The sequence below is a fragment of the Sceloporus occidentalis genome, unplaced genomic scaffold (genome assembly GCF_023333645.1).
Source record: "Sceloporus occidentalis isolate IW3139 unplaced genomic scaffold, rSceOcc1.0.p SCAF_130, whole genome shotgun sequence".
NCBI classification, from domain to species: Eukaryota; Metazoa; Chordata; class Lepidosauria; order Squamata; family Phrynosomatidae; genus Sceloporus; species Sceloporus occidentalis.
This window is the reverse complement of record NW_028317110.1, coordinates 1,596,642-1,668,730: the sequence shown is the minus strand read 5'-3', so window position 1 is coordinate 1,668,730 and position 72,089 is coordinate 1,596,642. Positions and strand designations below refer to the sequence as shown.

The 72,089-nt window shown below is 43.2% G+C and overlaps 3 protein-coding genes across 4 annotated transcripts; 1 reads left to right on the top strand and 2 right to left on the bottom strand.

The window, feature by feature from the left end:
• Positions 1-189: 189 nt before the first annotated feature.
• LOC149281569 (monocarboxylate transporter 6-like) lies at positions 190-3,320 on the bottom strand. The gene is made up of 4 exons (XM_089499144.1): positions 3,119-3,320; positions 2,575-2,718; positions 474-1,289; positions 190-392 (listed from the first exon to the last, which is right to left on the bottom strand). Exons 1-4 carry the CDS (start codon positions 3,318-3,320, stop codon positions 190-192), a joined length of 1,365 nt encoding a protein of 454 aa, XP_089355270.1.
• A 21,281-nt stretch (positions 3,321-24,601) lies between these two features.
• Positions 24,602-29,785, bottom strand: LOC149281568 (BTB/POZ domain-containing protein KCTD2-like). The gene is made up of 6 exons (XM_089499143.1): positions 29,504-29,785; positions 27,907-28,015; positions 26,403-26,494; positions 25,735-25,830; positions 24,918-25,043; positions 24,602-24,631 (listed from the first exon to the last, which is right to left on the bottom strand). Exons 1-6 carry the CDS (start codon positions 29,783-29,785, stop codon positions 24,602-24,604), a joined length of 735 nt encoding a protein of 244 aa, XP_089355269.1.
• A 1,980-nt stretch (positions 29,786-31,765) lies between these two features.
• On the top strand, positions 31,766-37,582 carry LOC149281567 (ATP synthase peripheral stalk subunit d, mitochondrial-like). Of its 2 annotated transcripts, XM_089499125.1 has the most exons (5): positions 31,766-31,887; positions 32,250-32,346; positions 33,759-33,830; positions 35,854-35,916; positions 37,451-37,582. In XM_089499125.1, exons 1-5 carry the CDS (start codon positions 31,766-31,768, stop codon positions 37,580-37,582), a joined length of 486 nt encoding a protein of 161 aa, XP_089355251.1. The 2 variants fall into 2 exon arrangements, with proteins under 2 accessions (XP_089355251.1, XP_089355252.1); XM_089499126.1 differs by lacking the exon at positions 33,759-33,830.
• Positions 37,583-72,089: the final 34,507 nt, after the last annotated feature.

Genomic DNA, 72,089 nt, shown 5'->3' with positions numbered 1-72,089 from the left:
CCATTGGGACAACAGTTATCTGCAGAGTCCTAAATACACTCTGAGATACCTAGTGAGGCCTCTTGTCTGAGCTTTGTGAAGGCAGAAAGTTGAAATAGTGTTCCTGCTCCAAATCCTAAAGCAGAAATATTGACTTAATTTTGTCTCTGTGAAGACTGTGCTAGATTTTTCTTCTCACAGAGTCTCATCCTATAGCATCTCTTGTCTTGCTGGAGAGTATTTGGTATCATTCCTGCTTATGGCATCTGCTTTGTTTTGTTCATTTTTCTCGGCTGCATCCTTCCTGTTTACTGCAAAGGTGGCGAAACCCATGAAAAGGCCAGACGACGTCACTGCAATGCAACTGGCATAGAAAACCAAGCCATACTGCCCAGTAATATCCACCAGTAATCCTGAAAATGATTAAATTACAGGGCATGTAAAACACATCTAAAAGTTTCATAGGATTAAAAATAAGAGGATTTGTCACAAACCTGCTAAAGGTGGTCCCAAGAGAATGGTGATACTCTCCAGAATGGTGAAAAGTCCAAATGCTCCAGGGAACCTCTTCATTCCAACTGTGTCCATCAGCACTTGAAATACTAATGCACCAATGACACTCATTGAGACACTGTATAGGGTGCAGTAAATCACCAGAGCTGGAAATGATGGAGAGGCTGCACAAACTAGATTGCTGAGTCCATTCAAAGTCACAGCCCCACTAAATAAGTACATAAGCCTTCCAGAGAACATTTTCTGTTGAGATACCAACCCAGCTACAGGGCGCACAAATATATTGATGAATCCAATGAGTGACAGCAGCAACGCAGCTGTTGATTCAGAGACCCCACTGCTTGTTGCATATGGTACCAAGTAAAAGAGTGGCAAGACAAAACCTAGAACCAGCCATGTAACACCTATTGTGAAAATTTGGTAGCGACGATGATGAAGAAGGAGGTCAATAGCCAGGTACCTCCGCAAACCTTTACCATGTTCCAACTCCTCACCTGTACAGGGCTTACTAGTGGGCAAGTCAGTGACATGGGAATCCTTCTTAGGTGTAGGAGTTGGGGATCTCACTGGCCTCATGATAGCACCACAAACACAGCAATTAAGCAGTATTCCACCAAAGATAAGAAAGGAACCTCTCCAACCCATTGCTTCCAGGAGATACTGGGAAATGAGTGGCCACAATGCCATTCCAACCGAAGCTCCGGTTGCAGCCAGAGCATTGGCCAATGTCCGCCGTCTGATGAAGTAATATCCTAGCACTGTGACAGCTGCCTGGAAGCAGAAACAGAGACCCAAACCTAATGGAAAGTGAAAAAATCACAGCGAGTATTAATGTTTTTTTTGTGTGAAATGTATGTCTCTAATTCAGATATTTGAATTTGGTATTACATGGCTATACATATTTAATAATTAACATAGCACATTTATAGGACCTTCACTTTCTAACTCTTGGGATTGTGTTACCTCTTGATAGTTTGCCAAATATTTATAAAGAAAGGAATAATGATAATAGATATAGCCAAGGGAATTAGCCAATATTTTAGCCAAGGGAAAATCAAAGCCATAGTCAAACAGTATACCTTTTATGGGCCAACACAGAAAAACCGATGTTGTTATTCATCCGCTGCGTTGTCTCCTGCATGCTCCATGCGGCCAGCCCCACCAACCCGACAATGAGGGAGGCCTCCAGTATCATGTGTCATCTAGCGACTCCCTCCAGCTATTGCATCACTCCTATTTGAAATTGGTTCCCAATTCAAAATCTGGTGCCTTTTCTCCCTCTAGCACTATACAAATTACACCTTCTCCCTGATGGTCTTACCTTACCTGTGTTCCTATACAAATATTCTGAACCTTGGCTCCCGGACCATGGCTTGTTATCATTCTACTCTGAACTCCTGCTTCCTGACCTTGGCTTTTTGTACAGTTTTCCTGTAAGCCAACTACCTGTTAAAGACTTCTTTGGTTCTACCTGTGTTTACCCTTGGAGTTAGTCCCTAGTCTTGGAGGATCATCTAAAAGTCCCATGGCCACTCTGATTTGAGGCAAACGGGCTCTCTCCAATAGGGACACACAGTTTTACCTTGGACCAGCTTCTAATCTACTACAAACTAACATGAACTAGAAAGGCAAACTAATCTGTCTCCCAGTTTTAAATACACATAACGTTAATAGAATAATAGGGGTTAAAGTAATAACCATGGGAAAATGAAAACAGATTAAGGGTGTAAATAGGCTTTAATTACAAAACTCATAGTTCTCAACTTCCATGTTTTATTGTCAAGTGTGTTAATGCAGTTGCCCAAATAATTTATATGAATACAATTTTATTTTACCTTACAGCAACAAATTGAGGCTTAAAAGATCATGATTTAAAAATAAGTTTCTTGACAAGGCTCCCATGTATTTAGAACCATTATATTCCACAATGCTGCACAGCAGGCAAACAGGACATAACAAGTGAATTGCAAATTTGGATTTACAGAAACAACGGTTGAGGGGGCTGTTGGTGAAACAAGCTAACAATCTGGAAGGCTTATAATCAATATAAGTATATAAGAAAAGCCTGCATTGGATACCTACCTCCAATAAGTCCAGCACTTAAATAGAGATGGACAATTGTTTGGGAGAAAGAACTGGTAACCATTCCCATGCTGCACAAGACACCTCCAACCATTACAGTAACTCTGCAGCCAAACCTTTCAACCATTATACTGCACAGCGGCCCTGTTGATGGAGAAATGAGGCGTGGGAAACAATGTACATATAGATTTGTCCGTGTCCTTTCAGAAAGTGTCACTTCATCATATGTTCATGAGTCATGCATTTAAAGTGTAATAGAAGCCTAAAATTGTCTTTTAAACATGAAAAGGAGGCTTACTTTATTTTCTTAAATGTTCTATTTATATTCAATTGTTCTGCAGCAATTTCACCTGGGCATGGTTTTCAAATGCAATTCTTTTGGACATAAGCAATTATCTCCATAACTGACATTCCAACTATTTGTAAAATGCATTTGACTACAAGTTCAGTTTGTAAGTTTGCTCAAATTCTAGAATACTTTGAGTGAATAGTGCTTCTTTTTAGTAAAAACTTTTTTTAATTATGGTAAATAATGCATACACACCTCCTGCATGAAGAACAGCCATAATAATTGATGGGAACCAGGAAGTCTCTGTGTTGGAAGCCTGAAAAGAGTTCTGAAGCTCTGTGTAATACACTCCGATACAGGAAGGGAATCCTAGCGTCATTCCATGTATGAACATAACCGCAACGAGCACCACCCATGACCATGGTCCATCGGTGGTTTCCATTTTACCGAAAGCCATGTTACCTACGATATAATATAATTTGGTAGTCTTCTCTTATTTATCATTTGCTTGTTTATGTACATATAAGGGTCCATTCTCTCAAGCATATACTTCTGATACTGTTACAGTCACACCGCTTTTAAATTCATATAATGACCAGTTATAACTTCTAGAACATTATTTTTACACAGATGCAGGGAACACATGGAAAACATGTTCACAACACAAAATTTGGGATACCATTACCATTGTCCACTTTTGTTGAAGCTCATATACTTAAAAATGCAGATGCGTGAACAAAGCCAACTGGAATGAGCACTGACATTTCAGGCTTCATTTAATGACCCATCTAAAAAGGGTTTCATTTTAGAAAATTTTACTGCCTGTACCAGAAATTGTTTTGTCCCATGAAATAGTTAACTAATAGTGTTTTGATACTTTTCTGGAAGAAATCCCAGAATTGTATCACTTCTCAATTAAAATAGCCACATCAACTGTTGTTACAAATGTATCAGTGTCTTGGTAGACATCCATATTTTTTTCTCCTCTGGAGTAGGTTTTAAAATTAAAATTGATACATTTAACCCCTTAAGGACAAACTTTTTGCTATTTCAAAACCAGTTTTTCCAAATCTGGTAATTCTGCCCCATGTGGTAGTTGGGACATCTTTGAAGGTGGGCAATGCAAACGTGCCCCATCAAGCAACATATTATTGAAAACTAGATGCCCCAAGGTATTTCAAATGTTGTTATTTTAACCCTTTCAATGCACTAATTCTACCACCACCCTTTGTCAAAGAGTTTGTTAATCACTTCCTGAGCTTAAATCAGGCAGTGCAGTAACACTGTTTAAGCGAAGGCATTACAGGAACACCGTTCTAAGCTTGTTTAATGCCATGATGTGACAGGTATTTCATTGGTCGTTTACTGACCATTGGTCGTTTTTGCATGACATGCCTGGCACGTCACTGGTCGTTAAGGGGTTAATGATGCATATATTATGTCATTGAGAAGGTTACCTTGTTCAAGTTGTACTAACCATAAACTTCTGTGCTCATGAGCTAAATCTGTTTAAACAAATCTCAAGATTTCCAGATGAAGTGTTTTGTTGTAGATAATTTATGAGTAAAATGTATCCATAAATTGGGCTGACATTCTTCGCAACCCAATGAATTGCTTGGGTTATATTGTTTCCCGTTGCTCTCTGTGTAGCTTGTTATAGCGATCAGTGTCTATATTCCCGGACCACTAATTTTTTACCATGTTCTTTTAGCCACCATTAAAGCAAATTAAAAATAGATAGATGACACAGTGAACTGCACACGTTACATTACTAAAGTGCAACACTACCCAGAGGTAATCTTAGAAGTACTTATTGTTAAATCTTCAGTATGAAGATCAGTGTTTTTTGCACAACCAAGAACAAAAATTGCAATGAAGGCTGACAAAACGGTGTAGTCAGGGAGCCATGGTTGACTCCTAACATACTTTGTACTTCCATTAAAAAAAACATTGGTCCAAATATTCCACATGTTTTGAGCATTATGCATTTTGTGGTTGAAATGACCTGACGATTGCAGAAAGATATAGCAGGCTAGGTTAAATTATCTAATTATGCTAAAGAAACAAAATATAGGTAAAGAACCCTGCACATTTCTACAAGTTTGCTAATCTCTATGCTCCTCTTGTGCACACAATTGAGAGAAACCTAAAAACATAGAACTTGACGGTAGATAAGGATCATTTGGTACATCCAGTCTGCCCATTTTTCCCAGGTCCTGCAGCTGGGGGGGGTTTCCAAATTCGTGGGGGGGGGAGCAAAGGGGAGGCAAGAGATAATCTAGGGGGGGCAATTGCCCCCCTTGCCCCCCTGTAGCAATGCCTATGCTTCCATTGTCCCTGACAAAACAGTGCCGCAATGCTAAAGTCGGCCTTGGGATTTTTAAGTCCCAAGTGCATTATTTTACATTTATTAATGCTAAACTGCAGCTGCCACACTCTTGACCATTAAAGCATGTGGTCCAGCAAATCTCGCAATAGATAAGCTGGTAGCATGCTGTCTTTTATTCCCCTCCCACAATGTGATGGAATGTAAGCAAGCTGCTAAGGTATATGTTAGTTTCCCTTTAATTGTACATTTGAGGTTTTCCTGTTTACAGCTAAATATTCTGGCCAGTTTTCCCCCCCCACAATCACTTTTAATGAATTTGGGGAGGGGAACCAACAGTGATGCATTTTAACAATTACTAAAAAAAACTTTTTGGTAGTGAAGTGGGGCTGCCCATCCGCTGCTTAGTTGGCAGTCATATTTACCCCAATGACTAAATTTATTGTGTTTAAGGGTACATGTGAGACTTAATTTACTAGGTGGGATGGAGGCTGCTAAAAAATATTTTGCTTTAGTAACTTTTACTGTTTGACTTAACTCATGAAGCCCATGCATGTCACAGTTCATATCATATTACAGAGTAAGTACACAGATACATATAAAACAAAACATTGGGAACATTCTAATTGTCCTACATCCAAAAAGTTCTCACATCCATACCAACATCATTGAACTATCACTTTTATAAATACATAAATTAGTCGGTACTGACAGTATCTCACATAATTTCACATTAAATACATTACACATGAAAAGTGACACAAAGTTACATAGTACATAGGGTTGAAAAAAGACCTAAATTCATCAAGTGCAACCCTTCTACCTAACCTTCCTATTATTGATCCAAAAAAAAAGGCAAAAACCCCTAAAGTACATATACTGTACATGATATACTATTTCAGCCATTAGAGTAGGGAAAAGCCACTGTTCAAAGGATGTAGTGTGATGGATCATGCAAATCCACCGATCTCCTGAACAATACCCAAACTGTAGCTTTTCCACGGAATCTATCAATTAGCAGTTTATGAAGTCTAATGGGAAATATTCCTGTATTTGTATTAATAATAAACTGGTTTCTCTCCACAGGGAGAGGGGAGCGGACTGGCAAAGTTTTGTAAATTGTCAGAAAGCATTCAGATATATAACGTTGGGGATTATGAACGGTTAAGGACAACCGCAACTACTCAGAGTGCTTGAAAAACATACACACAATAATAGTGACCGTATATTACGCCTGGTACACTCACCCTCGCGGGGACTCTCTTGTCCCTCTCTTTGCTGAGCGCTTTATTACTTGTTTAAACTCTGCTCTCCTTGCATCTCCTGGGCACCTGTACTGGCCAGATTAGGTTGGCAGTTCCCTGTGTCTACCTGCGTGTACATTGTAAAAAGCGGTCTCCTCCCTCCACGGGACACGCCTGTGTTTCCTTCCCTTTAACCTGAATAAAGGGATTTATTATCTGGTAACAGTGACACAGCACTCATGCCCACGGATAAAGGAAGAGGGCATCAGCTGCGGATGGAGGTTGAAAAAAATGACCTTTCAGTTTTCAATTTTTAACACTATGGCACTTGAATAATATTGGAATAATATTGTATCTAAACATATATTATTTATAGGTTGTGCAGTCTTTGTAAGAGATACGTTCTCCAATGCTGACACATACTGAGTATTAGACAACCAAAAGTAGTTGGTGGGGAAGGAATACCCTCGGGAACGAAAAAAAACCACGAAAGACATTTGTGTGTGAGAGAGAGAGGTAAGTTAAAAGAAAGCGGGAGAGTCTCCCAGAAAGAGGTGACGTCTCGCTAGTAGAGTCGCTCTCCACACACAGGGACCGGCAGGTGTGGCGCAGTGCGGCTTTGGCAGGAAAGTAACTCCTGGGACATTTGTCTTCTAGCAGTGAACTTCTGTAAGGGTAACAGCCACTACTGATGTATCTGCAAGTGGTGCTACCATGTAGGTAGATAAAGCAGCACCTGTTGTTCTATGCTGCCCCATCAGATGATGCTGGTGTAAAACACCCGTGTTAAATATTATCTCATAAGGCCACAAAAATAGGAAGACGCCTCTATCTGTGTATCTACTTTATAAGGCCTGTAAAATACTAGTAAATACTGTCACAAAACAGCATCCAAACAAGAGGCTATAAGCAATGTATAATTGAATTACTTGTGTTAAGGGGACATACAACTTTATGTGAACAATGAATCACAATTAGAATTAATATAAACTTACTTGATTCCAACGATCCTTATCGTTTTTAAAGTTAGATATTACAAATCCTAGGCTGCTATCAGGTTTCCGTTCTGTTTATGTAGTTAAGGTGCTGGCTGGAACCTAAGATTACATATGTTCATCTGTTCTGTGGTGTTGTTCTATTTTTTATGATTGGAAGATATAAGCATATCATGTTTTACAGTTGTACATCTCACCACGATGTGTATACAAAAAGAGAAAATGTGTTCATATATTAAATTATGTAAAGAAAGCAACACTTCAAGAGACATCCACTGACATTTAACCAAGTGATGTACAGAATTTTCAATGTACTGTATCCTTGATGCACATTCTAAACCCTGATATATAATAATAATTAATATTATGCACTCTCATATACAGTATACCCTGATACACATTCTTTCTGATGCATTTTATTCATCCTCACATTCTCCACTCTGATATATACCCCCTGATACACATTCTACACTGTGAAATACTGATATCCCCTCTTAAACACATACTACACCATGACATATACCCTCGATGCACATACTGTCCCTTGACATATTACCTGTGAAACAATAACATATGAACACCACCTGTTTTTTTAACCAGTCTCCCTCAATTTATGCTCAGCACGGGGAGGCATACCCCACATATATATTTGTCATGTTCCAGAAGGCCATATCCATGCTTTACATATTACCCCATATTACATATTTTTAATACTATTGGCTAAATGGGGTTTTTAGTAGTGACTTTTAAAATATATATTTTTTAAAATAGTGGAAAGGCTTGTGTGTTTGTAAGCTGGTGTGTATACATGTATATGTGTGTGTAAATGCAATGTATGTCTATACATGTGTGTGTAAAGGACAGGCCTGTGTAAGGGCAGTGTATATGTGAGTGTGTATGGACAGGTGTGTGTAAGGGCAGTGTATATGTGTATGGACAGGCTTGTGTAAGGGTAGTGTATGTGTGTTCATGGACAGGTGTTTGTGAGGGCAGTGTATGTATGTATGTGTTTATGGGCAGGTGTTTGTAAAGGCAGTCGTTTGTAAGGGCACTGTATTTATATATGTGTTTATGGGTGTGTGTGTGTGTAAGGGCAGTGTATGTGTGTCTTTATGGACAGGTGTGTGTAAAGGCAGTGTGTGTGTGGGCAGACATGAGTAAGGGCATTGTATGTGTATATGTGTATGTATGGGCAGTCGTGTCTAAAGGCAGTGAATGTATATATGTGTGTTTATGGACAAGCGTGTGTAAGGGCAGTGTCAAGAGGAAACCCTTTGAAAGTTTGTCTTTTAAGGATTATGTTAATCTAATAAAAAAGGTATCATTGCATACTGCAATATTCTGGTATTTTGGCATTATATATATATATATATATATATATATATATATATACATTTTTTTTTCAATTTTTTTTTCCAGTGGCATGATTTAGTGGTGGAACTTATTAGTGCCCCCGTCCCCCAGTTTTGACTGTGTTATCTTATGTGCCCCGCTATATATTGTTCCTAGAGTCGCCATTGCTTAGATGTCCTAATGGGCTTCTTCCCACAGGCTTTAAGGATGTACAGGTACAACCTAATGGGACTGGAGGGGTTAATCTGCATTTTTCCAAAACAAATACATAAAAAATAAAACGCTTACCTGACAAAGAAGAGGCAGCAGCTGCCCTCCTCCTTTTATTCTATGCAAAACTTTAAAGGGATCATGCAGCTATCATATGCATTAAAATCCCCTGTCCGGAGAATTAGTCAAGCTAGCATTGGAGCTGCCTGACAGTAAGTACATCACAAGACAGAAGATGTATCCGGCCGAACATGTCTCCTGCACAGAAATTAGAGGGCACTGTATTTGCTGGAGTACACCATGTAAATTCAAAGCAACTTCTCACTTATCATATACGTAAAAGTGCACCTTATGGATGGAATGTCTCTTTAAGTGCTGTTAGCCACTGTAACCCCTGCTTAACTGACAGCACACAACTGATCTATCACAAATCCAACCCACACTTCCACTCGCTTCTCCATCAGTGTTTACAGTACATATTCACATCTACATACTGATTTTTTATACTTTCTAACCTTAATCCTGTTACTTTCTCTTTTTCCTAACTGTTATTCTGATGGGCATATCTGATAGCTATTTGCATTAATCTTAAAATATTTGCACACTATGTACTGATTTATTACAGACTAATTGTTTTTCATTGCGAGTATAATTTACAGGAAGCAGACATTTAAAAATAATGAATTATAGAAGTATGCATCAACAGGAGGATTCTGTGGAAAACTGGAAATTAATTTACAGTAGAAACAACATTTATATAGAGTATAATATGAGTAGTTACACTTAACTCAATAAAAGCTGCTTAATATAGTCATATGAAATAATAAAGTAACCCATAGCTGTTCATGCTTTCTTTCTTCCTGCATTAGTCATTTTGTTTCTTAAGTGCCGCCCACTCCCAGTACTTCCTATTTTTGCTAACCTTAGCATGCCTTTAATCACCCTCTCCTTATCCGTTCTCTCACTTTTTCTTACTTCATAGTCTCACTCTTTCTTGTGAGCCTCAGCTAGCCTTGCTTTTGCCTCTGTCACGTGTGGCATTAGATGGGTTCATCTTGCAGATCCCAGAGACAGAGACAAAAACAGCTCAGAGAGCATGGTGGAAAAGGAGTGGAATCACGGGAAAAATAACATTTATAGGAAGTAAGAGGCAAGCCAGATTGTATGGGAATAAAGAACTGGGAGGGAGAAGTGAGCAAGATAGGGGTCAAAGAAGGGGCATGGAAGAAACAAACATCAAATGTACGTTCCAGCCACCATATATATTTTAATGCATTTAATAGCTGAGTGTTACCTCATATTTTCTTGCATGTAAAAGCTAGATGCATTCATCAAAATCTCCTCTATGCGTTTGCTATCTTTTCTGGCCACCAACTATTTGTCCTGTTTCATGGGCAAATCCAGTGGGGGATCACCCGAGAAAAACGCCATGTTGGTAGTATCAAGACAGCTCACACTTTGCTCAAGCTGCACTGAACCCAGACTGAGGTGTCATAAGGTAAGTGAGTTGGTATATGGGTATGTTAGTGGGTGTCTGGGTATTTTGGAACCCCTGCTTCAGCTGTAGGACCAATTGGCACATTGCCATCTAAAAAGCATTCTAGGGGCCCCATGGTGAATTACATTGCTGGAAGCCTGTAAAACAGTAGCGTATCTATAAGGGAGGAGGCGAGCGGTGAGGCAGCTGGAAGATTTTGATCTCCCCAACCAGCCCTGATCATTGGGCGCCCCTGTGGGCAGTATGCACCCAGGCACCATAAGCGCTGGTCTGGGTAGGATGCGCCGGATGAGCAGGGCTGATTGGGGAGAAGCACGAGGTCACACATCTATCACTTCAGACCTCCTGGCATTCTGCATTAATCGCTGGCACAAAGTGATTAGGGAGCACTAAAGCAGAGGTCTGAAATGACAGACCTCATGCTCCCACGACAGGGTGCAAGATGGAAGATAAGAAAGGTAAGATATGGGGAGAAAGGGGTGTAAGGGCAGTGTATATGTATGTATAGGCAGATGTGTGTAAGAGCGGTGTAGGTATTTGTGTGTTTGTGTGTTTGTAAGCTGGTGTGTGTATGTATATATGGGTGTGTGAGAGCAGTGTATGTGTAATCGTGTGTGTATAGACAGGCCTGTGTAAGGGCAGTGTGTGTGTATATGTGTGCTTATGGGCAGGTGTGTGTGTAAAGGGCAGTGTATGGGCAGGCGTGTGTAAGGGCAGTGTATGTGTATATGTGTGTTTATGGACAGGTGTATGTAATGCCAGTGTATTATGTATATGTGTGCTTATGGACAGGTGTTTGTAAATGCAGTGTGTATGGACAGGTGTTTGTAAAGGAAGTGGGTATGTGCAGTCGTGTGTAAGGGCAGTGTATGTGTATATGTGTGTTTATGGACAGCTGTGTATAAGGGCAGTGCATGCATATATGCGTGGTAATGGGTAGGTGTGTGTGTGAAGGCAGCATGTATGGGCAGCTGTGTGTGAATGCAGCATGTATGGGCAGTTATGTGTAAGGGCAGTGTATGTCTATATGTATGTTTTTGGGCAGGTATGTGTAAATACAATAAACTCTGTAAAAAATAGCTGGGGGGGGCACAATTTTCCATTTTTGCCTGAGGCCCAAAAGGAGCTAGCTACAGCTTTTCTCACAACAACCTGTCGCCATGTCTGTGCACTTAATTGCTTTTAAGACTTTTCCTCTATTTTTCAAGTCTGAAGTAATACCTGAGGAAGAGAGGAAAACTTTTGAAAGCTTGTCTTTGAAGTATTATGTTAATCCAATAAAAATGTATTATTGTATACGGCAATACTCTGGTATTTGGGCTTCTTATTTATAAATATATATTTAGTTTTTGTAGTCCCCCCCACTTTTTACTGTGGCATCTTATGTCCCCCCCCCCTATATATTCTTCCTAGAGTCCCATTGTTGCGTACCCATTCCTGGGAACTCTCCAGGGCTTGGCTTTTGCTTTGTAGTAGGGCTGCACAGCCTACTGGCAGCTATTGCCTCCATGTTCCTCACGGCCTTTCTCTTATTTGGCACCTCGGGAGGATCCTTTATTTGGCACCCCTGACCGCCCCACACATTAAAATGTAAAAGCATTCACAATCTTAATCACTTTCACTCACTCTCTATCTCACCCATTATACTTGGAACATCGACCATGGAGGGTAACGGCTGTAGGCGCTGCCTTAGGTCAGGTCTAGGGCGGGGGCCACACAGGTAAATACATCACTGCTTGGAAAACTACCAACATGCATGAAGTGTCTTCAAATTAATGTTTTTTAAGAACCGGGCTGTTTTTTATTCTACGTACCCTTTGTGACCGTGGATGTTTTAACATTTTTGTGTTGCTCGTGTTTCTCGCTTAGTGTACCACACAAATTAGATTTAGATACCATTATTTTGACCCCACAGCCCCGCCACAGAGGAGAGGAAGACCCCCCTCCACTGCACGGCCACCTCAGCAGCAGCCGCTATGGAGGAGAGGGAGACCCCCTCTACCGCACGGCCACCTCAGAAGCAGCCCCCACGGAGGAGAGGGAGACCCCCCTCTACCACAGCCCCCACGGAGGAGAGGGAGACCCTTCTCCACCGCACGTCCTCTGCCACAGACTTCCGTAGAGCCGCGCAGGAGAGGGAAACCAACAACTGCGTGGCAATCTGCTTCGGCGCCCAAACTGCAGGACTTTATGAAGGGAGATTACACCACACTCAAGATGGGCGCGATTCCTGACATAGGAAGCGAGATCATGATGTTTTTGGCGGGACATTCACACTTACTTTGCAGTTCCCTATATAAACCCTTCAGACCGAAGATACCTTGCCTTCTGATGGTCATCTATGCCTTGTGCTAGTTCCACAGACTGCGTTTATACATTGCTGATCTTCGTGTTTGACCTCGGCTTGTTCTTGACTACGTTATCTTCAGGCATCCTGACCTCGGCGTGTTTACTGTTATCCTGTCCTCCGGAATCCTGACCTCGGCTTGTTTGAACTTTCTGTTTCCTTTGTAATATCCATTGTAACGTGACACATATCATCTAATTTACTTTAAAAAAAATAATAACTTTTTATGACTTTTATTTGAAAAATCTTCTACAAAAGCTATGTAAAAACTGCAAAATAGATTCTTATATTTTTACTGAGTTTAGAAATGTGCAATGTGTATTTTTTTTTCAAGTTATAGGTAATAGGTACGAGTAGTGTATTGCTATTTCAAATCCATTTTTAAAAAATCTGAAAATCCTGCACCCAAGTCCAATTTAAAACATCTTTAATGCCGCAAAATTCAAATTATTTATATTTTTGAAAACCAGACAGCAATTCTACCATCAGCCTTTCTCAAAGCTTGTAGTATTAATTATTTGTGGTTTTTTCATACACCGTATACTTCAGGTATGAATTTACAACTCTTCGTATATGTCACTTCCAAAGAACACTCCAATATGCGTTCAGCAACACCTCCCGAGTACAGTGATACCACCCATGCATAGATTTTTTTTGGGTTGTTCGAGGGACTAAAATGCCATATTTGGGAGGTGTGCATTTTTCAACGTGGAATTTTGACATCTGGTCATCCTTGTCACATGCCCTATTTGGGAATTCTATCACCAGCCTTTGTCAAAATTTGTGATAGTAAATTTCATTTCCTGCCTGTTTTGGTTCTGATGAAGTTTAGAGGGCTTTTTCCATTTGTTCATCGTCTGCATCTTCCTATGTCTTCTTTTTCAATTGCCCCCAGGCCGCCCTGAATCTGGGCCAGCGGGCTGGCAGACGAACATTCAAATCAGCCGCAAAGTTCAAAACTAAGCTGCTTCGAGCGGGACTGGCCGCATGCCTCCAAAAACGATGCGCGCGGCAACTGCGGCTGTGCGTCAGGACTTGATGTTAAATCCCGGGACACAACACTGAAGCCATGCCCACCGTCTTCCGTGCTCTCTGCACTGGAAGGACAGGACACAGAAGAAGAAGAACGAAGAGGAGGAGGAAAAGTGACAGTGACAGAGAAAAGGTAGGAAAATAGCGGATTAGTAAATGTGTGAGAGTGATGGGTGTTATGCTGAATGTTTGTGAATGAGGGTTTCAGATAGCATGGATGTGTAAGTGTGGGGGGATAGCATGGCATAAGGAGGCTGTAATCACATTCTTATCATGCCCAGATTCCAGCATGTAATGGCTGCCTAGGCATGATAGGAGTGTGATTGCTGTTAGTAATTTTTTTGTCCAACTTTGGTGTGTTACCAACACTTTTACTAAAAGTAAATTACACACCAAAATTGAACAGAAAAATGCAATAACACTATTAATATATATATATAAATATATATATGATTGCAAACAGCAATCACACTCCTATCATGCTAAGTCAGCCAGCACATGCTAGAACCTAATATATATATATATTAATATTGTTATTACATTTTTTTTGTCTAATTTTGGTGTGTTACTTTTGATAAAGTATTTTAAAGGTTTTTTTTGTTTTCTTTTTCGGTTTTGGCCAAGTGAATGCTGAATTTTCCGTTTCGGTCCAGAATTTTCATTTCGGTCCATCCCTACTATATACTAAGCCAGTCACTGACGTGGTAGGCCTACACCACATCAATGTTTGGCTTAGTATATACACAAAAAGAAAGGTTGGAATGCAGCACTCAGCAGTAAAATGGTGCACAAGCCAGGGTACCACCAAGTCCCTCAATAAATCCAAAATAAAGAAGCAAAGGCTCAGCACTCAAATGATAAGGTGAGTTTATTTCACACAGGCAACGTTTCGACGCACAGGTCTTTCTCAAGGCAATGCCTCAGCTCTTCCTCCCACGTCTTAAAAGGGGTGGGATGAAGAGCTGAGGCACGGCCATTGGGCGGCGTGGTGCCTGCCCGTTTCAATTTAATGAGGCACCGGTGGAGTGACTGCCGCACGACGGCTGTTTTCAATGTCGCTCGCAGCCGCTTTGGTGGAGCAATGGGCCACTTGACTAGACTTGCCCCCCAGGCCTTAGGCTGTCAGCCCTCTCCTGCTGACTGAGGTGCCTTACCCAGGAGAAATAAAAGAGACAGAAAAAGAATAGGATAGATAAGGAGAAAGAAGAGAGAAAGGAAAAGAAAAGAGGTACTGAGAAAGGAGAGACTGTTTCACAGAGAAACAGAATCATTTCTGCACCACCCTTTCTCTGTGAATCTCTCTGCACTATTCTGGCCTTATGGAGTACACCCACTAAAGGGCGGAAGTACCTAGATAATAGAGCTAATAATGGGGAGAAGCTGACAAAAAACAGAAGAACATGAAGATGCAAGAGGAGAAGTGGAGCAGAGGAAAAGGACACAGACACAGAAGTGGTTGGAACTACCGGGGTCGCGACTGCGACCGGGCCCTGGAGTTCTGCCCGTCAGGGGGGCCCAAGGGGTGCCGAGCGGTTGCTGAAAACGACCGCTCGGCAACTCTTGGGCCCCCCTGACTGACAGAAATCCAGGATGCCTCCGCTCCCCGCCGCTGCTGATTCTCGCACCGGGGCCCTGAGGTTTGTTGTTACGCCCCTGATTGTAGGGACACATTAAGAGAGCGCATGAGAGAAAGTGAATGAGAGTGTAAGAGAGCATGAGTGAGTGAAAGTGTGAGTGTGAGAGAGCGTGAGGGTCACAAGCCCCTAGGCTTAGTCTGCTCTGCTGAGACCAGAGGTTATAAGGCAAGGTCATTTTTCAGATTATTTTTTTCTGAACTAAACAATTCTTATACAGTATATCAAATACAGTATATCAGTGCTCCCTTGCGGCAAGTATAATAAAAAAAAAAAAAGGCAGTTGGCATTTCAGTTGGGGGGCACATGGGGATATTATGTAGGAGGCCATGGCCCCCTCTGCCCCACTCTAGCAATGCCACTGTCTGAAGACATGTTTAACTCTAGGGGCACTATTTTTTATTTTTATTGTTTTAAATAAATAAAAAATGAGTGTCCTTCGCCAAGTCCAGAAATTGTGAAAATGTCCAACATGTCTTCACCGACAAGTTAAAAAAGACTGTGTGTGGAGGTGTGAGTGTACAGGGTTCAAATGTGTTTGTTTCAGTATACAGGGTTAGAATAAGCGGTGACAATGTACAAGTTAAATTGTGTACAATTTGTGTCAGCGTATTGTGTTTGTGTGTAAGGGTAGTGTCAATGCATGGTCCTACAATGAGTGTACAATACTAGATTGTGTGGGGTGTTAGAATGAGCATTTTTGTGTGTAGGGGAGTTGGCGTACAGTAATTATCTGTGTATGTGTGAGTCAGTGTACAGTGTTAAACCGTGTTGGTTTAAGTGAGTGAGTATATATGGGGTGTCAGTATTAGGCCTGTGCACAGCAAGCAACATTTCTTCAGTGGCCTTTTGTTATTTGAAACTGCATTCAGGGGGCGTTCCCAAAGGAGTCCCTAACACCTTCTGGACCGCCTTTCATTATAGAAGAGGAGCAGCAGAAGTAGTAGAGCAATGGGCCTGGGCCTGGGCATGCAGACACTGGCAGATGATAGGAGCATACACCCCGTAGAGCAGGATTGAATTTCCACAATATAATTTTTTATTTGAAAAAAAAGCTACCCCATAGTAAGGACGGTCAAAGAAGTGCAGCAGCAGCAGTAGTGGGGCACTGGGCCTGGGCAGACAGTGGCAGATGATAGGACCATGCAGTCCTGCGCAGCAAGACTGAATTTCCACCACAATATTATAGAATTTTTTAAAAAAAACAAGGGTTCCCCTGGGTAAGGACAGTCAAAAAGGTGCAGCAGTAGAGCACTGGAAATTGGCAGGCAAACACTGATGGATGATAGGCACATGCAGTCCCATGGAGCAGGACTGAATTTAAAAAAATACAAAAAAATTATCACTCAAAAGAAAGGAAGGAGACAGAGCAGCAGCACTAGACCTCACTCACCAGTTTGAATATTGAGTGCTTGGTAGCCTAATTTAGAAAGGCTTCTACTCAAACAGGTGCGGTGGGAGCTGTGTTCTCTGGCAGTTGAATATGTTGCTTGTCGCAGAGAAAACCCTCTCACTTTGAACACTGGTGAGCCACTAAGGAGAGGCCTGGCCAGGCAGCTTTTTGGACCCAATAACATAGAGGGTCAGTACCAGGAGATAGTGGCAATCCCTCAAGATAGGCTTTCTTCATTTCAGAGGCGCTACTCTGACTTTGGGGAGCTTAGGTGGTACTAGTACCCACCAAAAATATCAAGGGCTGCTGCCCAAATGGGTGATGCTCAGGGGGGTCTAGAGTAGGTGCTCAGTATGGGTGCAAGGCACTGAGAATGGGACATGCTGCTGGCACTACTGCCACTGCTGCTAAGAATTTCCATTTCCAACTCCTGCATCTCACCGCTTAGCATGCCCCTTTTGTAATAATAATTAATAAAGACCAACTTGCCCTTGACCCTTGAGTCACAAAGGGGAGCAGCATGCGCTCTGGGGTGTCCATGGTGGCTTGCATGCAATCTTTCAGTTTACTCATCTTAGCCTACTAATCAGCTTTGCAACCTCCACTTATAATCTTTCACCTGGAAAGACCTCAATTTGTTCCAGCAAGTCATGCATGTGCTGTTCGAGGTAGGTAAGTAATGGGATGACCTTGCTACAGTCCTGCTGAAGGTGGTGCAACAATAGTGGAGGTAGGTAGTGGCCTCTAGCAGTTGCCTGAAGGGCTCCCCCTCAAGCATGGAGAAGGAAGCACTTTCACACAAAGCTAGATTTAGTCACACCAGATGTCACAGAAAGTCCGCATCATGCAAGATAAAATGAGTGGGAAAATCTTCATGAACATGTATGTATGTGTGTCAACCAGGGCCGGCCTTAGGGGTGTGCGACCTGTGCAGCTGCACAGGGCGCCATGGCAACAGGGGCGCCTGCCGGTGACTTAAATTAAAACATCGGGGTTTTTTTGTTTGTTTGTTTGTTTTTTTACTTTATTTAACATCCTCCATGTTAAATAAAGTTTTTTTTAACTTTATTTACCATGGATGATGGTACAAAAAACCCCCAGTGTTTTAATTTAAGTCCCGGGCAGGGCCGCTCGGCGCCCCTCACTCTCCATGACTCTGTCTCGGTGCTGGGGTTTCATGCTGAGCAACGGAATTATTCTGGCGCTCAGCTGTGAAGCGCGCACCGCGGCAGAGCGGGAAGACGGACGCCTCCCGCTCCCACCGCAGGACTCCGGCAACAAGGTAAGTAAGGATAGGGAGGGGGGGTAGATAGTGAGAAGGGGCGGGGGGGCAGTGAAAAGGGGCAGGGGGGTAGATAGTGAGAAGGGGCAGGGGTGGGCGAGTGAGAAGGGGCAGGGGGGTAGATAGTGAGAAGGGGCAAAGGGGGGAAGGCAGTGAGAAGGGGCAGAGGGGGGGAAGGCAGTGAGAAGGGGCAGAGGGGGGAGATTTTTTTCCTTTTTGTGGGGGATGGAAGGCGCCAGAGGAGTAGTCCGCACAGGGCGCCAGAACACTTAAGGCCAGCTCTGGTGTGAACGTCATGTGAATCAGCTACGACCAAGGTTAGAGAGGAGAGAACAGTTTGATGAGGATCGTCAAATACTAAAACAATCAGATAACAACTTTCATATTTGAGGTGGGGTTTGGCATGATCCAACAGACCCAAATATACCAACCGGTTAGCAGGCAGCATAATAAAAAGCATCAGTTTCATATTGGAATGGTCATTGCATTATTATGTCATTAAGGACATAACAGGTACAGCAAATGAGAAATTACAGCTAAACACGAGTACAAAAAAAAAATTAGCCATTGTCATGAGGGGGTTACGTCGAAAAGATTTTGAGGAATCATAGGCATCTATTTGAGGGTGGTACAGGCCTTCCCATAGTTCTTCATTTCTCAATTTTATTTTCATATCATAGGGTCCAAACCTTTAGGCCAAATTGGTCAGAGCTGATGTTTGATATTTTTATAAACCCCTGTCTGGGATGCCAAAACTGCAGGAGTGTCATTAAGGTATAGAGCCTTGCACGAGTACTTGTACTAGTGATAAGTTTAAGATTACAACACCTGTAATTCTTTGTTATTTGCATCATAAATGTTTATGTGTTTTTCTCTATGTGGGTGAAACTATTAGACAAACCAAGATTAGGATAGAGGAACAAGAGCAAATATAATGCATAGTTTGTGAACACAGGACATACTGGAAAACAAACTAAATATCAATGTACACTTCATGCTATAAAAAACCTTTATAAATAAATATTAAATAAAACTGACAGGGACAGGGGCTTAAAAATACTATTGGCTAGACACCTTAAAATAGTTCCTTGTATAGTATTTGTTCTCTGGCATGATTTCATAGCATGTCACCAGTATCATTGAGTTTCTTTCTACTGTGAATGTTATACTTTACGTATGAGTTATACTTTTACATTTTCTATGGTCACAGTATGGGCAGAAATGACATAAATTGCTATTAAGTCCTTCATTTTGCTTAGATCATCAGGCCTACAGATGATATCTGTGTGCACACACAGATATACTTTCAAAATCACATAGAAACTGATCTTTTAATTATTTTAATTTGTATATAGAATAGATGTAAACCCTCGAGACAATCTAGCTTTATAAACTACTTTTAATGTCCCCATGGGAGGGAAGAACTATGTTTAATTGTTATTAATGTCCTCCATACTTGTGCTTTGGCAGGTGTTGTAGGTCAGGAGAAACTGTCAAACATCTTGAGAGATTTCTGGTCATAAAAAAGTCTACATGAGCCATCCCTAGGTCTGTGTCACATTGTCACGGCCAGGTAGTAGGATTCCAAAGGGAATATCGAGTATCTCCCTGGGAGATTCAGAGGAATCTTACTTATTCCTATCTCTTCTCCTGCAGACACCTTATAAAGTATTTTTTCTTCTTAATATCTGGCTGGAAGTGGAGGCAAAGTCAGGGTTCTCAGCTTGGGTGAGATACCCAGCTGGGCTGCCATCCTCAAGGACCTCCTCTCAGTTTAAGATGACATAGTTTGTCATTGGGAGTAGGAATCATAGCAGCTTGGCTTGCCTGTTCACTACAGAGTCTGGGAACAGGCAACTGTCATGCAGTCTGCAGTGGTAGACTTTGGGATGAAGATGTTCCAAGTGGACAATATCATTACTAGGTGAGGGCTGGCACCTTCTGGGCTGAGAAGCAGGAGAAGCTGAATGGCCCTTCCAGCAACTAGCATACATAGTAGAACACTCACTGATTAGAGCTGCAAACATGGTTTGAGCAAGCCTGATGAACCGTATAAGCTCAGAGTAAGAGTCCTAGTTTCCTCTGTGTGTATCTCTAACCTTGTTCCAAGCGGGTAGCTTCCAGGCCAGAATGAATACTTAATTGTGGGGCTACATTGTGTTGCAAGCAAATCCTACAGGTATATGTCAATGTCCCCTTGGTTATCATCAAAAGCCTTAAACAAATAAACAAGGTAGGGCCAAAGCACCACAGGAGGAGATGCATCCGACCTCCATAGTAGACTTGTGGTGAGAAATGGTTTGTTGGCTTATTTCTTGTTTAGCCACTGATGGCGCCTAGTGCTGTGTTTGGTTTACCCTGTCCGGTGGTGGACTTGGATCATGAGCTGAGGGTGGGGTGTTCTAGCATAAGAATCTTCCTCATTTGGATGAGTTAAGCATACCTCACTCCCATGACTTCCCATTGGGGAACTGAACGAAGCTTGATAAACAAGAATCATGGTTAAAAAAAAAAAAAAAAAGTGTTAATTTTGTATTAGTACAATGATATATTAAAAATAGAGATTTAATTTTGTGGTCAGTAAATCATTTTTGTGTTGATATTTATGCATGTTTTGGATCATGGTCCTGCTGGAAGATCCAGAGGCAGTCACATGTCCACGATACCATGTCTCCTAACAAAATGTCCAAGTCCTCCGGCAGAAAAATAGCCCTGACCATACCGATCTGTGTGTGCCAAACCTACATCTGGTGTTTGTTGCCAAAAAAGCTCTAGTTTGGTGTCATCTGACCATAGAACCAGATCCTATTTGCAGTTCCAGTAGTGTCTGGCAAACCAAAGATGGTTGAGTTTGGGTTTTTTTGGATAAGAGTAGAGGCTTTTTTCCCCCTTGAAACCCTTCCAAACAACTTGTGGGGGTGTAGGTGATGTCAGATTATAGTTTTAGAGACTTTCTGACCCCAAGACAAAACTAATGCAATTCTCCAGCTGTGGAGATTTTGTGGCCATTTGAACCATCCTCTTCCAGGTTTATTCCTAAAATTTCTAGTTGACTGGAACTTCTAAATTATAATACATCCACAGTGATTGTGGAGGTATATATGGTGGATAACAAGCATAAACAAGCACTATTTTATAAAACGGCTTCGCTAAATAAACCATCTTTCTTTTAAGGGGGATTGTAGGTGATGTTATAGTATGTTTGACTATTACAAATGCAGTTACACTGTTACACAGGGGGTCAGTCTACAAAATAAAAACATTACACAAGCTACTATGTGGTACAGAGATGTAATAAGTTAAGATTGGACTGATGCAATTACTGTTTAAAATCTGTGTTTAGTCTTGAGTAAACACCTAAAAATGCCATTAACCCCTTAAGGACAACGGGAGGTCCCTAAACCCATTGAAAACAATGCATTTTGAGCCCATACACGTACGGGCTGTCATTAAGGGGTTAATAAACCGCATATGAGCATCCTTTACGTTCTGTATACATTTTTCTTCAGTGAACACTCGGTATAAGCCTGAAAGGTAAATATGTGAATGAGATCTTCTGAGATAAATATTGCTTTTTTTTTTTCTACTATAAAACAATTGACCTCAGAGTCAACTTACAATTACATTGCTAAATAGCCGAGGTCTGAAGTATATTCATGGAGATGTTTTTCTGTTTCATTATTTTTATTATGTCATCACATTTAATGAGATTCTAAAGTTACATTTTTAAAATACTTCACAAGCTTAGCTTTTCGTAAATGTTGTGCTATAGATTTAAAACTTATTTTTTTAATGAAAACAGAAAAGTATTGAAATTGAGCTGATTGAAAGTTAGTATTTTACACCTACAGTAATGAGCAAAATGAATCACTTGTCTAACTTTAATATAATAAAAGTTATTTTATGATTCAGTAACAGCTCAAAAAGGATTTCTGATATATTTTCATAAAATATCTGTCTCACAAGCTTGTATACATCTTAATCTCAGAGATAGAAATGGTATAATTTGATACATTTTCTTTCTCAACAGGTAGGAGATAACAATGGGCAGGAATAATCATGCAGATCAGAAAAGATACATTTTAGCATGTTATACACAAATGGGTGGATTTTTTTTTTTTTTATTTTTTTTTTTTAATACATGCATACTGCTTATTTTAATCTGTAAACATTTACATGGGTTTCTTTGTGTATGAAACTGGAAAATATAAAGTTAAGAAATATGACATCTCATCTATGAAAATATGGTGTAAAATAAAAATGAATTATAATGGTTTTAAACATAGTTCACATTGTGTCCAAAATCCTATATGACTATTTAAACATGAATGAGAGAGAAATATGGCTATGATTACAACAATGGGCAGGCCAAACGGGCTTTATGGTTACAATCGGACATTCAAATTTTGTATCCATAAATGCTATTCATGTCTACACGCCCACAGCATAAAACCTAGAAATACAAAATTTGAATGTCCGATTGTAACCATAAAGCCCGTTTGGCCTGCCCATTGTTGCAATCATAGCCATATTTCTCTCTCATTCATGTTTAAATTGCTTATCTACAATCATTCTCAGTAAAGTAAAACTTCCTTTAAATACACCTAAGCCTCTGACCCCCTAGTTTTAAATGTTTCTATCACTTTGCCTTATCCCCTCCTAGCTACACATATTGAGATCATAGCCCCTTTTTTTTTTTTTTTTTTTTTAAATAATAACTATCCTGCAAACCATTCACCATTTTACTAGCCCTCATTTGTAAATACCTTTCTGGAGATGGGATCTCTAGAACTGTTCACAATACAATAGATCTATAAAATGGCATAACCACCTCCCTTTTCTGATACTAATGACTCTAGTTATACAGCTTAGCACTCTTCTTGCAGCTTTTTTCTTCTTCTTTGTTGCATTGTCTACTTACGTATAAACGTTTCCAAGCCCTTCTACCTGTTGTCACAGACAGCAAAGTACTAATAATATAATATTTTGCCTTTGGATTTCTTAAGTGAATTATTTTACAATCATCAACACTGGATTGCAGCTGTCACACTCTGAACCATGCATCTAATGTATGTAATTAAATCATTAACCATTTGGCTTCTTTCACCAAGAATGTCGTAACATGTTGCAGGCCTTCATACAGTAACTTTGAGACCTTTTGTAAAATACCAATGATAAATGCAGCAGCTGGGGTATGTGAGTTGGCACATGAGAAAATACACACCTTGCCACTCCCTGGTGACTAGGTTTATTCAATGAACATGGGATGGCAGAGGAACTGAAGTCTTGTAGTGGTATAACTTGAGAATAACCAGTGAATCAATCATAAGTTACTTCGCTGACCCATGAAACAAAGCAGGGTTTACCACACTGTTAATGTTTGTTGCAGATACATCTTAATGTAGACAGCCACTAGTTAATAAAACTGGTTAATTGCTTCTTTTGATAGAAAGCATCACTTATCTTATACCTTCATGAATTAATTTAATACAGGAGGTCTCTTGCTATAGATAATACACATTGATTTCAAACATATAACAATTCAGTAGAGCAAATGTTGAACAAGCATCTCTTTTGCCGTCATCAATACTAGGTTTTCTACTAAACATCTGCTTAATAGGGATATGTATAAAAACAACTCAGCACATTAACTTTGGCAAAGACAATTCTTGAGAAAAAAAAAGGTACACAACCACAGTATCCAAGACATAAGCCACCAGCACCTCTGTTTCGGTCCTGAAATGTCTATGTCAGATCATGCTGACTAAAAGAGTTAGATAGCTTAAGTTCATACAAAGAACACCCAACAAAACTGGAATTTATAGTATGTAGGTTATGGGATTGCATGCATAGACACCAGAAGGCTGCCTTAGACTCCAATCCAATAATGATTCCACTTCTTCTAATCTTAAGAACACATTGAGCACTGCATTTACAGAACATTAGACTATGGACAAAGGCCCATTCTTGGAGCGAAGAAGTTCAAGCTGTTTGGCAACGGTCATAAAGAAATATAATTCATGGCAAAGATCCAGAGAGATTTCCCATTCAAGTCAGAGAGACTAAACATCTGCCTTCTAGTCGTCCATTTGTAAAAGGAGCACAACATAAGTGACTTGCTCCTTCAATTAGAGGCCACAGAGAAAACACTATAAACAATAAAACACAACAGACCCCACGCAGGTGGGTGTACCCTAAAATACCCCCCAAATTCTATACAATAAAAAGGGCAGGCAGCTTTTGGGAAGGCAACAAGCTGGTATAATTACTTGTCTTAGTCTGGACACACTGTGCACTCCCCTCATATTAAGGCCCGCTGAGAGTAACAGGAATGCATCAGCAATACAGCGCATGAGCTCCACAAGAAAAAAGGATTTTGGTTGCAGCCTCAGAGCTTTCAAAAAAACCTGAATATTCCTACACCTCACATTCGAGAGCCTCGCTCCTGAAGAATCTGAAACAAAAGAAAAACACGTAAAGATTTTTAAGCCAGTAGGTACTCTATACCAACATAAAAAAACAGCTGGTGTATAGGTCATAAGGGATTTTTACCTAACCTACACACTGCTTCAGAATTAAGCTCCCAGAATCATCTCCCGAACAAACACAAGAAAGAAGCATAAGCAAAATGAAAAATTCTGTTCAGAATAGTAGGTACATATCTGTGCTAGTTCCCAAAGTGCCAAGAACAAATTCTAAAGTGTACCCTAAGGCATGTGCAGCAAACATTGGCCTCTCACCTTTGCCTTCTCACTGGGCTCAATAACTAACCCATTTGTAGAGTTGTTGAGCTCCCGAGACACCACACATAAGAACTCTGCCTGGTCTTCATTTCCATAGTTGTACGATGAGCCAATGCTTATGAGCTAAGGAAATACAGGAAATCGATTAGTTCCTCGTAAACTTGAGGTACATTAAAATAATTGTTCAAAAACATAGAGAGGCAAATTACATTAAATATTAAGACACCGTTCATTTTCCATAATGTAAAAGGAATCCACCAATCTCCCCCCCCCCCAAAAAAAACCTGAAAAATAATCTTTTTAAGAACCGGCCAGCAATGTTTGCGTGCTACAGCAGTGAAATCTTGTGCATTGTTGCAAAAAAAAAAAAAAAAAAAAGAAAAATAATAATAAAAACCCAAACCCCCCAAAACACTACTTTTTTATATCACTCCATAGATTATGAATATTAGAGCGGTGTATACATTTAGTTGTGTCCGAAAACGTAATACTTCAGACTTCGAATTCAAATCAACCTTGGCACATTAAGTGGCCATTAAATGATAAAGCTGCTTTTAGGAGGTCCACAATCTGCAGAGCTTAAAGCAGGCTGGTGAATTTCGCTAATCAGGATAGAATCAAGTGGAAACACTTCTTAAAAGTCTGTTTTTTGTTTTTGTTTAGTTTAAACCTTTATATGGAAGAAGATTACAGATCTGCTAATTTTTCTCCACAACATACTAAATATGCACCAATTTCACATCAATGCAACAGCAGCTTCAATGTGCAAAAATGGAAAACACATTACAATATATATATTAGAGTGACTTGTTACCTGCTCAAACTTCCATCCATCAGACATTGTGGACACCATTTGCGTGAGCTCCTCCTCCTGACACTGTAACACTCTATATACATGTTTAACTGGGCCCTGTGGTGAGGAGAGGAAAGGTTACATTTTGGAGACAAATATATATTATATATATATGTATATAAATTATTTCCCCTGTCACCTAGAGAATGCACTCATAGCTTACTTGCAGCTTATCTGTATGTGCCTTGTTTTAGTATATTCTTTAAAAGAATGCTAAGGTAAAGTTTTAGATCATGATGTCCTAGAAAAAAATATAAATTGGTTTGTGAACAAAGCTATGTCTTGTTCACAAATACTCTACACCTATCCTTTTAGTCCAGGATATCACTGCTAATATAGCACTGGTCAGCAGCATCAAAAGTATGTTATGACCAACACAAGCTGACACAATACATTGTCAAAAGCTCGCCTAAATTCACCAGGAAATGGAGATAGGGCCTTAGGTCGAACACAAGTTGAACGGCCGTTTACACTCCATGCAATTGCATAATGAGTGTGAAGTAGAGTGTATAAAGTCATCTGGTTTTACTGTATATAGGTTTTATATTCATTAATTTGTAATGCACTTCAGCAACAGATAGTTTGGATGTACACAGAACAAGTGATACCTTTTTTTTTTTTGGTTTTACCTGTGAGGTCCTATTCTCATTGTCCCGGATACGCTCCTTCACTAAACGCACCAAAGAGGCAATATTATAAAACTCCGCTTCTTCTAGAACTCCTGCATGCAAAGGGGAAATTAAGTACCGTTTATATTGATTTATCTCAGGGTACACTGAACTGAAATAGATCTAATGTTTCCAACAATGCAGGACCCTCTAATTAGCAATACACAGCTATGCCACCTCTGAGGATGTCTAGTAAGAGATCATATGTGTTTCTATTATTTATCTCTACAGTGGTATCAGTGCTTTTGCAAAACAAAATGAAAAACGCAAGGAAGCTTTAACCGCTTCACGACCAGTGACATACCATGTACATCATGCCAACATGGGCTCATAGGTGCAGTGATGTAACTGGTATGTCATGCCTAAAAAAATACCCACATGTAGCGATTGCAGGTTCACGGCTGCTGCTGTCTGCTCGGGTGTCTGGCATCTTAGGGGTTAATAATCATACTCATTTTCCAATAGGGTAGCGATCATGTAGGGTTCTTTGTCGTGAAGGGGTTAAACAAATGATTCAGGTTTCTTTTTACAGATCATATCACACATTATTTACAAACAGGTGTAAGAAATGAAGGGTGACTTTAAAATGTGATATTACATTTAATAAATATATGCTTTTGGAAAGGTTTGGTTGTGTGTAAGTTCATTTGCATAGTAATGCACTACAAAGGCTTTGGAATCAAAGGCTTCAACAGAGATGGCATACTGCATTTTCACATAAATGTGTGTAGTTTCACATAGACTTTCTTTCTCCTCCATAACTGGGTTATACAGGAAATCTCTGGAAAGAGGGGTTAGGTGAACCACTTTCTGGGAGGTACGGGGATTCTGGGATTACTGGTTAGGGCTGCAATTGTCAGTATAAGAAAAGAGAGCGCAGTGTTCTGGGTCCGAACGAAGCAGCGCAAGATAGCGTTCTGGAGAAGCCTGTGAGCTGAGAGAGGTTTCCCAAGAACGTGCTTAAGTATACCTTTTGATTTTATATTATTATTAAATGTTTTGTGTATGTTATGTTTTATAACCTGTAGTGGTGACGTTATTCAATTTCATTATACGTCTTTCTATACGGTTGTATTTGTGTTTTATTCGTTACGCATTCCCTAAAAGAACAACACTGTAAGAGGGACATAATTTCTTACACAGGCACTACTGCTTTCACAGACAACGCAATACACTATTTACAGTTGTACATTTGCCTTTTGATGTGGGCTTCAGGAGACTACATTTGTATTTAAATAAAAGTCTTCGCCTGTCCTATCTGTGAGCATGTAAAATCAACTGGCCAAATCTTGGTTAGTTAGGTCAGATCACTTTAACTCCTTTTACACCTATAATGACTGATATATATTTAAATATTAATATGTTACCATGCTCCCTAAGGTGTCTGACAGTCTGCACACTACCTCCACACGCCATTCTGTGCCCTATTTTGTTAGAGCCACAGAAATGAAATCAAACACATTACCTTCCTCTGCTAGCTCCTTGTCAAGGATTAGCTTTCCATGCCGTAGATAGTTCAGGATGGGACCAAAGTAGGTAGGGTCCCGATCAATGAGATACGCTCCTGTCTCATCCTAAAGACAAAATAAAAATATTGCCACATTTGCAGTGATGAAAATGTACCAAATATAGAAATGTTTATATACAGCAAATAAGCCGGTAAATGGACAATTTATAGCAATAGAGCTCAACTACAGCACTTAAAGAGATGGTTCCCAGCCCCACTACATAATGCATATTAAAGTACTTTGTTAATACTTTAAAGTCCATTCTGCAAAAAAACTGAAAAAAGCCCTTATCTGGGGTAACGTGCCCATGACGTCCCAGGCAAGTAAACTGTTTAATTAATAATTGGGTTCAATTTTACTAGGCACACTGCCCTTTTAATAGAACCTGTTTCACAATGTGACATAGGATAAAAGGTCTCAAAAAGCAGTGCATTATGTGGTACTCTAAAGAAGATCAAGATGAGAAACTGTCATTGACATCAGTTTAGGAAGAGTTACAACGCCAGGGACTCACAGTGAGAGCAGTTATCTACAAATGTAGAAAGCCTGGAGCAGTGGTGAACCTTCCCAGGAGTGGCCAGCCTACCAAGATCCCTTTCAAGAGACTAACTCTTACAAGAGGTCACAAAAGAACCAAGACGAACATGCAAAGAGCTGCAGGTCAGCGCTCACAATTCCACGGGAGGGTTTTCAAGGTGAAAAACACTGCTGACCAAAAAAAAAAAAATCTCGATTATCCCCAGGACTTTTGCTTGAAAGCACTTAAATGTGGAAGAATAAAAAAAAAAAAAATTAAGAAAAAGTGGGCCAAAATTCCTCCACAGTGATGTAAGAGACTCATTGGCACCTATAGCAAAGGTATGATTACAGTTGATGCCTCCAAGGGTGGTACAAGTAGTTATTACGTTTAGGGGGCAATTACTTATTCACACGGGTTATACAGGTTTTGATTACATCTTTACCTTAATGATTGAAAAGATCATTTAAAAGTTGCATTTTGAGTTTACTTTAGTTGCTTTTGTCTTTTATATTAACATTTTTTGGATGATCTGAAACATTTAAATGTGCCAAATAAGTAAAAATAAAAGAAATTAGGAAAGGGGCAAATACTTTTTGACTGCGCTGTAGAAATGACCCCCTACTCTGAAAAATGGTTCCATCAAAACAAAGGAACACATCTCCCGCACAGGAAATAGCTGGGGTCAGGCGGGCAAATGCCTATGGATTCTGCAGAACGCACACGTAGCTTAAATAGCAGTACATCAATTACACATTCTGTGGTACTCCCGATATTGTTCACATGGCTGTGAATAATAATTCTAGGGCCACAGTTCTGGGAATGCGCTACAAACCTCTCCGAAGAACAAATTACTCCCTGAAAACGGTAATATATACTTTAGGTCTTGAAGCTCCGTTTATATGCTGCAGGCGTTTTATTTTTGGATTGATGCTACGTCTGATTTGCTCCCTCCCTATTCTATTCTGATAGTGGACCTGCGCGGGGCTATGGGGCATAATCAGATACAGATTTCTACATGAATAAGTCTATGACACCTTATCCGAGTCCAGGTCGGGATCCTCCTGACACAACCGGTATAAGAACGACTTGGGTTCCCGACATAGAGTCTGTTTCGTGCTCAAGAAATACGTTCCGCCCACATTTAGTCGGACCCATTTTCCCCCTTTGCGGCTGACAAGCTCCTGTGGTGTTGGGCTGCGCGGGGAACGGGAGCCAGCAAAGATGCCAGGACTCGATGGCCCGCTCCGTGTGCTTGGTATATTCAGGCTGCAAGGGGCTCCAACAAAATCAGCGCCTTCCCGTTGCGGCTCTGCCATGTTGGGTCACACCGGACAAAACCAAGCGTACGCTGGAGCCATAACACCAAAACAATCTGCACAAGATTCTTCCGGTGATGGCGTCACTTCCGAGCGCTTTGACAGCTTAGCACTCATGACGCTATACCCGACACCCTTCACTTTCAGACGACTACTAGCGCTTTATTGGCCAATTTATCACATAGTGTTAAACGAATCATTAACTGCCCAATGTGAGGCACGGCGCAAGCCTTCAATGTATGACATCATCGCGTAGCTGCACAAGGTCATGACGCAAGGACGCAGTGCAAGAATGGCATTGGTATGAATCACATGCTAAAAGTTTACCAATCACCGCACGGTTCTTCTTATTTTTTGACATCTGTTGGCTTATTGGTTAGCCTTCTTTTCAAACCTGTGTTTTTATTGGCTTGTTCGAGGAACTGGCTAAAGCTATTGAGTGACGTGCTTTACAGCGGCCATTGCAATCACCCGGCGAGTGTATCTGGAGGTCGGGTCTTCGACAGAAAGGTGAGACTGATTTTTGTAGCGCTTTATTAGTAAGTCCCCAAGTAATAGTGCGCTTTGTGCGTACAATGGCCTTTACATAATGTCGGTGCGAGGGTTTGCTCTTTGAATTACGTTTGTTTCAGAAATTGCATATTTTTTTAATCGGAGGATGTATATTAGACATTGCCTACCACAATGTCAAAGTCTAAGTGAAAAAACACATACAAGATGACTTTTTATTATTATATGTGGTGTTTGACAGCTGAATGAATTAAAATACGTTCGTTGCAAAATCGGCATGTTATAGAACTAATACTAAAACCCGTTTTATATATAAAACTATTCTTAATATTAGTTCTGTCACATGCTGATTTTGCAACGAACGTATTTTAATATCCGAGGCTTTGTATTGATATTCCAGTACAGTTGTAGGCTGCAGCTAATGTCAAAATGGATGTAGGAATTAAACCAAATGTTTTAGTGGAGTGGTAAAAATGCCCATGACTTTTTATTTTCTCAGTGGTGTCCTGACAGCTTAGTAATGGTTGGCGAATAACCCCTTGGTGACCTTGCTGAATATGCCCTTTGCCACTTTGAATGCCCTCTACATGCTGAAAACCAAGGAGACGCTTGACATGCATTTACTAACCCGAGACATTTAAACATTTCAGCTATTTGCCATCGTTGTGCTTTAAGAAAGGGTTGACTTACGTCTTCTATGGCTTGATCTGGGTATTAAAGCTCCTCGAAGGAGGGAAATACATCCAAGATGATGAGCAATGTTTAAATTCAATTTCATACTGAAAATGTTATATATGTACTGCTGGGCATCAAAATAGGAACTGGAGAGCTGTTTCGTCCTTTAATGGGAGGTTGTTATGCCCTCTTTGAGGCTCGGGGTGGTAGAACTATGAGATTTCTGTGGTTAAAAACAAGCAAGTCTTCCGGCTTCTCTGATGGATGTGGATGAGTGTTTAATAATTTGTGCTTTTACTTATTCTTAGTGGAGGGGTTTTCCATCACACCCTCTTCCCCACCATACCTAATTTGATTTGCATGAACCCCAGGGTCCAGCGCCAATCCTTAAAGCCCCTATCACAACCTCCCATTAAGGAAGAAACAGCCGTCCTTCTTTCCTGGGATTTGTTTAAAGGCTGCTAAAGGGATCCATGTATAAAGTGGATATAGAGGCTAATAAGGTGATCATTGTGAACCTTGTTGGCAAATGCCTACCCAGAATCCCACGCTTTGGTAGAAATGCAAGATTTATGTCGGAAAAGCAAGTCTTGTAGCTTGTCCGGTGGATGTAGATGAGTGTTTTAATAATGTTATTTATATATATATATATATATATATATATTAACGTTAATTATGTAACAGTCCAACAGAATCTGCTAACCTTACGGCTCTGTTTACGTAGAACTTTGCTGCGTTTGTTTCTTGTGCTCCTATTTTTTTCAACAAAATGTTATTCTTTTGTAGAGCATAACCATGGCAGGCCGCAGAGCTGCAATCAAGGCTGTAGACTGGATGGCGTTTGCAGAGCGGGTTCCCCCAAATCAAAAAGCGATGTTCAATGCCCTGAAGACCCGCTGTGATACTGTGGCTGCCAAGTAAGAACATAATGTGGCATTAGATATATATTTTTTCATTTCCAAGCCATCTATATATAACACCTCTTGAAGTGCTTTTCCACTCCTCAACGGTGTTGAGGGGCAGATAAATCTCACTGCTTGCATAAAGATTTCTAATTTAATTTGCCAGCTTTAGTTTTAAAGCAGTTATTGCTACAACTAATGTTTATTCTAGTACCACAACTAGACATTCATTTGGTAAAATAACACCGTATGTAATGTTCTCTGTATTTAACATTCTTAATGTTTTTTTATTTAAGAATGTTAGTAATCTCATATGGTATTGTTCTTCAAAAAGTTTGTTGCTGAAATGACATAATTTGTAATTATTGTTTTTCTAGACTGACATCTCTCCCAGAGAAGCCACCAACCATTGACTGGGCGTATTACCGTGCTGCAGTTACCAAGGCAGGCTTGGTAGATGAATTTGAGAAAAAAGTAGGTTTGTGAAACAATCATTTTAACTTGATAAACTACTTTCTTTCTCCACCTACAGCACATAACATAAGAGGTCTGATGCATGATGGGCCATTAAGACCGCTGTACACAGGCTTACACTTGGCCAGTAATTGTTCCTGGACCCTCTATTTTGTTCATAAAATATTTTTTTACTCCCCTTGTTAGATTCAACAACCTACCTTAGAATGGTTATAATGTTAGTACAGAATATTAATTGCCAGGTTAATGGTTTATTTGCCAGTATGGTAGTCGTATGGGGGTTGTAGAAAGTTCAGGATAAGATGCCATGCCTTGAAAAAGTATTCACTCACCCCTAGGCATTTTCCCTATTTTGTTGCATTACAACCTGGAATTAAAATGGATTTGTTGGGGGTTTGTATCATTTGAATTACACATATCTACCACTTTGAAGATGGTCTCTTTGTTGCTTCTATGATCAATGCCCTTCTTGCCTGGTCCGTGTGTTTTGGTGGGTGGCCCTCTATTTGCAGGTTTATTGTGGTGCCATAATCTTTCAATTTCTTTAATAATGGATTAAATGGTGCTCCATGGGATGTTCAAAAGTTTTTTGGTTTTTTTATAACCCAACCCTGTTTGGAAAACTCTTGGTCTTCATAGTGTCTCTTGCTCAGTGGTGTTGCAGACTCCGAGGCCTTTTCAGAACAGGTGTATTTATGCACTGAGATCATGTGACACTTAGATTGCACACAGGTTCACTTTATTTAACGAATTATGTGGCTTCTGAAGGTAATTTGTTGCACCATATCTTATTTAGCGGCTTTATAGCAAAGAGGGTAATGCACTCACCACTTTTCAGTTTTTAATTTTTTAGATTTTTTTTCTTCCTTCTGGAGTAATTCCTTTTTGTTCCTTGTAATGTATCACAATGGTCAAATGGTTAATTACACACAAATACGAGTTTATAAGCGTTTTTCTTTTTTTTCTTTTTTTTCTTTTCTTTTCTTCATCCAGTCGGTCAGAGCTATATGCTCATCCCTGTCCTTGATATCTCTATAATAACCCTCAGTTTGCTTTAAACGATTTAGTTGACTCACAAATTACTCAGTTTTTGCCCCTTACATTTATTATGCGATTTGTGTATCATTTCAATTTTTTTATTAGTTTATCAGTGTATGATGTACAAGTTTGTACTGTAATTAGGTGGGCTTGAAAAAAAAATATTTATCCTTCCTGGTAATGCACAAATAGGAATATATAAACTGCGACTCTGAGGTACTTTCAACCGACTTTGTATTTCTAGTAAAGCCATCATGTTTTTAACTATATATAAATACATGTTTTTACGAATGTTATTAAAAATCCATTTTTTAAAACAATAAAAAATACATTTAAAATATATATATTTTTTTTAATTGTTTTTCTCCTTTCAGTTTAGTGCTATTACAATCCCTGAACCAAAGGATACTCAGTCAGAGAAGATAAATGCCCAGGAGCAGGAAGCTGTGAGTAATTTGAACAATTATCCTGCTTAATTTGTTAAACCTCCTGTATAACCCAGCCGATGACTAACTGGTGTTTATCCGGAACCTGATCTTAATCTGAAAAGATATACTGGCCTGATTTTATGCCCCCCCACACACACACTTTAAGTGCGTGGTTTAGCACAGGGATGGGTAATCTGTACCATCATCTTTCTTCTCTCCCCCCCCCCTTCTCACACTAGCTACCCTCTCCCTACCCCCCTTTGTAGTTCACTTACCCTGCAGTCCTGTGGTGGGAGCGCAAGGCCTCTGTCTCGCTGCTCTGCTGCGATACGCGTGGCTTCACTGCTGAGCGCCGGCATCAAGATAGACGCCTCACGCGCCCACAACTGCAGTCGGGGCAGCATTGAGGCGGATGGCGGCAGGGAGCAGAGGAGACAGAAGGATGCCGAGCGGTTGTTGAAAACGACCGATCGGCACCCCTCTCTCTCCTCCTGTGGCGTTTCTATTGGGGGGGGGATCCTACGGCCCTGGGGGGGGGGATTTCTTCATTATCAGCCCCCCGCATGAGTTACTGGGGGGGATCTGTCCCCCCCGGTTCTTACGCCCATGAGTGGACGTCCTGTGCGATGCAGACAACCCCCGCTGCTTCTATGACGGACCGCTGGCTGCAATCTCTAGACACCAGGGAGTCTGACGATGCTTTGGTAAGTCGGGGGGGGGGTTGGTCTTAGTGGCCTATCTGGGGGAGCAGGGTGGCATGTATAAGGTGCATTATGAATTAAGGGGGACCTTAAAATAGCTTTTGGCTTTCCAAGTTTGTATATAACCGATGCTGACTAACTGCATAATAGATAGCAAAAATGTTAAAATACTTGTATTCCTGTTCTTTAGATAAAATACTGTTTCACCATTCCACTCGAATTTTTTTTCTTTAAAATAGAAAACCTTAAGGGTGCGGCCTATAATCAAGCCAATGCAGTAGATTATATAAGCTCAATTTTATGTTTTTATCTTTCTCTTATTAGCAAGTCACCAGAATCAGGAATCTGCACACACCACAGGAACTCAGGTGCTTAGCTGTGCCAGGAAGGACCAGCTCCCCAGTAAATCAAAATAGAAAAAGGCTCCAGGCACTCAAGGGTTCCACTCAGGCAGGTTTATTGAAGGACAACAACGTTTCGACCTCACGATGAGGTCTTTATCAAGTAGATAAACTTGATAAAGACCTCATCGTGAGGTCGAAACGTTGTTGTCCTTCTCCTTCAATAAACCTGCCTGAGTGGAACCCTTGAGTGCCTGGAGCCTTTTTCTATTTTGATTTATCTTTCTCTTAAACATAAGGCAAATTCTATTGACAAGAAACACCAAAATAAGTCACACTGATAACTATAAAATATTTTAAGATCTGTTTTTAATGCTGATTTAGACTGAGATCCAGTACATTAAGCAACATAAAACTGTGTGTATATTAGGGCTACAACTAACTATTATTTTCATAATCTATTAGTTGGCCGATTATTTTTTCGATTAATCGAATAAAAAAAATGAATGTAAATTATTCATTTATTTAAAATACTTTAATAAACAAATGATGTTAAATACAAACAGCAGAATAAAAAATAACTGATAAAATTTTTTGTCTTTATTTCCCAACCAGCCCCCCCAATTTATGCACATTTGAGCTTGCCACGCCGCCCTCCCCACATATGCCTTATATACCCTATATGCCTTATACCCCCAGATATGTCACGCCGTCCTCCCTAGATTTTATTGATTTTTATCGATTAGTTGTTGCAGCCCTAGTGTGTGTGTGTGTGTATATATATATATGTGTGTGTGTGTTATTGCAGACTAGAGTTTCCACAGGAGAAGCTATATCTCTAGCCATTCTCAAGAATTTTTAATTTGTCTAAATAGCATCAGCTAAAATATGCATTTGCTTATGTTCCATTGGAATTTATATTTCTCAATTGTGTTGTATGTACCTGGGCATAATGGTTTAACCAGTGCCTGTATTCACCTTTTATTCTTGTATTTTTAGGCTAAGAGTGCTGCAACCTACATCCAGGAATCGAAAGCCAGGATTTCTCAGTATGAAAAAGAGGTGAGCATATCATAGAACAGATACATTTGAGTCCTCCTAAAGGAAATATAGTTGGCAATAAGGTGACTGCACAATGGTCTTACATTTTACATATTGGGACATAATCATCTTTTCCTTAGCAGGTCTACAAATTAGGTAAATACAACCCTAGATTAGATGAAAAACACAAAACATAATTTATTCAACCATTATAAAGCCAGAATGGAGAAGCCATGTGTAAAGAACTAAGTACACCCTTACTGCTTCCATAGGAACTAAGATACTAAGTAGCAGACTGGTGCTGCTAATCAAATGCCCTTGATTAATTGATCATCAGTGTGACCACCTCCTATAAAAGCAGAAGTTTTAGCACTTTGCTGGTCTGGAACATTCAGGCGTGTGTTAAGGCAAGTAGGAAAGATATCAGTAATGATCTAAGAGAAGCAATTGTTGCTGCCTGTCCGTTTGGGAAAGCTTATAAGGCCATTTCCAAATTCTACAATGCGAGATATTATTCAAAGTAGAAAACATTCAAGACCATTGCCAATCTTCCCAGGAGTGGGCATCCCAACAAATTAATCCCAAGGTCAGACTGTGCAATGCATCTCTGGCTCTACAGGCCTTAGCACTCCACACATTAAAGTTTAACAGTACAATTAGTAAAAGACTGAATAAGTATGGGTTGTTCTGAAGGGTTGCCAGGAGAAAGCCTCTTCTCTCTAAAAAGAACATGGCAGCACGGCTTAGGTTTGCAAAGTTGCATCTGAGCAAACCACGTGACTGCTGGACTAATGTCCTTTGGACAGATGAGTGGCGATGTTTGGGCATAATGCGCAGTGCCATGTTTAGTGAAAACTACACACAATATATCGGCCTTATAGCAACTGTCAAGCTTTGGTGGAGGGGTGATGATTTGGACTTGTCTTACAGCCACGGGACCTGGGAACCTTGCAGTCATTGAGTTGACCATGAACTCCTCTGTATACCAAAATATTCTAGGCAAAAATGAGGCCATCTGTACAACAGCTAAAAATGTGGTTCTACAAGCAATTGAATTTTTCCATTTTGGCTTTATTTTTGTTGAATAAATCATGACACAGTGTAATTACCCGAGGTTGTATTTACCTAATTTTACCTAAATAACAGATTTATATCCTGATATGTAAAACTATAGAATTCAGAGGATGTACTCCTTTTTCACATGACTGTGTGTATGTATATGGCCCTCTCCTTCTCGTCTATATATGTATTTTATATTATAAATTTGCCAAAAACATCATCTTTTACTAAACTGTAATATGCTGGATGATGTCTGAAGTGAAATAGGGCTGTAGTTCTTAGCGGTGTCTATATGTTTTAATTAAATGCCTCTGCAAAAGTAGTGACCAATGGTGTGTGTTTGTTTTCTCTCTCTCTCTCTCTCTCTCTCTCTCTCTCTCTCTCACTCCCACCCCCACCCCCACCCTCTCACTCTCACCCTCTCTCTCTCACTCCCACCCTCTCTCTCTCACTCTCTCTCATATATATAAAATATATATAATTTGTTTTCTTCCAGTTAGAGAAATTCAGAAACATGATCCCCTTTGACCAGATGACCATTGAAGACTTAAATGCAGCATTCCCAGAAACCAGACTGGACAAGGAAAAGAATGTGTACTGGCCTCACAAACCTATCAGTGAATTGTAAAATCTGAGAACATCATTGTAGAGTCACCAATGTATAGTGGTTCTTTTGTGACTTTGTTATAAGATGTCGTAACTGAATAAAGCCCTGAGATTTATGGTGTATCGGAGATGATCATTACAATATATAAACATGATATAAGTTGATGGACTAACATTCAAGTTAAAATTAACTGCCCCAAAATGAGGTTGTATAGTTAGTCAATTGTCTTTCTCAAATATGGTTTCCCTGATATGCTTAGAAGGCACAGTTATAACAAATCTGGAGAAGTCTTGCAGTAATTACATTTTATTTGCTGATGCATATTGCTGTTTACCAACAATGAGTGTCTGACAGCAATACATATTCTAGATAAACATGCATTAAATAGAAAACAACATAATAATCGTAGCTTTTGTCACTTTGTGATGTGACTTCATGTGTCTGGCATTGCTAATAGCATATAGGGTTATTCCTTTTATTGCAATAACATTATTGATATCCCAAAATGTGAACAGTTGGTACTGTAACTCTACCTAGGAGAAACTGTTAAAGAAAGTGCCTACAGGGTCCATTTTAGGATGACTGTGACGTAAAATATTGTGACCAGTAGGAGGTGAATGTAAAAGAAAAGTTTTTCAAGGCTGTGCAGAAGAACATCTTTCTCTTTCTTCACCTGCTCTGTACTTTTCAGGGTAAAAATCTGATCTCTCGCCAGTTGTGTGTCTTTGTTGATTCTTTGTAGTAGACCGCACACCCCATCTTCTGTTCCTTGATTCTCATACTCTGACTTCACATCAGTTGAGCTGGTTTTGTGCCCTGGCAGAAAAAATAAATATTATTCCTGATGTCATATAAGTGTATGTAATGCACTACAATACCTTTGTTCTTTCTCCTGAATAGTACTACAATTATTTGCACTGGTCTATATATATAATTTAGTGTGTGTACACAAAGTGGTAAACCATAAGCAGACTGGACAGGTAGAAAGCATGGCCTTCTAGGGTAGTGCTCCTCAAGGCACACCTAATAGTCAAGGATTTAGGTATTACTTAGGTGTGCCTAAGGTATTCATTTAAAAAAAAATGTATTCTTTTAAATACCAATTTTTTGATCATATAATCTAACTTCCTATGAAAAATTAAAAAAAAACTTATTTGAAAACTCATTTACTCTCCTACGAAAGCTAATGAAAAAACCTGCAAAATAAATTCTACTATTGGTCCTGAGTTTAGAAATAACCAATGGTTTTTGTTTTATTGGAAGTTATAGGGCAATAAGTACAAAAACCAAGTGCAAGCCCCTTACAAGTTATTTCAAAACCATTTTCTTTCCAGAGCTGGTCATTCTGCCCCATGTACCATTTGGAAGCCGGCCAATGCAATTTACCTCCTCAAACCATATATTTTTAAAAGCTAGACACCCCAAGGTATTTCAGATGCTGGTATTTTAACCCATACCATGCACTAATTCTACTACCCCCATTTTTCACACGTAGTGGTAGTAATTTTTTTTGTTTTTGTTTTTTTATTATAAATTTGAATTCAGGTGTGAATTTACAGCTCCTGCTATTTGTCACTGCCACGCATTATCGCAATATGTGCTCAGCAACATTTCCTGAGTACAGTGATAGCATCAAGGCATGGGTTTGTCGGGTTGTTTTGGAGGTAAAATGGAACTTTAACATATGGTTCTTTCTGCTACCATGTCCTAAGTGGGCCATTTTGTAAGCCGGCTAATTCAATTTACCCCATCAAACCATATAGACACCACAGGTTATTTTAACCTTTTCCATACACAAGATTCTACCACCAGCCTCTGTCACAATTTGAGGTGGTATTTTTTTGTGTTTTTGTTCCCCACATACATTGTACTTCAGGTGTGAATTGACAGTTCCCAGTATATGTCACTGTCAAATAACACCCCAATATGTGTTCAGCAACATCTCTTGTGTACAGTGATACTACTTATGCATGGGTTGGTCTGGTTGGGCCTAAAAGACTGCATTTGGGAAGTGCGTTTATTTTCATTCTGTTTAGTCTGTGCCTATGCCCCATTTGAAACATCTTCGAACCTGGCCACTCCAATTTACCATCAAACCATTCCATTTTTTAAAGTAGAAACCCTTGGGTATTTGAAATGCTAGTATTTGAACTTATTCCATGTCAGGATTATTTGGATGATACTGCGCTAATTTTAGCACTTGCTCATGAAAATAAAACTTTATATATATATATATTTTTTTTTTTTGCATTTTGTTGGAACTTGATGGTACCCTTAATGGCGACATCACTGCATAATTATTTTTAAATGTTACCACATTTATATATATATATATATATATATATAATATTTTACTAATCACATTGTGATTATAAAGTTAGGCTCCATTGACTATTTTATTTAAAGCATCTTGTGAGAGGCAAAATCTATCACCGTGGTGCTTGTGATCGCTCAACAGCTTGTTTAATGCCACGGCGTGCCAGGCATGTAATTGCTCGTTAAGTGACTGCTTTTTCCGTGAGGTGCCTGACTGTTAAGTGTTGAGAAGCACTGCTCTAGGGTACAACATTCATGCCACAGTTGCTAAGAGAGTTGTGCAGGTTTATTTTCAGAACGAAACAAAATTAAAATAAATCTACAAAAACCTTGCTCAGTACTGTGTACTAGCTTTATACAAAGCAGATTTTTCAAATTATCACAAGTTTAACCAGGGCTGGACTGGAAATTAAATAAAGTCCTGAAAATACTTGAATACCTTCCCTATATTTCAAGATACCATTATTTGAAGAACACATAACTCATAAACAAGATAAACGATAATACCACTATGGCCCATGACAACGTGTTATGGTTTGGGGTGAACTGGGAAATCACTGGTCTAGTCTGGATATTATGATGTATGAAATTTTTTTTAAATAAATTACTGAAAACAAAGAAAATAAATAAAATAGAATCATAACTCCTCAGCATCCGTGTATACTGGATAAAGATGACATCAGTGTGAGGCAGATTATACAAGTTAGAATCTTATGTGGTGGAATTGGGAGTACATCAGTACACTAAAAAAACAATCAAGTCTGACACCCAAACACGCACCGTGAAGGACTCTACCACACCGACACCCAAACACACACACACACACACATACACACAACAGAACAGGCTCTGCCACACTGACACCTAGACACACACACCAGGACATTCTCTCCCACAACCACTCCCAAACACACATCAGGACATCGCTGGAGAATTATTTTTTGTTACTCCATTTTTTTCCCTTGTATTTAAATTTTGAAAAGTGCTCCTGTGCTGAGTTTGACCTGACCCAAAATAGCTTCCATTCCCATCCTTGCCCCTGCTTTTAGACATCATCCAAGGTCAGCAAGGGCCATGACAGGAACCAGGGATAAGGTAAATAATAGAAGCAAGAAAGGGACCATTTGTTGTGAGATTTGTTGTGGGCATCGACAAAATGTATAATATAGAGATTAACAGAAATGCTTATAACATTTTTAATAAATATCCTAATACGATGGATCTAGCGATGTATGGCATACACACAGGCTTTGTGTCTCAGATCGGATCATATATTTCAATCGGCGCAGATCTCTCATATGGTCGCGGGCACTCCTAAAATAACGGCCCACCCCAGTTGAGATAGCCTACCAGGCCAGTCCAGCCCTGGGTTTAACAAACCTTTCTCAAGCATTGTTGAGTTGTGTTACACTGCTTTGGCTGTTTTGCTCTCCAGAAATCAATCTACATTCTGCCTCACACTTTCAGCAGCCTGTAATTTACAGGTTCTTAAAGCTGCTAATTGGAAACATTTGAGGGGGTATAGAGTATGAAAGACTCTGGGTGCTAGATACATTCAATCTATATACTTGTATGTTTCATTAAACATTATCTTAAGAGAGGCCCCTTGCAAGATATCAAAGCTTTCCTTAAGCGCCACAAGCCATTTGCTAGCCATCATCTTAAGAGAGGCCCCTTGCAAGTTTTCAAAGGTACGCAACCTCATTTGGACTACTTTGGCAAATGTACAAGCAAGTCTTATTATTTAATATTTGTCTTATTATAAATGTTTTCCTGTGTATGTACCAAACATGTATTTTGGGAACTGAAACAGAGCAAGAAAATAATATATTTGAGTAATAGTACCTTTTTGGAGAAGGTCAAGTTTGTCCAGTGAGTGTTCTTTAGGGTGAATTTTACCGCCGATATATAATATCAACATAAGTTCGAGAATCTCTAATACCATTGAAATAAATGTTCCAGCAAAGAAAATCACTGTATTGGAGACAAGTACAAGAAATTAAACATTAAAAACTCTTATTTTTCTGCTTTAAAGCAATTTAGGTTTTCACAGAATGTTTTAGATAGCTGCATATTTGCCATGGTTATGGCTCTGTTATACATTCCTTATCAGACTACTAATACGTCAGAGGGACACTCTAAAACATGAAAGTTGATGAAGGAAAAACTTCATTAGGTAAAAAGAAATTGCCATAAACATATACATATTTATATAGGCTAAAAAAGACATGTGTCCATCAAGTTCAGCCTTTCTCATATCTGATAATTGCTGTTATCCAAAAGAAGGCAAAAAACCTCAGTATGTGGCTCTTTCCAATTTTGCAACAAACCAGGGGAAAAAATCCTTCTTGACCCCAGAATATCAGTCAGATCTCTCCTTGGATCAATGCATTCAAATACTGCATTTGCTTGATTATAAGACAGGCTCCCAAAATGTATATATATTAATTTTAATGATTAAAAAAAATGCATTTTTTATTTCTATTTCCTTTATTTGCCAACCTGCCCCCCAGTTATGCACATCTGCCCCATGGCTTGCCACTCTGCCCCCACAGAAATGCCTTTTAACCCTTCTATATGCCACTCTGCTCCCCAGCTATGCCTTATACCTGCCTATATTCCGCCCTGCCCTCCCTGATATGCCTTATACCACCTATATAATAAAGTAGAGGGCGGCAGGGTGGAACCCTGACACGGATATGCCTTATACCCCCTAATTACCACTCTGCCCCAACAAATGCCTTATCTCCCTATTTGCCAATCTGCCCCCTGATATGCCTTATACCCCTATATGCCCTATATGACTTACTCATGCATCCCTAGACTTGTTCTCCATGCTCCAGACCCTGGTGTCAAGTGGGGGCAGCCGTCATAGAAGCCCCGGGGGAAGTGTCCTTTAGCAGCAGGGTTGTCTGGGCGCATCGCACATATGTTCCCCAGCTGCAGGAGAGGAGGATCCAGATCCCCTCCAGTGCTGCGGGGGATTCTCTTCTCTGGCAGCCAGTGAACGTCTGTGCCATCTCCACTGTTGCTGGCTGGTGCTTCCGCCAGGGCTTCTACGATGGAGCGCCGGAAGGTCATGTCACGCAGGCGCTCCATCATAGAGGCCCCGGCAGATGTGCAGACAGCACAAAAATTTGCAGTAAAGCTGTAATTGGATCGCTCAGGACAAGGTGCTGCAGCAACTAACGAAAGTTAATGTCAACAAAGCTCCGGGGCCTGACGGTACTTAAGGAGCTGAGTCAGGAAATAAGTGAACCTCTGTTTCTAATCTTCCGGGATTCTTTTCTTTCTGGAATTGTACCAGAGGATTGGAGGAAGGCAGATGTGGTTCCTATATTCAAAAAGGGTTCAAACCCTGTGCCCGGAAATTATAGACCTGTGAGCTTAACTTCTGTTGTTGGGAACATATTTGAAGGCTTATTAAGGGATAATATTCAGGAATTCATTGGGAAGAACAGTATTATTAGTACCGTATATTCCGGCGTATAAGACGACTTTTTAACCCGAGAAAATCTTCTCAAAAGTCGGGGGTCGTCTTATACGCCGGGTACTAAAACTTACCGAGCCGGAGATTCCCCACGAAGCCACGAATCTCTAGGGGAGGGGCGAGCGGAGAAGCCGCCTCCCCTGGGCCAGTCTGTGGTAGATGCAAGATGGTGATCTCCCCAACTAGCCCTGATCAGCGGGCGCCCCCGATGAGCAGGGCTGGTTGGGGAGATCACGACCTCCCTCTAACTAGCCCAACATTAGGGAGCTCGAGGTCTGGCACTTCAGACCTCGGCTTCCGTGCTCTCTAATCACTACGCACCGGCTATTGATGCCGAGCGCCGGGACATGACGTCATCCCCGCGCGCGGTATCAATGGCCGGCGCGTAGTGATTAGGGAGCAGTAAAGCAGAGGTCTGAAATGACAGACCTCACGCTCCCATAACTGGATGGAAAAAAAGAAGATGAGAAAGGTAAGAGATGAGGAGAAAGGGGTGTGAGTGCAGTGTATGTGTATATATGTTGGTGTGAGATGGCCAGTGTATGTGTATGGTCAGGTGTGTGTAAGAGCAGTGTAGGTATTTGTGTGTTTGTAAGCTGGTGTGTGTATATATATATATATATATATATATATATGTGTGTGTGTGTAAAGGTAGGGGTGTGTGGTGAGGGCAGTGTATAAATGTGTATGTATGGACAGGCGTATGTTAGTATGTGTAGATATATATATATGTGTGTGTGTAAGGGCAGTGTGTGTATGTATATGTCTGTATAACAACCAGCCAATCACCGGTAAGGTACATCGCTTGCCGTGATTGGCTGGTTGTTGTATACTGGATAGAGGGGTAGTCTTATACGGCAAGTATAGCCCAAACTCTATATTTTGACTGGAAAAGTTGGGGGCCGTCTTATACTCCCAGTCGTCTTATACCCCCAGTCGTCTTATACGGTGGAATATATGGTACATAAATATCTAAAGAAGGATATCATAGCACTAGAAAGTGTGCAGAGGAGGGCTACAAAATTAATAAAATGAATGGAGCACGTTAGTTATGAAGAAAGGTTAACAAATTTAAATCTTTTAAGTTTAGAAAAACGGTGCCTCAGAGGGGATATGATAGCATTATATAAATACACTGCTCCAAAAATTAAAGGGAACACTAAGATTATACATCCTAGATCTGAATGAATGAACTAATCGTATGACATACTTTCGTCTTTACATAGTTGAATGTGCTGACAACAAAATCACATAAAAATTCTCAATGGAAATCAAATTCATCAACCCATGGAGGTCTGGATATGGAGTCACACTCAAAATCAAAATGGAAAACCTCACTACAGGCTGATCCAACTTTGATGTAATGTCCTTAAAACAAGTCAGAATAAGGCTCAGTAGTGTGTGTGGCCTCCACTGGCCAATATGACCTCCCTACAACGCCTGGGCATGCTCCTGATGAGGTTGTGGATGGTCTCCTGAGGGATGTCCTCCCAGACCTGGACTAAAGCATCCGCCAACTCCTGGACAGTCTGTGGTGCAACGTGGCGTTGGTGGATGGAGCGAGACATGATGTCCCATATGTGCTCAATCGGATTCAGGTCTGGGGAACGGGCGGGCCAGTCCATAGCATCAATGCCTTCCTCTTGCACCAGCATATGGTATCACAAGGGTTCTGAGGATCTCATCTCGGTACCTAATGGCAGTCAGGCCACCTCTGGCAAGCACATGGAGGGCTGTGCGGCCCCCCAAAGAAATGCTACCCCACACCATTACTGACCCACCGCCAAACCGGTCATGCTGGAGGATGTTGCAGGCAGCAGAACATTCTCCATGGCGTCTCCAGACTCTGTCACGTCTGTCACATGTGCTCAGTGTGAACCTGCTTTCAACTGTGAAGAGCATAGTGCGCCAGTGGCAAATATGCCAATCCTGGTGTTCTCTGGCAAATGCCAAACGTCCTGCACGGTGTTGGGCTGTAAGCACAACCCCCACCTGTTGTGAGGCGTGAGCTGCCCGGAACGGAGAAAATATAGGTGAGAACCCGGTATGCAGGTAACAACGTGGAGCACACCACAAAAAACCAGAACGAAAGGAATAGCCGGGGCCTGGTACACGAGGTAGCACGTCAGGAATAGCCGAGGTCTGGTACACGAGATAGCACGTCAGGAATAGCCAGGGTCTGGTACACGGAATAGCACGTCAGGAATAGCCGGGGTCTGGTACACGAGATAGCACGTCAGGAATAGCCGGGGTCTGGTACACGGGATAGCACGTCAGGAAATAGCCGGGGTCTGGTACACGAGAATAGCACTAAGAACACAGGAACACGAGGTATAAGGCACAATAACTGAGCACTGAATGAGTTTCAGTGCTCAGTTTTTAAACTTCCCGCCAGTGATTGCCACGCCCATAGACGTGACGTCACTCGCGCGTGTTCCCTGCCGGCAACGGCGGGGAACACATAAAGTTTTGTGAGGGCGCGCGCGCGCTTAGTAACCACCGTGCGACCGGCTGAGGAGGACGGGACAGCCGCGGCGCGGGACCGTCTACCCGGAGCGGGTAAGTGATGCCGGTGAGGACCCCGCCGTGGGTTCTGACGGGAGGACGGGGCACCCGCGGCGCGGGACCGTCTACCCGGAGCGGGTGAGCGCTGCCGGTGAGGACCCCGCCGTGGGTTCTGACAGGTCCCCCTCCCAAGGAGAGGCCTCTGGACTCCCGGAGGACCTGGGCGACTAGGATGGCGACGATGAAAAGAGGACACCAGACGGGGAGCATGGACCTCGCAGGCAAACTCCCAAGAGTCCTCCTCAGGGCCATAACCTTTCCAACGGATGAGATATTGCAAACGTCTCCGAAAAAGACGGGAATCCAAAATGTCCTTGACCTCGTACTCTGTGTAATTGTTGACAAGGATAGGAGGAGGAGGAGCAGAACAACGACCAGGGTAGGGGTTAGCTGTCTATGGTTTGACCAAAGAGACATGGAATACCGGATGAACAGTCATAGAAGCAGGTAATTTCAATTCTAGAGCAGATGAGGAAATGACACGGACGACAGAAAAAGGCCCGATAAACTTAGGCCCTAATTTTTTCGTAGGGCACGTGAGTTTGATATGACGAGTAGAGAGCCACACTTTATCACCCGGACTATAGGAAGGAGCAACACGACGATGACGGTCGGCAAACGATTTGTAATGGAGTTGGGCCGTACGTAAGGTATTGCGTAAGAGCAGGTAGGTGTTGGTAAGATTCTGGACATGGTCGGTGACTGATGGGACAGAGCTCGGAAGTGGAGATCTAGGCAACATCGATGGGTGAAAGCCGTAAGTAGCAAAGAAAGGCGACATCTTAATAGAACGGTGAAAATGGTTATTATAGGCGAATTCCGCCAGAGGTAGATAATGACTCCAGTCGTTTTGTAGGTATGCAGTATAACAACGAAGATATTGTTCTAATGTTTGATTGGTTCGTTCCGTCTGCCCATTACTTTGAGGATGGAAGGCTGTCGACAGAGAACGTTGGATGCGTAACTGCTTGCAGAAAGCTTTCCAAAAATGTGAAGTGAACTGGGATCCACGGTCAGAAACAATGTCTTCTGGTAACCCATGGAGTCGAAAAATGTCTTTAACAAAAGAATGTGCAGTCTCTGTAGCTGAGGGGAGATGATCAAAAGGAAGGAAATGAGCCATTTTAGTAAATCGATCTATAATGACTAATAGTGTAGTAAAACGATTAGATGGTGGGAGGTCTGTAATAAAATCCATAGAGATACTGGACCATGGTCTAGTTGGGACCGGTAAAGGTTGTAACAGGCCTGCGGGTTTAAGATGCAAGTCCTTGGATCGTGCACATGTAGGACAGGAGGAGATAAAGTTTTTGACCCCTTCAGTCATATTAGGCCACCAAAAGGAACGTTGAATTAATTCTAATGTTTGCTTCACCCCTCCGTGTCCAGCAAGGGGTGAGTCGTGACAGGCTTGCATAACTTGTATACGATTCTCCGGAGGAACAAATATACAATCTCGGTGATAATAAAATCCTTGACGAGCTTGTAATCCTGGAACATTAGGAGGGTTCATCCGACCGGTAGTATTCCGGATAGAGTCCCATAGCGTATGTGTCCCTGCAATGAAGTGTTGGGATGGTAACACAGTGTCGTGATCTCCCCTAGATGTAGAGGAGTTTTCGTAAATCCGGGACAAGGTATCCGCTTTAGTATTGCGTGATCCCGGACGGTAAGTGATATGGAGTTGAAATCTTGTGAAAAACAGAGCCCATCTTGCTAACCTTGGTTGAAGTCTTTTGGCGGTACGTAAATATTCTAAATTCTTGTGGTCAGTATATACCGTAATAGGATACAAGGCCCCCTCAAGTAAATGCCGCCATTCCTCTAAGGCCAACTTTATTGCTAGTAATTCGCGTTCTCCGATGCAATAATTTCTTTCTGCGGAAGATAAAGTCCGTGAAAAATAAGCAACTGGATGTAGGTGACCATCAGTATCTTGCCTTTGGGAAAGAATAGCACCCACAGCTGTGTCGGAAGCATCGACCTCGAGGATGTAAGGTTTGTGGGGAACCGGTAATTTGAGAATCGGTGCAGAAATAAACTTTTTTTTTAAAAATTCAAACGCCTTCTGTGCAGCTGTGGACCAACAAAATTTAGTTTTAGTTGAAGTAAGGGCAGTGATAGGACGTATGTGCTTAGAAAAATCACGGATGAATTTTCTATAGTAATTAGCGAATCCCACGAATCTTTGTACCCCCTTTCGATCAATGGGTGGAGGCCATAGGAGTATAGTGGAGATCTTACGGGGGTCCATCTGTATACTAGTGGGCGAAAGTATGTATCCCAGGAACTCGACAGACTGAACTTCAAAGACACACTTTTCCAATTTAGCATATAATCCATTGGAGCGTAGTCTGGATAAAACTTGGCACACATGGTCTCGATGAGCCTCCAAAGAGGAAGAGAAAATTAAGATGTCGTCTAGGTAGACAATTACAAAACGATCCAGAAAGTCCCGAAAAATGTCATTGATGAAATGTTGAAAGGCGGCGGGAGCATTACATAACCCGAAAGGCATTACTAAGTACTCAAAGTGACCGTAACGGCATCTAAAAGCTGTCTTCCATTCATCCCCCTTTCTTATTCTGACTAAGTTATAAGCACCACGCAAATCGATTTTCGTGAATACAGTGGCTGAACGTACATGTTCCAATAATTCCGATATGAGTGGTAGGGGGTATCTGTTCTTGATGGTCACGTTATTCAGTTCGCGATAATCAATACAGGGACGAAGACCCCCATCCTTTTTGTTGACAAAAAATATTCCGGCCCCTGCTGGGGAAGTAGAAGGGCGGATAAATCCTTTAGAGAGGTTTTCATCGATGTATTCTTTAAGTGTAGCCAATTCAGGTTCAGCCAGGGGGTATATCCTACCGAAAGGAATAGCAGAACCAGGTAGTAAGTCAATAGGACAGTCATATGGGCGAGAAGGAGGAAGTCTATCTGCGCTTTTTTTTTCAAACACGTCTTTGAACCTCCTGTAAGGTATTGGAATATTGTCCGAAACGGAAGCGTCTTGAGCGAGACCAAGTAACACAGTCTTTAGACAGATCTGAGTACAATGTGCGGAAGAAAATTTAAAAACACCGGTCTCCCAGTTGATGACGGGATTGTGGATCCTCAACCAGGGGAGTCCGAGAATGATAGGGGATATAGGAGAAGGAACTACGTCGAATCGTAGGCTTTCAACATGGCTGGTTCCTATTCTGATTGTGAGGGTAGTAGTCTCTGAGCTGATAGGACCAGATTTCAGGGGACTGCCATCTACCAGCTGAATAGCAACCGGATGTTTCTTGAGACGGGTAGAGATGAAAAGTGATTGGACGAGGTCAGCATCCATAAAATTGCCACTGGCTCCGGAGTCCACCATAGCTTGTAGGGGTATGGAGCTCTTATTCCACTGTAACGATACAGAAAGTGAGAGATGAGATGACGAACAAGGTGCTCTCTCAATATGAGTGTATAAATGACCAACAGTCTCCTTACCCTTAGAATACCGGGCACGGGTACGACAGTCTTTGAACTGATGGCCTGCACGGCCACAATACATGCAGAGTCCCAGTGTTCTGCGTCGCTGTTTTTCAGCAGGTGATAGAGGTCCACGAACAATTCCTATTTGCATCGGTTCCTCCGTTGACTCTACTGGTTGTACTGGAACTGCGGTTTGAGCCCGAGACCAGACTGGAGGGGAAACGAGACGTTCCTGTCTCCTTTCTCTCAGACGACGATCAATTTGGGTGACTAAACTGATGAAGTCTTCCAGAATAGGAGGAATATTGGTACGGGCCAGTTCATCCTTGATGGCGTCAGAGAGTCCCCAGCGAAATTGATCATGAAGCGCGGCATCGTTCCAAGTAGACTCTAGAGCAACGCGACGGAATTCAGTAATGTATTCCTCTACAGGCCTACGGCCTTGCTTCAGGGTGCGTAGGGTAGAGGCAGCTGAAGAAACACGGTATGGGTCCTCATAGAGGGCGTCGAGAGCCTGACGAAACGAGGACCAGGATTCCAAGAGAGGGCTGTGACTATGTAACAGATGATGTGCCCATAGCTGAGGTTCGTCAGATAGCAGCGAAATTACTGTATGTACCTTGACGTAGTCTGAGGAATAAGTCCGTGGTTTGAGGTTAAACAAAATCTGGCAACCGGTGATGAATGCACGGTACTTTTTACGCTCTCCAGAGAATCTTTCAGGGAGAGGCACTTGAGGTTCCAGAGCAGAGGCTCCTTCTATAGCGGGTTCAGGGGCAGCAGCCGCTTGGTCAGAAGGAGCGTTATGTTGCATTTGAAGATGGTGAACTTGTTGTCTTAGCTGATTCTGGCTAGCATGCATTTCTTGCATAGATTGGTTCATCACCGCCATCTGCTGAGTAAGAGCCGTGATGGCTTCAGATAGGCCTGCGGGTTCCATATGGGCTCAGTTATTATGTGAGGCGTGAGCTGCCCGGAACGGAGAAAATATAGGTGAGAACCCGGTATGCAGGTAACAACGTGGAGCACACCACAAAAAAACAGAACGAAAGGAATAGCCGGGGCCTGGTACACGAGGTAGCACGTCAGGAATAGCCGGGGTCTGGTACACGGAATAGCACGTCAGGAATAGCCGGGGTCTGGTACACGAGATAGCACGTCAGGAATAGCCGGGGTCTGGTACAGGGGATAGCACGTCAGGAAATAGCCGGGGTCTGGTACACGAGATAGCACGTCAGGAATAGCCGGGGTCTGGTACACGGGATAGCACGTCAGGAAATAGCCGGGGTCTGGTACACGAGAATAGCACTAAGAACACAGGAACACGAGGTATAAGGCACAATAACTGAGCACTGAATGAGTTTCAGTGCTCAGTTTTTAAACTTCCCGCCAGTGATTGCCACGCCCATAGACGTGACGTCACTCGCGCGTGTTCCCTGCCGGCAACGGCGGGGAACACATAAAGTTTTGTGAGGGCGCGCTTGCGCGCGCTTAGTAACCACCGTGCGACCGGCTGAGGAGGACGGGACAGCCGCGGCGCGGGACCGTCTACCTGGAGCGGGTAAGTGATGCCGGTGAGGACCCCGCCGTGGGTTCTGACGGGAGGACGGGGCACCCGCGGCGCGGGACCGTCTACCCGGAGCGCGTGAGCGCTGCCGGTGAGGACCCCGCCGTGGGTTCTGACACCTGTGGACATCGGGCCCTCATATCACCCTCATGGAGTCTGTTTCTGACCGTTTGAGTGGATACATGCACATTTGTGGCCTGCTGGAGGTCATTTTGCAGGGCTCTGGCAGTGCTCCTCCTTGCACAAAGGCGGAGGTAGAGGTCCTGCTGCTGGGTTGTTGCCCTCCTATGGCCTGCTCCACGTCTCCTAATGTACTGGCCTGTCTCCTGGTAGCGCCTCCATGCTCTGGACACTAGGCTGACAGACACAGCAAACCTTCTTGCCACAGCTCGCATTGATGTGCCATCCTGGATGAGCTGCACTACCTGAGCCACTTGTGTGGGTTGTAGACTCCGTCTCATGCTACCACTAGAGTGAAAGCACCGCCAGCATTCAAAAGTGACCAAAACATCAGCCAGGAAGCATAGGAACTGGGAAGTGGTCTGTGGTCACCACCTGCAGAACCACTCCTTTATTGGGGGTGTCTTGCTAATTGCCTATAATTTCCACCTGTTGTCTGTTTCATTTGCACAACAGCATGTGAAATTGATTGTCCATCAGTGTTGCTTCTTGAGTGGACAGTGTGATTTCACAGAAGTGTGATTGACTTTGAGTTACATTGTGTTGTTTAAGTGTTCACTTTATTATTTTGAGCAGTGTATATTCGGGGCCAATACAAACCATTGTGTGGAAATCTGTTCATAAACAGGACTATGCATAGGACACGTGGCCATGCGTTTAGATGGGAAGAAAGGAGATTTAGTCTAAGGCAGAGGAAATGTTTTTTTACAGTAAGGACAATAAGAATGTGGAATTCTCTGCCTGCAGAGGTAGTGTTATCGGAGTTTGTACAGACGTTTAAACAGCAACTGGATGAATACTTGGAAAAACGTAATATTCAGGGATATAAACTTTAATTATGGGGAAACAGCTTATTGATCCAAGGATAAATCTGACATTTTGGGGTCAAGAAGGAATTTGTTCCCTGGTTAGTGCAAAATTGGAAAGAGCCAAACTGGGGTTTTTTTGCCTTCTTTTGGATCAAAAGCATGTCTTTTTTCAGCCTATATAACTATGTCATCTCTGTAGACAGATATTGCCAGTAAAATGGGTCATCCTGAGGAGCTCAGTGATTTTAAACGTGATACTATCATAGAATGCCATCTTTGTGAAATTCCTTCCCTGGTAGATTTGCCTCGATCCACTGAGCTATTATTAGACTTGGGCGACAAAGGAAAGTTAGTTTTTGTGTTTGTTTTCAGGGGAAAATTTTCTTCACATTCAATAAAATTCATTCATCTCAGTCTTCAACGGAATTCATCCAACATTTTCGTTTTTGGAAATCACATTCGTTTGTCTGGTTCCCGTGGAAATGTAGGAGACATAGAGTTAAACTTCACAAACACGTAAAAGTTCCATAGGGAGCTTGGGAACAATGGATGGAAGAAAGAGGAAGCTTAGGGTTACGTTTAAGGATAGTAGGGGACTAGTTAAATAATTTTAAATAAAATAACCTAATTTATGATCTTAACTAAATCATATTTTTTGAGAATCTTAGACAGTGAGAGAAATGACAGACCTCTGAAAGGGGGGCCACGTCTGGCATTTTGCAGGGCTGGGGCCGAATCCTGAAACAGTGTGTTTTTCTGGGCCCTGTTCTGCTTGTTTGTTTCACTAGCTTTTTATGTTTTTGAGGAGCATCACAGCTAAATTCTCTTGCATCTATCTGAGGCAGGATGTTATGCAGACTTCTGTGATAGAGACCATATCTGTGAACACTTGAATCAGCATTTGGATAAACAGCTATGGCCCTATAATATTTGGATATTTGGATGTGTCCCTAGTATTTCCTCCATCAAGTTTGCCAGAGTGTGTTCCCTTATTTGTATTTTTTCCCTTACAAAAAATTACTACAGTTTTTGGGACATGAAAAAACTGCAATACTGCACTTTTAGTGCAGTATTACTGCACATTTACTGCAGTTTTACTGCATTTGTACTTTACTGTACTGCAGTTTTACTGCACATTTACTGCACTTTTTTTTTATATTGCAAACCTACAGTTGTACGTCAATGTACTGCAGCTTTATTGCATTACAGTGCAGTACAGTGAAGTACAAATGCAGTAAAACTGCAGTAAATGTGCAGTAATACTGCAGTAAAAGTGCAGTATTGCAGTTTTTTCATGTCCAAAAACCTGCAGTATTACTTCAGAAAAACTGCAGTAATTTTTTCGTATGTTTGTTTTTTGTTTCCAGGCTGTCTTTAAAAAGGTCTAAATTATCAGAGAACAATCATAATCTCAAAAAACAGTGGCTAATACCAATTCCTGGGTTTGCAGGTAGTTTCAAAAATCATGTCCCAGATTGTCCCTACAGACTTGTTCTATGCACAAATCTTGTCCAGAATCAATCTAAATAATGGAAGTTGCTGAAAAATAAGTTGACTATTCTTAAGAGGATGAAACACCTATTTTCCTCAGTGGATGACCATTGCAAAGTTTCAGACTGTACCCAGTGTGGTTTCTAAGCGACTCAAGTCACAAGTCTCAAGTCACTATTCTCATAAAAAATGTACAAGGACAGCTGCCAAGGGCTCAAAGCTCCACATGAGCACATACACAGGTGCCTTTTTCTCCACTGTTTATCTTTCACTCATCTGGCTCACCTCTGTGTGCGAGACAATGAGCTGAGGCAGAAAATGGAGAAGTACCTGCAATTATAACAGTTGCATTACAATAAAACACCCATAGCAGAGCTGACTTTCGAGATGTAATTGGTTAAGTGTTTCTCCATCTGCTGTAGCCATAACAGTATAGATTTTATCAGAAATATATCAATCACATTGATAAGCATACTGTCCCCACTCAATCTCCTGCATATGAATGTAAAAACAGCCTTTGTCGCAATCCAGCAGGAAATGTTGGTGGAAACCTTCTTAAAGTGGATCACTCCACAAACATTTCCTGCTGGAGTGCGACAAAGGCTGTTTGTACATTTATATGCAGGAGATTGAGTGGGGACAGTATGCTTATCAATGTGCTTGATATATTTATGATAAAATCTATACTGTTATGGCTACAGCAGATGGAGAAACACTTAACCAATTACATCTCGAAAGTTTTATTGTAATGCAACTGTTATAATTGCAGGTACTGCCTAAACTCTGAATGTCCTAGTTTAAGTTGCTTTGTGACAGAACTTGTGACACCAATAAATGACTTAGATTTTGTTAGTGTGTACATTGTCAAAAAACAATGTTTCTTCTTTCTCTTTTCTAATGGAAGGGTAGGAGAAGTCTGGTGTCTAGAGATTCTGAAGCCAGGCTGAGGTTCTTTCTGCAGGAGTGGACACACTCATCTCAGATGGGTGCATTTAGGGTAACATTTCAATGTACTACATAAGTACACCCTGAGCATGTTATGTGATGGCCAGAGTGCTGTGTGGACTGGCCCTTGCATCTTGGTTCATATTAATGTCCAGCATTGGGGGTTGGACACCATCTCCTTGTCTTTTTTTCTGCCCAAGTTGAAGCTCAGGATTATTGTAGACTGGAGAATTATAGACCTCAAATTCACGATGTAGACCTTGGTAGTCTTGTCTGTAGGGCCCAACTCTCAATTCACAGGATGTACACATGAGGGAGAGAAATGCAGTATATTCAGCTTTAAGTTGTCCCCTTAAGATTGTCATCAGCTGCTTTTGTCTTTATAAGAAAAATATAGATTCTTGCCATGATACTGGATACCTTGATGAAGAAATCTTTCCTACTAGAAGTCAAAGTATGGAGTCAAGAGGATCCCACAGGTTCAGTAATCGGAGAGTGTCAGTCCAGTATAAGGAATATCACAAAGATCTTGGGGCTCTTGAAATAGGGTTGTTACAGTTACTCAGTTTGAGAAGAGTCCATCAAGTCAAACCCTTCCAAATCTGTTGCTTTAAAAAGAAACTTGTATCCAATATTTACCCAAAGGTTTAAACAATCCTGTCTTGACTCAATATGTCCACATGGACAGTCATTTTCAGACAAAAGAAAAAGCCTGAATATAAGACTACCCTATAGTAAAAAAGTTTTACTTGTAAATACTAATTCACATGTAAACTATTTTTTTATATTTAATAAAAACTATGATTGAGAAAAATGCATTTCTTGTTTTTATTTCCTTTTATTTGCCAACCTGCCCCCCAGTTATTCACATCTGCCCCCAGATATGCCTTATATGCTACTCTGCCCCTCAGATATGCCTTATACTCCCCTATTTTCCACTCTGGAGGATGTCTGCGCAAATCATGCAGACGTTCACAGCTGCCAGAGAGGAGGATTCAGGTCCACTGTAGCGCTGCGGGGGATCTGGATCTTTGTTTTGTAGTCAGACCTCTATTTGAGGTCTGGATATAGGACAACCTCGAATATACGACGATGGGTATTTTTCAGAGCATTTGCTCTGTAAAAAAAACCTTGTCTTAGATACAAGCAAATACGGTAATTAAAATTCAGTCCAGCTATTGGACATTAGTAATATATATCACCAGACACAAGGGTACAAAAAGTTGGCTCTTGTTAAGCTATTTGGATAAAATGTATTCTTTATCTGAACCAAATATGTCCTGACACTCTGGAATTCATAACACATTCTGAGCAGACAGACAATTCTTTCTTGAAACCTCTTACGCATTTCAACAGAAAACCACCCACACAAAGGCTTCTGGTGGCTGTAGATCCATTTTACGTGTTCTCTGACTTTGAGAGTGCTTATGTGACTGATGGATGTCAGAGTTCATCTAAACCCTGCCTGTCTGAATTAGAGAGATTTGCATCTGAAAGATTTTATGCTAAAGAAGAGTCTTGTGTTTGGAAGTAATACAGCGCTTGAAGTGTCCCATCAGTGGCAATAATCCACATATGAAGCGGGAAGCTGCAGTTTGTTTATCCTCTTTCATGCATCTGTCTAAAATGGAAACAGGCTGCAAAAATCTCTTTATATAAAAATACATGCAAATAGTTTATAGTGATTTCATCTCTTACCTACCACTGGAGATTTATTGGCAGAGACTGGAATAAAGTCATTAAGAATGAGAGACAGAACAGATGTTTCGAGGAGGACTGTAAATTTGATACTGATCTTTTCACGATAAGCATTGGGTATGAAATAAGACAGAATGTTAAGAATTTTCAAGGAGCAGACAGGCAAGATCAAGCAGAGGACACACAGGCTTGAATGTCGCTTCATGATCATCTAAAGCAAAATGAAAAAAGGCAGATGACTAACAGTGATTAAAAAATCAACCATAGAAAGTGAGCTACATGATTTCTATCATTCAGTCAAGATTGTTTTAACCCCCTTCTTGACAATGGTTGTTTAAACATTTCTGTGGTTCCACTGTCATTTTATCATCTGCTTTGTCAATAAACGGTGTTGATATAAACATTTCTGTGGTACTCATGTTTTGCTGTAATTGAACCCACACAAGTTATATATTGTTTGTTTCAGCACAATAAGATGTCACTATTTTGATTATATCATATAACTTACTATAAAAAAAAGTAAGAAATATGGTGAGAAAAATTGACTTTTCTGACTTTTACTTGAAAAATCTTTAACTCATCTATAAAAAGCTAATGAAAAAACAGTTTTTATGGGGTTTTTTGGGCTTTTTTCTGCAGGTTATAGGGCAATAGTTACAAACCATTTTTTCCAAATCTGGTAATTCTCCCCCATGATGGCATGTGCTATTTGGAACATCTTTGAAGCCGGCTAATGACACCCCAAATGCTATTTCACACAATTCAGGTGGGGATTTACAGCTACTGGTATATGCCACTGTCAAACAACATCCCAATTTGTGTTCAGCAACATCTCTTGGGTACAGTGATACCACTCGTTCATGGGTTTGCCTAGCTGTTTGGGGGGGAAAAGGGCCACATTTGGGGCATGCACATTTTTCAATGTTGAACTATGACATTTTCTTCATTTCACTAGAGTTTGGACAAGGGTCATTGCTAGGTCTCCAAAAGATCCAGCCCATAGTATATTTGATAGCAGAGGAGTCTGCTTTGGAAGTGGTTGCTGTGCACACTGTTCACACTGCGCACACACACACACACACAAAATAAATAAATATATATATATAACTTGTGCCTATCTGCAACCGGGTACATCTGCTTTAGAAATCCCTTTTTAACTATATAACATGTACATAATGAGTTGCCCAGATTCCACCCACAGTGGTCTCCTCTCAGTCAGAACTCCTGCCCTTCTGGCTTATGTACACCCCTTGTTTATGCTCTTTCCTTTCGGCTCAAAACAGTAACGGATAGACTGTTAAAATACACATATATACTCTACTTTTACAAATGCCTTCCCATAAACACATGCATACTGTCAGGTGGGGGGGTGCGGAGCGTGGCGCAGGCACCACTACACAAAGTCCAGTACGCAGTACAAAGAGGGGCAAATCCAATAGAAGAGTGGGGGTCACGGTCCAAAGGTCAAGGCAGGCAGCAGACAGCATAAACATGGGACGAAAGCCAAATAGTCAGGATACCAGGGATTCAAGGAATACAGAGAGGTTATACGCTATGAGGAAGCTTAACAAAGAAGCATTGGTGCAGAGGCTTGTGGGGATTATATAGGGGCAGGTAATGAGTTATCCACCCCTATCACCTGATCCCCTCCCACCCTAAGTGCTACACCTGAGGGGAGGGAGACAGAGCAGTGTCTATCTCCTCCCCCTCCCTCTGGTGGCTGTGGAGAGGGAGGTTGCATCACGGGGCTAAGCCCCGCCCCCTCCTCTCCGAGAGCGCGGCGCGTGTGCGGCACTCCGTGCACGCAGACCGCGAGGCCGCGCCGTGATCGGGAGGTCCGCGGGCAGGAGTAGACCTCCTGCCTGACGGTTCCCGCGACGCGGGACCCAAGACTCGGCGTGGCTCACGGTCCTGGGACCGTGCGGCCACGTCGCGAGGAGGCCGGCCGACGGGGATCGTGGTCCGGGCGGACGGATCCCGCAGCGAGGTAGGTGGTCCCCGCCGGGTCTGACATACCCCCCCATACGAGCGACCCCCGGGCGCGACGGGGAATGGGACGACCCGGATGGGTGCGATGGAAGGATCGGATCTTAGCAGGGGCATGAACGTTGGCCAGGGGTTCCCAGGACCGTTCCTCCGGGCCGAATCCCTTCCAAAGTACGAGGTACTCGAAGCGACCCCTGCGAATGCGTGAGTCCAGGATGCTTTCCACCTCATATTCATTGTCGTCGTCCACCAGGACCGGAGGAGGAGGGGTGCTTCCACAGGCGTCCCTGGGAGGGACCCATTTCTTCACCAAGGATACGTGGAACGTGGGATGAAGACCCCAGGAGGCAGGGAGCTGGAGCCGGACTGCCGCTTGACAAATCAAAGCGGTGACAAGGAAGGGTCCTAGATAGGTGGGACCCAATTTCTTGGAGGGTGTTCGCGTGGGTATGTATTTGGAGGAGAGCCACACCTTGTCGCCCACTTGAAGAGGGGCATGTGGCTGGTGGTGCATGTCGAACTGTTTCTTATGTTGTGCTTGGGCTTTTTGCAGCGCGGCTCTGAGGACTGGGACGGTTTGTTGTAGGTGCTGGATACGGTCCCGGGCTGGAGGGACCCCCTCGGTGGATGGGAGGTCGAAGAGAAAGGACGGGTTGTACCCATAAACCGCTTTGAAGGGGGACATCCCTATGGACCGTTGTAGGTGGTTGTTGTACGAGAACTCCGCCAGTGGCAACAAGGAGAACCAATCGTCTTGGAGATGCGAGACATAGCAGCGTAAGTATTGCTCCAGGATTTGGTTCACCCGTTCAGTCTGGCCGTTGGTACGGGGGTGATAGGCAGAGGACAAACAGCGACGGATCCCCAGTCCCTTACAGAACGCCTTCCAGAATCGGGACGTGAACTGGGTACCGCGGTCCGACAACACGGTGTGGGGAGTCCCATGCAGTCTGTAGATGGATTGCAAAAACAGGTCGGCCGTCTTGGCCGCGGTGGGTAACGCAGTGGTGGGGACGAAATGTGCCATCTTTGTGAGACGATCCACCACCACCATGACTGTGTTGTGGCCTTGTGAGGGTGGTAGGTCCACGATGAAATCAACGGTGATGTCTTGCCATGGTTGCTCGGGGAAGGCGAGGGGTTGCAGGAGGCCGGCTGTTTTGGTGGTGGGTTTCTTGGATCGGGCGCACACGGAGCATGAATGGACGTACTGCTCAATGTCTTTCGACATAGTCGGCCACCAGAAGTATCTTTGGGCGAGGTCCCGGGTCTGTCGGTGTCCTCCATGACCGGAGGAAGGAAGGTCATGGACCGCGTGGAGTACTGTACGTCTCGCCGGGAGGGGTACATACACCAACCCATCTTTCAGGAACAGGCCCTGAGAGGCCCTGCAAGTCGCTGTCTCTGGTTCGGAGCGTAGGGTTCGGCTGTGTCTGCGGAGGTCCTCCATGAGGGACGTCTGTATGCCCAAGAAGTGTGCGGACTGCAGGATACCGTCTTGTGACGAGACGGGTTCCTCCACGGGGTCGTATAACCTGGATAAGGCGTCGGCCTTGGCGTTCTTGGTCCCGGGTCTGTAGGTGATATGGAGTTGAAAGCGAGTAAAAAACAACGCCCATCTGGCTTGCCGAGGGCAGAGTCTCTTGGCTGTACGAAGGTATTCCAAGTTGCGATGATCGGTGAATACTGTGATGGGGTCCTGTGCTCCCTCCAGCAGGTGCCGCCACTCCTCCAAGGCCATCTTGATGGCCAGGAGTTCCCGGTCCCCCACGTTGTAGTGACTCTAGGCTGGGGAAAGTCGTTTGGAGAAGTAGGAGACCGGATGGAGTAGGTCTTGTGCTCCGTGGCGCTGTGAGAGAACGGCCCCCACAGCGGATTCCGATGCATCTACCTCCAACTAGTAGGCCTTCAGCGGGTCAGGGAGTACGAGGATGGGGGCTGTGGTGAACTGCTGTTTCAGCATGTCGAACGCCTTTTGTGCGGGTGGTGTCCACCGAAACGTGGTGTGTTTCTTGGTCAAACTGGTGATGGGGACGACCAGGCGAGAGAACCCCTTGATGAACCGCCTGTAGAAGTTGGCGAAACCGATGAACCTTTGGACTGCCTTGACAGAGTTCGGGATAGGCCATTGCTGGATCGCCAACACCTTCCTTGGGTCCATCTCTATCTTCCCAGGGGTGATTATGAACCCCAGGAACTCCTCCCTGGTGGTTTCGAAGGTGCACTTGGACAGCTTGGCATATAGATGGTTCTGGTGGAGCCGAGTCAGTACTAGTGCCATGTGCTTTCGGTGTTCTGTGAGTGAGGATGAGTAGACGAGGATGTCGTCCAAGTAGACCACAACACATGAGTCCAGCACGCCCCGGAAAATGTCGTTCAGGAAACGCTGAAACGTGGCTGGTGAATTACAGAGACCAAACAACATGACCCTGTACTCGTAATGTCCGTATCGGGTACGAAAAGCCGTCTTCCATTCGTCCCCTTTCCGGATGCGAACCAGGTTGTAGGCACCAAGGAAATCAATCTTGGAGTACACTTGCGCCCCCCGAAGGTGGTCCATGTGTTCGGGAATCAACGGCAGGGGGTACTTGTTTTTTATGGTTATGTGGTTCAATTCCCTGTAATCGACGCAAGGTCGAAGTCCTCCGTCTTTTTTCCCGATGAAGAAGATCCCGGCGCCGGCTGGGGAAGTGGAAGGTCGGATGAAGCCTTTCCGCAGGTTGTCCTCGATGTACTCCTTGAGGATCCTGAGTTCGGGTTCCGAGAGGGGAAAGATACAACCGAGCGGTATGGGGGCCCCCGGGAGGAGGTCTATCGGACAGTCATAAGGTCTGTGTGGTGGAAGACGTTCGGCTTCCTTAGGGTCGAAAACGGAGGCAAAACACCGGTATGGGGCTGGTAGCGTAGGAGCCCCAGCAGAAGGAGGCGACGAAGACTCGAGAAGAGAGAGCGTAGCACCCGCAATACAGTGTTGCACACAAAAGGACGAACCAAACGTGACTTTTCCTGACGACCACTTTATTGCTGGATCGTGTTTACAGAGCCAGGGAAGACCCAGGATGAGAGGGTACGTGGGGGTGTGTACAAGGTTGAGGACCATTGTCTCGTGATGTGCCGTTCCGACGGTAAGGCGAAGAGGGACGGTCTCGGTGGTAACCGGTCCGGATGATATCGGTCTCCCGTCCACCAGTCGTACTTCGAGGGGTTGGTCCCGGAGACGTGTGGGGGTGTGTAGGCGGTGCGCTAGGTCAGTGTCCAGAAAGCTTTCGCTGGCCCCGGAATCCAGGATGGCGCGTAGGGGTACGGACTTATTGCCCCACTGCAACAACACCGGAAGGGAGAGGTGAGAGGCCGCACCGTTGAGACATAGAGAGGTACATAAAGACGTGGCCTTACCTCGAGGTGGTGCTAGGGGGCATACACGAACCAGGTGCCCCGGCTTCCCGCAATACATGCACAGGTTCTCGTTCCTCCGTTTGGTTCTTTCTGTTGTCGACAGGGGTCCTCTTGCCACACCGATTTGCATGGGTTCAACAGCATCAGAAGAGGAAGGACCCGGAGTCGCCGTCAGAGGACGGTTGGTGAAGCCAGGACGAGTGAGAGGTTGAGGACCCCGCTCAACTCGACGTTCCCGGAGACGGCGATCCAATTGAGTGACGGCGTGGATCATGGCCTCCAGAGTGGCCGGGGGGTCTACCCGGGCTAATTTGTCCTTGAGGGACTCCGCCAACCCGAGCCGGAACTGATGAAGCAGTGCGGGTTCATTCCACTGTGTCTCTGTGGCCAGACTCCGGAACTCGGAAATGTAGTCCTCCACCGGCTTGCGTCCTTGCCTGAGGTTATGGAGGAGGTTCTCAGCAGTCCCCCTTCTGTGGGGGTCCGCATATAAGCCGTCCATGGCCTGGCGGAACAGTACCCAAGTCTCTAAGGCTGGGTGTTGCGTGAGCAACAGGTGATGGGCCCAGATCATGGGTCCATTGGACAGGAGGGAGATCGCCAAACGCACCTTGACAAAGTCCGTAGCGTACGTGCGGGGCTTTAACGCAAACAACAGTTCACACGAGGTCACGAACGCCTGGTACTTGGTGCGGTCTCCGTCAAAGACAGGAGGCAAACGAACAGGGGGTTCAGGGTGGGCCCCAGCCCCTTCCGCCACTGGTTCCCCAATGGGTACGGGAAGAACACCTACTGGAGGTGGTTGGGGTATGGCCCCGTGGACGACTTGGAACTGTTGGCGGAGCAGGAGTTGATTCTCCTGTAGGTCCATCATGTTTTGGGCCATAGCCGCAATCTGCTGGGTCAGGGTGTGGAGCGCATCAGCAGCGCCTGCAGGCTCCATATTGGCTTCTTTGTTTTGTCAGGTGGGGGGGTGCGGAGCGTGGCGCAGGCACCACTACACAAAGTCCAGTACGCAGTACAAAGAGGGGCAAATCCAATAGAAGAGTCGGGGTCACGGTCCAAAGGTCAAGGCAGGCAGCAGACAGCATAAACGTGGGACGAAAGCCAAATAGTCAGGATACCACGTCGCGAGGAGGCCGGCCGACGGGGATCGTGGTCCGGGCGGACGGACCCCGCAGCGAGGTAGGTGGTCCCCGCCGGGTCTGACACATACAAACGCACATTCACACTTGCCTTTACACATAAACATGCAGGATTACACTTGCCCTTGCATGTACATACTTGCTTGCTCTAACATACAAACACTTTCAAAACACATACACACTTTTCTCTCCCCTTTCTCATAATTTCTCTCCTATCTCACGATGCATCCTCTCTTTAATCATCTCTCCCCTCGTTACCCACTTTACTATCCCCTTTCTATTCATCTCTCCCCTTCTCTTTAATCCTCCCTTTCTCTTTAGAATAGAGCACCCTGTCTGTTCAACCCATCTCAAAGTTTATAGTAAATCCATTAAGTCATTGCTGGTCTCTATAATAGCTGCTGACATCGAACCAGGTACCAATGTGAACAGCAGAGAATGTTATCAAGGTCAGGTTAGCCAGGCCGAATGTCGAATACCAGATAATCAAAGGGTCCAAAACAAGGTACAGAGGGTAGAGGAGAACGCATAAACAGAGTCCAGAGCCAGGATTCAGAAGACAGAAGGCAATACTAGCAGGAAGCAAACATTGGGAACAAACAACTCAGAGGCCAAGAAAAAATAGTAATGCAAGAGAAGATAGGAGCAGCCCTGGTATATATAGGCTCCTGATTAATCAATGAGCCACAGATATGTCAGGAACCAGAACAAGGGCAACAGGGGACATGGAAAGAGAGGAATCCCAGCCACCACATAGCCTTCTAGGGGTGACATGGACAGGTGAATAACCTCCCTTGCTTAGGGTTGCTGGTTCTTATCCTAGGTCTCCTGACATATATAATCTGCACAACCATCCATTGGATTTGTAAACAAAACAGCTAATTTTTTTTAGCAAGTTTTACTAAGCTTGGGCATCTCATTCAGCATTCTACAACAACACAGATGACTTGTTGCTCGGGTTCTTACCTGCCTTCAAGTAAACAATAGACAAAAATGGAGAATTGTGTATTTAAGATGATTAAAGTGGTCCTTTTAGGCTTTATCACTGTGGGTCCTAAGAACATTAAAGCCCTCTATGATCTGTCAAGACCAGGGCCAGACTTGGAATTAAAACCATAATAACCATATAACCGTAATAATATAATACAATACAAGCCCTTTCATGACACCATTATTGTGCACACAATCTTTGTTTTAGGCAGCACTCAAATTCTTGGTGCCCACCAGATCCAAAACAAAAAAGTTAAAATAAAACAATTTAACTCAGCACTCAGTGAATTGACATGTTTATTTGAAACTTTGCCACGTGGTTGAATAAACACTCCAATTCACTCGTCAAGTGCTGAGTTATATTGTTTTATTTTAATGTAATTGCGCACACAGCACATTTGTGGGGTTACATGACACACACAAAGCATGCATTTTTGAAGTATTTTTGAATAGATCTGATTTAATATCACCGTGGCACATGACACCACATATGGGTTACACAGGAAAAAAGGTTGGAATACAGCACTCAGTAGTAAGATGGTGCACGAGCCAGGGTACCACCAAGTCCTTCAATAAATCCAAAATAAAGAAGCAGAGGCTCAGCTTCTTTACCAGGTATGGGTTGTGACCAACTTGGAGAGCACCAGTATAGTTCAAATAATGCTAAATAATATTTTTAAGTATTAAATTATAATTTTTCTATTTTATTTTAATAATTGTAATAAATTACTGAAAATAAAGCTCTATAAAAGTTCTATATAAAATCTCTTTTAAAAAAAATTATAGCTAGAAATGCGCAAAATTGTTTGCTAGACAGTCTGCAAAATGGTACAAATTATTCTTTAGAGGTAAACATATGTAAAACACTTCCTAAATACACACAGTCGCGGTATAATTCCCAGGTATGGGCATTGTCAGGGCAGTGCCAAAGCAGGTGAATTATACCCCAAAGTAGCAGGGCAGAAGCAGCTCTGCAGCTTGCATGCTGCTCGAGATACAATGAGAACCACATGGAAACAGAGATTAACCAAATAACATGTGCAAGCATTATGTTGCGGGTATAGATTAAACGGGAACTACATAGAAACAGAGATCAACTGAATAATATGTAGAAACCCTGCATTTCAGATATAGATCAAATGGAAACCAAGTGGAAAAGAAGAAATCAACTGAATATCACATGCAAATCCTGCATTCCAGGTCTAGATCAACCAAGAAACAGAGATTGGTGGAAATGCTTATATAATTTTTTCATAAATGTCCTAATATTATCTACAATTTTGAAAATAAAAAATAGTATGTATGTGTCTGGAAGCTGTTAAGAGTGTGTTAGTGAATGTGTGTGTATGTGTAAGTGAAGAGCTGCCTCTCACCATCATCACACCCACCCACATCAGAATTCATATAACTAATGTCCCTGTGACGGACTGACCAGGGACCTCAGGTTGTCCCTCTCCACTAAGAGCGACTTCTCCCTTCAGGACAATAATTCCCTGCAATCCGAAGGCAATATCCCCAAGCAAAGTAAAGGGATATCACTATCCAGTACCCAAATAACCAGGCAAGACTAGTCTTTAGAGTCTCTTATGATTTACTAGGGCCCATAGTCTGTAGTAAGGAGGCTGGCACTCAGTCCCCTCCAGGAGCCCATGGCACGGAGGCTTCCGTGACATTTCTCCCCCTTCGCAAAGAGACTAACACAGGAGGAGACCCCAGACGGGTTGACTCTGAAGTCAGTCAGTCCATCCCGTCCCAACTGGTCCCCTAGCACAATTGATCCTACAAGTGCAGTGTTCATACGGCCAAACTCTGCCTCTCCCGATGAACATACCAGTCGCTGGAGAAAAGTGCCGACTGCCCCTTCTCCCTGGAGTGTACTCAGCCGCTGGGGAGTGATGCCACCTGCATCCCCTCCCCTGGTGATCCTGCTGGAGGGATGGGCCGTTTGCACATGTTCTCAGGAACTTGCTCAGCTGCTGAGGAGTGACAGTGCCTGTGTCCGCTCCCTGGTGCTCCTGTTGCCACTGGGGAGGAAGGACAGGTTCCTCCGCTCCCGGACTTGTGAGCTGCCGCTGGGGAGATTGGCCGGCTGCGCCATCTCCCATGCACTCACCCAGCCTCTGGGGAGTGATGTCACCTGCACCCCTTCCCTGGTGCCCCTGCCGCTGGGGAGATGGGCTGGCTGCGTTGTTTCCCAGGCCATCTGTCAGCCGCTGGGGAGGGAGGACGATATCCTCAGCTCCCTCAATTGGGATCTGCCGCTGGGTCGGGAGGACAGGTTCTTCTGCTCCCGAATCCGCTGCCTGCATCCCCTCCCTGGTGCGCCTGCTCGAATGCCAGCTCTTCTGCTGGGCTGGTGCCAGCGGAGACCTCAGTCCCATCCACTAACACATACTCTGGAATAGGCTGTTTTTCAAAGCTCAAACAGCTCTTGTCCACGCCATTCATATACTTGAATCCGGAGCCAATCAACCTCTCTAATCACTGCAAGAATCATCTCCACCGGAGTTTTGGTCCTGTACAGAGACAAAAGCTGTCGGGCCTCCCGCTCTGCTCCAGATGGGTCCATTAGCTCTGCATAGCTCACCCCCATTCTGTTTCCTGAAGATTGATCCTGGTTTGGAATGTCCCTCAGACTAGGAAGCAATCCCAGTATCAGTCCTGGAGAAGTCGGATCCCGCCACTGCCAACCAGTTGTGACGGACCGACCAGGGACCTCAGGTTGTCCCTCTCCGCCAAGAGCGACTTCTCCCTTCAGGAGAATAATTCCCGCAATCCGTAGGCAACATCCCCAAGCAAAGTAAAGGGATATCGCTATCCAGTACCCAAATAACCAGGCAAGACTAGTCTTTAGAGTCTCTTATGATTTACCAGGGCCCATAGTCTTCCGTGACAGTCCCCAACCACCATATTCATACCTCCCACCACCATCATCCTCATCATCTTCCTTCCCACCATCATTTACCTAATCTACCATTATCACCTCATATTGCACCAAAATTATCCCCATCTCTATACCTACCCAGTATTATTTCTCCTTCATCTTCATACCCTCCTCCAGCATGCCCTGATTCATATTCTTGTATGTGTGTGTTAATCCCCTCACCTCTCTGTCCCCGATTTCAGAACCTGGCAGTACAGCCTTGTGTTTTGTGTGTGCTAGTCAGCATATCGCCAAATATTACATCATATCCAGTGTGGCACTGACAAGCAGAGGTGCGATGTATGGGAGCTCTGCGCCTTAGATTGGATGTTCTCTCATACAGCTGCGACTGCAGCCACACATATAATTGGATGGTCAGGCTCAAGACCTCCCCAACTAAGGCAGTATACTGGGCGACTTCCTGGTATCTCGTTAGGCCAGTCCAGCCCTGGTCAAGACAATCAATGATTCATCGGGTTTACTAACTGTTACAGGGTCACCGTACCCAAGGCTGGGTCCCCCTGTTTGAGGGCTGAGGAATCACCAGTCAGTCCCTCATACGGATCGCACTCAGCTATCCACGGATCATCCAGACCACCATTCGTAGTAAACCAAGAAGAACTCTCTTTATTACAAACACACAGAACTTATATACAATCTCAAATGCAATGTGTACCGAACCCAACCCCCAATCCCATCAGCCACATCCCATCACAAATCCCATCAGTATACAGGGGATGTATCAGGTGAGGGGATTACAGAATACAATGGGTTCCCCCACCTGTGTTATCCCCCCTGTAGTGCGGGTGCCGTCTGGGCAGATAGGGCTGTGCTGGCTGATTAAGAGCCCCAGCCAGATTATAGGATCGTCTCTTTGAAGGCTGGGGCTGAATCCACATCAGTCTCTGGGCCGGTTACACAATAATACACAATATAATATATTACCGGGTCACAGTATACAGAACCGGACACAAAAGTGCTCCGTGACCCGGCTAAACTTCATATGACATATGAGCCAGCTAGCCTGGCCCTGTCACAGATCTCCCCCTTGACCAACGGTCCGGCAGACCAGGCAGATCCTCACGGGTCTGCTGCAGGCTGTCCGAGTGGACAAAGTTCAAAGGTGCAGGCCTTAGTTCATGGCCCCCTTTGTCAGAAGCATCCATTGAAGGTGGGCCAGGGCCCTGGTTGCCCAAACGGATAGTCAGTAGTCCTCTGTGAATTGGAGGACGGTCCCAGCTCAGCCGGGGGCACATGGCTATCCCCCTCACCGGGGTAACAGGGGCACCTGGAGACTCTTGCTCCCTAGTCTTGGGAACTGAGTCTGGGGCAGCTGCCAGGCCAGGGTGGTTGCATGGAAGGAAAACCCTGCTGATCGGGCCGGGGGCACTCGGGGAACCAGGGAAACACGTAGAGGTAGTAAGCGAGGCCTCTACCGGGACACTGGAGTAACCTAGGGGACACTCTGGGACAGGAACAGGTGCCCTTATAGGGTTATTGGGCGAGCTAAGCAGCTCTGCGGGGTACTCAGGGGACCCAGGGGAATACTCCGGGGCAGGGACAGGTGCCAATACTGGACCACCGGGAGGGTTAAGCAGACCCTCGATCTTCCTCTCTGGGACAGGTGCCTCTGCCTGGGCACGGGGAGAGTCAGAGGAACACTCTGGGACAGTGACCTGGGCTTCTAGGAGGACACTTGGGGAACCAGGGATCACTTCGGAGAACACAGGGATAGGAACCAGGGCCTGCGCCAGGCTACTGAGAGGACCCAGGGAACTCGGCAGCCCCTCTGGCGTCCTCACTAGGTCGGGGAAAGGTGCCTCTACCGGGTCACCGGGGACTTCAGTGGGAACCTCTGGGGCAGTGACCCGGGCTTCTCCCAGGACACTCGGGAAATCAGGGGGACAATCTGGGGCCCTGGCTTCTACGGGAATAGCTAGGGGTTTGGTGAGGGGAATTGTGCCACTTACTCGGGAGGTGGGGACAGTGATCTCTTCTGCCGTGGTATAGCAGCCAGGGTTGTTGGTGAGGACTTGGGTCGGAGCTTTTGGCTTCCTCCTCCGCTTCTTTTTGCTGGCGAGGACCTCGGTTCTTCTCGCCAGGGCAGGGGCCGAGGAGTAGGTGAAGAGGACCTCGGTCCCACTCCCGCAAGTTGTAGTACCATGCTCCCAGTCTCCTTGTAACTCCTGGAGCTCCACTCTCCGCAGCAATTCTTTATAGTCCCTCTCGAGCTGCCATTCCTCTTGGACCAGGCAATCCATAACAGCCTCCAGCTCGGGGGGAATAGCATAAACCAGGACTTCTGCACGGTTGTCCCAGATTGTATCCCTGCGGTACTGGCAGGGGCTTCCGAAGGACGAGTCAAATTGGAAGGCATCATATATCAGTCCTGGGTCGACGGGGCTATACAGCATCAGAGGGTCGCTGTGGTCTTCACCTGCTAACTGCTGGGAGAATCCCTGGTAGCGGCTCTGGAGGTCGAGCTCTGCATATATGAGACCCCTCAATTCGTCTTCCCACTCCGGCAACGGGTTGTCCCCCAGGAGTGGAACTCGTAGATCCCACATTGTCCAGTACTGTGCCCAGTACGTTTCAAAGTGGGGATGGGAGAAATCATCCCTCCAGTCTGCAGGCGCAGACTCTAACTGCCTCTGCTGGTGTTCCAGCTCACACACCTCGGCTGTAACCCAGTCTGTCTCACCCTCTGGTTCTCGGAAGGGTTGGATATCCTGGTATGATATTTTGGTGGTCTGTTCCCCTAGTCTGGGAGATACAGACCCACTCTGGCTCAGTTCCTGGTGACACATTTCAATCACCGCCGTCACTTGCTCCGATGTAGCCCCTCCTGGGTACAGGGATAGGTGCCATAGAATGTTCTTTTGTAGAGCACTCAGTCCGAGGCTCTCCTCTGGGGCATCCTGGTGCCGGTCCATCTCTCTGCAGTCCGCAATCAGAGTAGCCTTTCCTTTGCTACAAACCTCCAGGAGCTCTCTTGGTGTCTCTCGTCTGCAATCCCAGTTGGTGGTTTGGATTTCACCCAAATCGTGGGATTCTTCCCACCGCTGCCAACCAATGTTACAGGGTCACCGTACCCAAGGCTGGGTCCCCCTGTTTGAGGGCTGAGGAATCACCAGTCAGTCCCTCATACGGATCGCACTCAGCTATCCACAGATCATCCAGACCACCATTCGTAGTAAACCAAGAAGAACTCTCTTTATTACAAACACACAGAACTTATATACAATCTCAAATGCAATGTGTACCGAACCCAACCCCCAATCCCATCAGCCACATCCCATCACAAATCCCATCAGTATACAGGGGATGTATCAGGTGAGGGGATTACAGAATACAATGGGTTCCCCCACCTGTGTTATCCCCCCTGTAGTGCGGGTGCCGTCTGGGCAGATAGGGCTGTGCTGGCTGATTAAGAGCCCCAGCCAGATTATAGGATCGTCTCTTTGAAGGCTGGGGCTGAATCCACATCAGTCTCTGGGCCGGTTACACAATAATACACAATATAATATATTACCGGGTCACAGTATACAGAACCGGACACAAAAGTGCTCCGTGACCCGGCTAAACTTCATATGACATATGAGCCAGCTAGCCTGGCCCTGTCACACTAACTTCTTCAGAAAGGTTATCACAGGGTTCTATCACAGGATTTACCAAAAAACATATGTTGGTGGTCTACACCAGCACGACATACATTTAGAGAACCTGAAACATTTTGTTTGGCCACAGAAACCTTCATATAAACCCAGCTCCTGATTATAATGTAGGTCAAGGTTTGGTTGTTGAAAGCATGCTTGAATTATCCTGTCTTTTTAAAAGCTAGGCCCCAGATATATTGGCCCAGTTCCCATTACCCAGGTACCCACTACTTATCAGTATTCCATGTAAATCTACTAAAACCCTAGACACCAGATCCCTCCTGGCACAGTAATTGTTGATGACTCTATGAAATATGAAGAGTAGAAAATCTTGATCTCACATACCTGCAGGGGAAAACTGAACTTTGTAATATATTGGAATGCATATGAACCCAAAGAACATTCCTGGGAGCCTGCTTTCACTTTTCATGCCACTATAAGCTTACACCTTCTACTTCTTATGCTACCTGACATGGCTTGTGGGATGGGAAACTGGCACTAGGGTTTGAAACATGATTTTCTTCTGATTTCTTTGGTGTGGAAATCCGCCTGCCACTGATTTTCATACCTGCACCAGATATTTATATTTAACCTAAAAATATTTAAAATCACATATTTTAATGTATTTAAAAGAGGAGGGGCATGTAAACAGTACAGAAATTCTAGGGTAGGGGCAAATGGAGAGTGACCATTGTGACCATTCAAGGCTGCATGCACAATTTTGGCTGACAGTACACTATATATGATTTGTGAGCGTCTGTCTGTAATATTCTGTTCCACTAAGATGTCGCAGAATTCCCAATCTCCAAAATCCAAGAGGAAGTGCTTGCTGTCTATCAGCATCTCAGATGAATTTTTGCTTGGCTTCAGAATAATGTCGTTAGCTGTGAAGGTAAAACAGTAGAGGGTATAGAAATTATAATGTACAACAACATAGACCAGAGGACAAAACAATGCACAATACAAATTAAATACCACAGGAGAGGCATGGGCGTCTGGGGGGAGCCTCACTGGAGCAGCAGCAGTAGGGGAGGGAGAAAGAGAGGAATATTTAGAGTAGGCCACCTAGACACAGAAAGCAGAAAAAACACCTGGTAGCCAGATGGAGTGCAGCAAAAATGTTTGTATTTAATTCTGTACACCCCATGCTGTCAGAGTTGTTTGGTCTGCTCTCTTGCTCTCCCTCCAGCTGATCACCTTCCGTTTACTCTGGCAGCTGAACCTTGTAAATGAGTTTCCTCCTTTGCCTGGGAAAAGACACAGTTTGCATGCTACAGGCACAAGTTGTTTATTTCAAACATGTAGTTCAGCTAGGGTTAGTTAATACTACAGCTGTTGAGACTACATTTCCAATAATTCTCAGGCAGTCTGGTATGATAAGCATTATGGAAACTACTCCGCATCTGGGGTGGGTGTTTGTTGTTGCAGAATGCCTTGCTATTGAGGCACTTCAGCGACAACATTGAAGTTAAGGAGGCGATTGTTGGCATTGAGGCATTACAGCAACACATTTTAAGCAAAGAAAGTAATCATCACTTTCTAGGCTTGTTTAAAAAAATGACATGCCAGGCCCATCATTGGACGTTAAGGGGTTAAACTCACTCTTCTGTGTTTGTATGTGGCATGGCTGCCTATGTGCTTGAGTTTACACACCTATTTGTAGTGGGTGTGGCTGAATCACTTAAACTCAATAATGACGAGGGATGTTCACATACATTTTGTCATAAAGTGTACTTTGGTGTAGCTGATGGCCGTGAAAGTCCTTGTTACTACTCTTGTGTTGCTGTGTCTCATTTTACTGCTGTGTTCTTTCTTCTGCTCTTTCATATTGCAGCCAGTCCTTGTCTTTGTCCTGTCATGCCTTCCACATAGATATGCATTTAGCACCATCAGGGCCGTA

What these genes read in the sequence shown, in the direction of transcription:
- LOC149281569 (XM_089499144.1), bottom strand. Translation starts at nt 3,320, where the DNA reads ATGGCTTTCGGTAAAATGGAAACCACCGATGGACCATGGTCATGGGTG. An exon ending in GGCTGTTCTTCATGCAGGAG is followed by an intron (nt 2,719 to 3,118) that starts GTGTGTATGCAT and finishes CTCCATCAACAG; the next exon opens with GGCCGCTGTGCAGTATAATG. An exon ending in AAGTGCTGGACTTATTGGAG is followed by an intron (nt 1,290 to 2,574) that starts GTAGGTATCCAA and finishes ACTTTCCATTAG; the next exon opens with GTTTGGGTCTCTGTTTCTGC.
- LOC149281568 (XM_089499143.1), bottom strand. Translation starts at nt 29,785, where the DNA reads ATGGCAGAGCCGCAACGGGAAGGCGCTGATTTTGTTGGAGCCCCTTGC. An exon ending in CCGACCTGGACTCGGATAAG is followed by an intron (nt 28,016 to 29,503) that starts GTGTCATAGACT and finishes TTTTGTCTTTAG; the next exon opens with GATGAGACAGGAGCGTATCT. An exon ending in ATGGATGGAAGTTTGAGCAG is followed by an intron (nt 25,044 to 25,734) that starts GTAACAAGTCAC and finishes GTATTTCCTTAG; the next exon opens with CTCATAAGCATTGGCTCATC.
- LOC149281567 (XM_089499125.1), top strand. Translation starts at nt 31,766, where the DNA reads ATGGCAGGCCGCAGAGCTGCAATCAAGGCTGTAGACTGGATGGCGTTT. An exon ending in TGTGATACTGTGGCTGCCAA is followed by an intron (nt 31,888 to 32,249) that starts GTAAGAACATAA and finishes TTGTTTTTCTAG; the next exon opens with ACTGACATCTCTCCCAGAGA. An exon ending in TAGATGAATTTGAGAAAAAA is followed by an intron (nt 32,347 to 33,758) that starts GTAGGTTTGTGA and finishes TTCTCCTTTCAG; the next exon opens with TTTAGTGCTATTACAATCCC.